The sequence below is a fragment of the Lolium perenne genome, chromosome 2 (genome assembly GCF_019359855.2).
Source record: "Lolium perenne isolate Kyuss_39 chromosome 2, Kyuss_2.0, whole genome shotgun sequence".
NCBI classification, from domain to species: domain Eukaryota; kingdom Viridiplantae; phylum Streptophyta; class Magnoliopsida; order Poales; family Poaceae; genus Lolium; species Lolium perenne.
Genome location: NC_067245.2, coordinates 65,828,837 through 65,900,478, shown reverse-complemented (window position 1 = coordinate 65,900,478; position 71,642 = coordinate 65,828,837). Strand labels below are relative to the sequence as shown.

The 71,642-nt window shown below is 44.7% G+C and overlaps 4 protein-coding genes across 4 annotated transcripts; 3 read left to right on the top strand and 1 right to left on the bottom strand.

The window, feature by feature from the left end:
• Positions 1-14,629: 14,629 nt before the first annotated feature.
• Positions 14,630-17,158, top strand: LOC127332830 (uncharacterized). Its single transcript, XM_051359171.2, has 4 exons — positions 14,630-15,552; positions 15,644-15,892; positions 15,974-16,065; positions 16,198-17,158. The coding sequence occupies exons 1-4, from the start codon at positions 14,719-14,721 to the stop codon at positions 16,973-16,975; spliced, it is 1,953 nt and encodes a 650-aa protein (XP_051215131.1). The 5' UTR covers positions 14,630-14,718; the 3' UTR covers positions 16,976-17,158.
• Positions 17,159-17,659: 501 nt separating this feature from the next.
• LOC127332829 (uncharacterized) lies at positions 17,660-19,352 on the bottom strand. The gene is made up of 5 exons (XM_051359169.2): positions 18,829-19,352; positions 18,536-18,736; positions 18,349-18,414; positions 18,181-18,246; positions 17,660-18,069 (listed from the first exon to the last, which is right to left on the bottom strand). Exons 1-5 carry the CDS (start codon positions 19,273-19,275, stop codon positions 17,971-17,973), a joined length of 879 nt encoding a protein of 292 aa, XP_051215129.1. The 5' UTR covers positions 19,276-19,352; the 3' UTR covers positions 17,660-17,970.
• A 27,374-nt stretch (positions 19,353-46,726) lies between these two features.
• Positions 46,727-52,408, top strand: LOC127332828 (mitotic checkpoint protein BUB3.1). The gene is made up of 9 exons (XM_051359168.2): positions 46,727-47,031; positions 47,158-47,291; positions 47,606-47,688; positions 49,440-49,709; positions 51,231-51,306; positions 51,469-51,549; positions 51,631-51,709; positions 51,798-51,898; positions 51,999-52,408. Exons 1-9 carry the CDS (start codon positions 46,873-46,875, stop codon positions 52,084-52,086), a joined length of 1,071 nt encoding a protein of 356 aa, XP_051215128.1. The 5' UTR covers positions 46,727-46,872; the 3' UTR covers positions 52,087-52,408.
• Positions 52,409-57,104: 4,696 nt separating this feature from the next.
• On the top strand, positions 57,105-58,142 carry LOC127332827 (uncharacterized). Its single transcript, XM_051359167.2, has one exon. The coding sequence runs from the start codon at positions 57,210-57,212 to the stop codon at positions 57,846-57,848; it is 639 nt and encodes a 212-aa protein (XP_051215127.1). The 5' UTR covers positions 57,105-57,209; the 3' UTR covers positions 57,849-58,142.
• Positions 58,143-71,642: the final 13,500 nt, after the last annotated feature.

The following is a 71,642-nucleotide window of genomic DNA, read 5'->3' as shown; positions in this document are numbered from 1 at the left end:
CGATACACATGCGCCATGTCTTGTTCTTCTTTAGCACCAGGACTGGGTTTGCCAGCCATTTGGGGTGCTTGATTTCAATGATGAAACCGGCGGCTAGCAGTCGGTTTACTTCTTCGGCGATTGCGCGCCGTCGCTCTTCTCCTACGGGGCGCATTGCCTGCCTAACGGGGCGTTCGGAGGGGTCGACGTGTAATTTGTGCTCAGCAAGTTCTCTCGGGACACCCAGCATGTCAGACGGTTTCCATGCAAAGATATCTCGATTCTCACGGAGGAACTTGATGAGCGCGCTTTCCTATTGGGCGGACAGGCCCGTCCCAATGGTAATTTGCCTACTTGGATCATCCTCTACAAGATCTACTTGACGAGTGTTGGTTGCAGGCTTGAAAGTTGCTGCGGACGAGTCGAGCTCGGTCGGTTTCTCCAGGATGGCGGGGTCGTTGCGGTCGACCGGGTACTTGGCGAGCTCGGCGGAGTTGTCTTGTTCGTCGGCGATGACGGCGTCGGCAAGCTTGGCGCTGACGTCCTCGCACTCCAGTGCCATCTCCGGGTCGCCGTGGACGGTGATGACGCCACGAGGCCCTGGCATCTTCATCATGTTGTATGCGTAATGAGGTGCGGCCATGAACCGGGCGAACGCCTGTCGACCGAGCACGCAGTGGTAGGAGCTGCGGAAGTTCACCACCTCGAATGTTATCCGTTCGGTGCGGTAGTTCACGGGCGTGCCGAAGGTGACTGGCAACGTAACCTTGCCGATCGGGAAGGCCTTCCGCCCGGGGACGATGCCATGGAACGTGACCTTGGTGTTCTCGAGGCGCGAGTCTGGTAAGCCGAGTCGCTGGAAGGTTTCGTAATACAGGATGTTGATGGAGCTTCCTCCGTCCATCAGGGTTTTTGGCAGCCAGTAGTCGGCTACTTTGGGCCTGACGACCAGCGCCGCTCGGCCGGGGTATTCGATGCGGGGGACGTGGTCTTCGCGGCTCCAGGTGATGCTCTGCTCGGACCAGTTGAGCCACCGGGGTACGTCAAGGACGACCGCGTGTACTGCCACTGCCCTTGCGAGGACCTTCCTGTCCCGACGATCGCCGACCCCGGTGAAGGTGTGGAGCGAGCCGGCGCTGCGACCGAAACCTTCTCCCTTGTGCTGATCTGGGTCCTTAGCGCGGTCTTTGTGCTGATTGTCGCCGTCGTTTTCCTTGGCGGCGGGGCCTCTATCTCGCCCAGTGAGTAGCAGTTTCCCGTAGTGTGTGTTGAGGGCTTGCCCTCCCTGCTGTGGTAGATGCACGGGGCGTCCAGGAGGCTGCGGGCATCGAAGCGCTTAGGCTGAGGCCGGTCATCCCGTGGCACGCGGTTGTCGCGTCGGAAGGATTTTGGCTCGCGCTGCTCGTAGTCAGCGTTGGCGACGAGCTCGTTGTGACCTCCATCGGCGCGACGCTTGCCATTGTTAGATCGGCCGCCGAATCGGTAGTCGCCGCGTCGGGGCTCTGTGTGAACGGGGCGGCGATTGCGCCGCTGGCCGTACTCGTCGTCCGAGTCGACTGTAGGGTCTTCGTCGGCGTAGCGGGTTGCGATGTCGAAGAGCTCGGAGATTGAGATGTTATCTCTACTGACGCGACGGAGCTTGGCGCTTAGCGGTTCGTACCGGTAGCACCGCCGGAAGCAGTAGATTGCCGTGTCCGTGCTGATGCCGCTGGAGGTCGTCCACATATCTTGCCAGCGCTGCACCCACCGACGAGTCGACTCGCGCGGGCCCTGAACACAGCGATCCAGTTCTTCTATAGTTGTCGCGCGAGTGTACGCGCTGGCGAAGTGCTGGATAAATGCGGCGCGGGCTTCTTCCCAAGAATCGATGCTGTTGGCGGTGAGGGTGTTGAACCAGTGGCGATTGACGCCGTCCATCATGAGAGGTAGGTAGCGTGCCGCGAGTAACTCAGAGTGGCCTTGGATCCCCATAGCCATGGCGTACGAATCGATCTAGACCGTGGGGTCGATATGTGTATCATACTTCTCGATGTCGCGGGGCCCCTTGAATACAGCGGGGTACGGCTCGCCTCTGATCATTGGCCCGAAGCAGGTGGGGCCGACTCGAGTGAACGCGCTTTGGCGCGGGGCTTCATCAGCGTAGCGGTCGTTCAGCCGGTTTCGCGCCGGCCATTCTTGATCGTTGACGATGTGGGTGCGCGCATCGACGGGCTGTCCGTTGGCGGCGACCATCACTCGCGCAGGACGCGGCTCGATTCGGTTGTTGGTCGAGTGGGCCGCACGCGGTGCTGGCGGCGGACAGTTGTTGGCGTTGACGACTGCGCGATTTGCCGCGCCAGATGACGCCGCGCGACTGGCGGATGTGCGCGAATAAAGTCGCTCTTGCGAGTCGGCGGCGGCGTGTTGTTGCTCCAATGCCTTGGCGTGTTGGACGAGGATCGCGCCGTCTCCCGTTTCGGGGAGCTTCGCAAGAACGGCTTGGGCGGCCGCAACATTGTCGGCTGGAGATGAGTGCAATGGCAGGCCATTGGCGTCAACTTCTGCCCGAGGGACTTCGGGTGGTGGTGGTGGCGGCGGTGCTCCATGTGCCGCCCTATCGGCGGCGGCCCGACTTCCTTCCGGGACGTCGGGGTTCTGGACTCGGGCGATCCGAACTTCTCCATCCGGATCGTCGAAGTTGAGACGCGCGCTGGGGAAGTCGTGCGCGTGGGCACGCTCCATGCGCAGGCGATTGCGCTGCTGGCGATAGTGGGACACGGCTCTTACTTCGTCTTGCTCGAGGCGAAATTTCTGCCGTTCGGCGAGCTCCTTCTTCCTCTGCTCTTCGAGGGCCGCCTGGTGCGCCTCGATCTCGGTCGCGGTGGCGGTTGCAGAGAGGGGGGTGGTGAAGGCGTCGACCGGAGGCTCCTCCTCGCCTCCTGCCATGAAGACGGTGGTTGGGTAGCGATAGCGTGGGGCCTCGGCGGAGTCCGAGTCGGAATCGCTGCCGAAGAGGGAGAGGACGGAGTCATCCTCGAAGTCGCTTGGGTGAGAGACCAAGGAGATGGAGTCTTTGAACGACGCCGTGGCGATGGAGCCGACGGTCGGGGACACAGCAGTGAACCTGGCGACCGATGCCGTGGCGATGGAATCGGCGTCGAACGCCGCGAGACCGGAATCAGCGGCTGGGGTTGCAGCGACGGAGTCGGCGGCTGACATGGTGATGATGGGATCGGCGATCGGCGCCACGGCCGCCGAGTCGGCGTCGTCCTCCAGGGCCGACTCGGCCTCCGCGTACACCTCGCCAGTGACTGGGCGAGTGGCGGTGAGGAGTTGGCCCGGCGCGAAGGGGTCGTGCGACCGACCGGGGCGGGGCTCGGTGGGGTCGCTGACGCCGGCGAGCCCAACGAAGAGGTTGATCGAGCCGATCGGCACCATCCAGGCGTGCTTGAGGGGTGACGAGGCGGGCCGGTAGGTGCTTGGCTGGATGTGGAAGAAGCTGCCGGTGGCGATCATCCTACCGGAAGCGACCGGCCGCCGTACTGGCGAGTAGGGCCTCGCCGTAGCTCGGAGGCTTGATGTCCCATGCCCCACGGTGGGCGCCACTGTCGTGGATATGACCACGGCAGATGCTACAGGGGGTAGCACTTCGTTGATGCGAGGGCAAGGGAACATCGCCATCTACGGGTCGAGGTGCAAGGGACGCAAGGTTTTACCCAGGTTCAGCCCCTCCGGAGAGTAAAAGGCCTACGTCCTGCTAGATCTTATTGCTCAGTGGAGAATTACAATGGGGGGGCTCAGTCGGCGTGGAGCCAAGAGCTTACAGGGGAGATCCGATCTCAGCTGATGTGTCCTCTAGGGTTTAGCCCGGGGGTTTATATATCCACCCCCGGTCTAGGGTTACAAGGGGATAACTCCAAATCGTATCAGTTGCTACTAATCCGGGATACAACACCCTTCTACAAGTAATCTTCTTATCCAGCCGAGCAGATCGCCTCCTTGGGTCTTCGGCCCAGTCGCCTTCGGGTCCAGTCGGCGAGGGTGTTGCGGTCAGAAACCCACCGGCGAGCAACGACGGGCAACACAGGAGAGCCGGGAGCAACTTAGGGCTGCGGCTGGCCCTGGTCCCTCCGAGCGACGGCCCGCAAAGACTCCGGCACACACGTCCGATGCTGGTGCAAGGGCGTGCCACTGACCTATACCTGGTCAGGAAGGTGATGGAGATGCCTCGCTTAGTTTCCTGCATGGCATACACGTAAACATTAAATACGAGCCTCGATCGGCTCTCAGGTTGTCCTGTGAATCGGCTCAAAGAGCCGATCCACCCATGATTCGTACGAGGTGTACGAATATATGGTGGTCCTGCTTGATCAAGATAAAGCTAAAACTATCTACGACGATTTAGGGTTTTCACCGCATAATCGGAACGTCCTACTCGTGATTGAGCCTCGCGGCCACGCACGGTGATCGTAAGCCGATCCTAGACAAGGCCTAAAAACCAACACGAGGTTGATCCCCGGAACATCCTGTCTAGGGCTAGCAAACTACACCCTACGCGCCGCTGGATCCTTCAACCCTTTGTAAGGCCTAACTATGCAGATATTAAACTAATCCTTGAAGAACAAGGAGCAACCATAACGGATCGGATCTACTAAATAATGATCAAGCGGGGTGCCACCCCTACGCCTAAGATAGGCGTAAGGGCGGCTAGATGTCTAAGGGTTGCACGACGATAGCATATGATACGAAGAACAATGCTAACCCTAACACATCTAAGATAACTACGTTGCTCGCCATCAAAAAGGCTTCAAAGATTTAGCAACGCATGAACGACGAATAAACTTAGATCGCCTAGATCGCAAGATGCGATCTAGGCAGCATGATGCTTACCCGGAAGAAACCCTCGAGACAAGGGAGTTGGCGATGCGCCTAGATTGGTTTGTGGTGAACGTGATTGTTGTTTATTTCATAAACCCTAGATACATATTTATAGTCCGTAGACTTTCTAATGTGGGAATAATCCCAACCGTGCACGAGCCAAACTCTAACTAACCGACACGTATCCTACTATATTACAGATACATGGGCCAACTAGCCCAAACTTTGCATATAAAGGCCGATTCACGTATTTCTTCCATGTATATTCTTCAAGCCCATCTTCATCGCGGCCCACCTCTGACTCGGTCAAATTCTGGTGATAACACATGCCCCCCTGGTTTTGGAATTGATAATTCCAAAATCACTCTGCTTTTCTTCGTCGGGTCATGTCGTGGCAGAACCGTCGCAGTATCCTTCATCATGATGCCTTGCCTTCTCAACTTCTCCGCGTGACCTGGCAGTTTTTTTTTTTGTTAAGCATCACTTCCTCGGAAACTGCTGTGGCATTGAATTTCCACTATATCCCCTTTTATTTAACCGCTCCAAACAGTTCGCTTCCGCATCCCCTTCGCATTACCACTCCAAAAACCCTCCTGCGCCATCATGTCTTCTTCCTCCTCTGCTTCATCGGATCTTTCCACCCAGTCCTCCTCTTCCCGCGAGCCGACGCCGGAGCAGAACCCGGAGGAGGCCCACGCGGCCAACATCCGCCGCGCCATTGAAGCCGGGGAGGAGTCTAGTCACGACTTCTCCGTTTGGTCTGAGGACGACCAGTCCTCGACTGACGGGGAAAGTGACCTCCGCTTCCTCGCCGACGGGGAAACGGAGGAGGAGAGCGATGATGATCGCTTCTCCTGTGACGACTTCACCTCCCCAGAGGAGGAAGAGGAGGAGAAGGAGGAGGAGGAGGATGACACCTCCTCCGACGAACCGCCGGCCAAGCGCTTCTGCCCCTGGCCGGGGAACCTCAGCGACTTCGACAGCGACGACGACGACGCTGACGAGGAGGACGAGGACAACGAAGGCCCGGTCGGCGGCCGTTGGAGCAGCGACGACGAGCCCGCCGGGAGTAGCGCCGACAGCGGCGACGACGGCGACGACGAGGGCAGCGACGGCCCATAGATAGGACCATTAGCATAGGATCAGTAGTAGTAGACGGGGCAATGTATCCCCTAGTACTTCCTTTTGAGAGCAATCAGCTCTTTATGTAAGAAATCTTGCTTATCAATGAAGAATTTCCCCAATCTGATTTTGCCGATTTCCCTAGAGCCAATTTAGCCGATTTCCCCTCATACTGATTTTGCCGATTTGTCCACTTAGCCAATGCTTAATGAGCCGATAGCAACGCATCGGTCCTTCACAAACCATCCTTCAATTCTTCAGCTGATGTCCTTGAGATCTGGTGGATAATGTAAAGTTTTCAAGAGAGCCCTTAAATTTCTCCCACCAGCTCCAGCGATCCTCTTCTGCGAGCACTCATCATTTTGTGAAGAAGGTTGCGACGAAGGATCAGCCGATGACACTCCAATCGGCTTCTAAAAAACAGAGCATCTACCAGGCTAGCTGCCCCCCGAGCCTCAGTCATGGCGAGAATATTGGTGAGGATGCACAGATCAGACCAAGGGCTTTGAACTCAGGTAACTCTGAGACAGCCACCATGCCAAACTAGCCGAACTTGCCCCCATCGATTGCCTCTTCCTTCGTTGAAAGCCGATATTGTAGACGAAACACCAACGGCTTAACGAGCAAAAGGCCGTCTTGCACGCCAGAACTGACTTCTGACAGTACTGCTGCAATCGGCTCATTGCAGCTGAGGAAGCTCTCATTGTTTGCCCCCTCGAGGAAGTAGAGGGCCTCACAGATGAACTGGACTTGGTGAAAATCCCCGTCTGTGTAATTGTACTAGAGTCGATGGCTGTGCATCGGCTTTGTTTCTTAGTTCTAAAGTCGATGTCCGTGTATCGGCTATATATCGTGATGCTGATTTTTTTTTTACTGGCCAATTTTTCTATCGGCCCCCAACATTTCACTGCACACATGTTCATCTGCACATGTTCATCTGATTAGGTGCCCCCCGAGCCGAATCTGTCAGGTAACTGCAGATATCGGCTCTGTAGTTAGCCAAGGCACTGTATTTGCACGTCGGCTCCGGTAGGACCAATGTTGATTTTTCCTAACTCATCAGCCGACGTAAAACCGCTGCCCAGTAGATCGATGTTGAACACAAGCAGAACATGTGGTGAGGATAATTTTGGCCGATTGCTGGAATCGGCCTCCATATTGATCGAAGCGCTCAATGAAGGTTTTGCAATGTCCCTCCATATATCTTTGGGGCCGATCCCAAGGATCGGCCTCGCCACGTTTGTCCATAGGTTGGTTCTTGCTACACGGTCAGGCCGGTGGATAAGACCAGCCTAACCCCATCCTTCGTCACGTCGATGCGCTCGTAGTCGTCCAAATTGATGCCCGAGAGTGGCTCTTGGCCTGCTGTTTCCCAAGCGTTCATGCCAGCCGTTGAAATCTCGGCTGAGTCATCTGCATGGACGACCTCTACCTCATCTCCATCCCACTGTATTACGCATTGGTGCATCGTGGAGGGAATGCAACAGTTGGCGTGGATCCAATCTCTTCCTAGCAGAACAGCATAGGTGCTCTTGCTATCGACGATGAAGAACGTCGTAGGGATGGTTTTCCTTCCTACGGTCAGATCCACGTTCAGAACACCTTGTGCGTCAGACGCTTGGCCGTTGAAATCGCTCAATGTCACGTTGGTCTTGATCAGATCCGAGCTAGAGCGTCCCAACCGACGTAGCATCGAGTATGGCATAATGTTGACTGCCGCTCCGGTGTCCACCAGCATCTTGTTGACAGGCCTCCCATCGATATAACCTCGCCAGTACAGGGCCTTCAGATGTCTGTAGCTTCTTTCTCGTGGCTTCTCAAAGATAACCGGACGTGGGCCGCAGTCAAGTTGTGCTACAGGTGCCTCGTCTAATCCTGGAGCGCTAAACTCCGTCGGAAGGATGAACACCATGTTTGTGCCAGCCGATGTCTCATCATCGGCTTTCTTTTGCTTGGGGCGCCACTCCATTTTTTGTGGTCGACCCTCTTCATCCAGGGTTCGCTGGATCTTCGCGGCCAGATCAGGCCGCGCCTTCCTTAGCGTGTGCAGGTATAACCTTTCGGCTTCCTCCAAGCCGCGCAGTCGCTGAACCCTACGCTTTTGGGAACGGCTGAGTCCATCAGGGCACCACCTTGGCCGGTGGTACCTGTCTCCTTCTTCTTCATCATCGTCTTCCAAATCCTCGAGATCTTCCACCCGAGGGGACTCAGCGTGCTTGTTCCGAGGCGGGAGAGGCCCTAGACGTTTGAACACGGACACGTTAGCTGCATCCTTCCTCTTCTGTCTACATTCTCGGGCGCTGCCGATTGTAGGCAATCGGCTCATTCCTGAATCCCAGCAGTTGTCCGAAGAAGGGGCAGTCCCGGTGCCTATCCTCGTCGTCTTGCTCCCTCGCCGATTTTTCCTTGGCACGGCGCTCGTACTCCTCCTCATCGCGATCGTGCCGACGATGTCTCCCGGCGTCCCTAGCCGCACGATCTCTATCATCATCGTCGCCGGATCGTCGCGTTGGCTATATTAACTCACATACTTATTGAGGAGGTGATCGTAGAGAGGTCGCTGATATCTCACATTCCTTACTTCTCCCTCTCGTGATGTAGCGCTTTGCCATCGTGACGGAGCCGATCGCGTGGAGCGGCCTCCTCTCGTGTCCTTGCTACGAGAGCAGCTGCCCTCGTCTCCATCCTTGCCGTAGTGGTGTCCAGGTCCTACCATGTTGATGTTGAACGAGAATCCTGGCCGGCAACCTTCGTGGTAAGTGCACTCCACCATGTTAGCGGCGGGGAAGGGGTGGGTGTCAACCTTCATGGCGCATCGGTTAAAAATCAGACGTCCTTGTTCTATCACCATTTGGATTCGCCGACGCCACACCCCGCAAATCGTTGGTGGCATGGGAGAACGAGTTATGCCATTTGCAAGATGGCTTTCCGTTCAGCTCCCGTACCGTGGGGATTTTGAGGCCTTCGGGTAACTTCAACCGCTTCTCCTTGAGTAGGAGGTCGAAGATTTGCTCGCTTTTAGTCACGTCAAAATCGAACCCTCCGGGCGGACCTGGTGGCTTAACCCATTTGCAGGACACGGGGTTGCCCCCGAGTCCATTCAGCCACCGCTACTTCTTGATCTCCCGCGGAGCCTTCGTCTTCATCCGCCTCAACCAGGACTACCGCACGCTTGAATTTGTCCCGATACAAGTCCGGTGGCGCTGTTCATATAACGACAGCTTTCGAACCATGTGCGCCGCTGAAGGGTAGTCTGCTTGGGAGGCCATATCCTTGATTTGTGATGCAAGGCCCACCACCGCCAACTCGACCGCTTCTTTCAGTCACACGAGCCGAATAACATCGGTTCCTAAGATTTCTGAAGCGCCGGACGTATTCGCACGGTTTCTCCGCGCTTCGACGTACTTGAGCTAGATCGGCAATGCCGGCCTCGGAAGCCTCTCGAGTGATACCGCATGTGGAACTGTTCTTCCAATCGCTTTCCAAGTCCGGATCGAGTCCGTGGCAGCGATGTGTACCACCCGAAAGCCGATCCTGTGAGGGACTGTGCGAAGAACCTCACGCGTAGTGGATCCGATGCTGAGACCGTTCCTAGCTGTGCCAAATATCGGCTCACATGCTCGATGGAGCTGGAACCATCTGATCCGTTGAACTTGGAGAAATCAGGGAGCCGATATTTGGGTGGTAGCGGGATCAACTCGTACTCGTTGGGGTACAGCTTGGAATAACCGATTGTCCTCCTTTTCGGCACCATGCCGAACTGGTCTCTCAGGATGGTACTGATCTGATCCGCGGTACTGGCTGCAGGAGTCGAACTCTGAAGATTCGCCGGGGTGGCATACTTAGCCAGCCATGCTTGCTTTTCCAGCTCTGAGCCAACTGCAGGAGCTGAGCTCTGGAGGTTTGTCGGAGTGGCATACTTAGCTAGCCACGTCTGCTTCTCAAGATCCGTTCCCGAAGTTCCTCCCGTTGTTCCAAGTCCCCGCTGTTGCGGCCTGGTTTGTGAGCGCCCGCCACCGCAGCCGGGCACGTATGTGCACGTGTACCCGTGAGGGATCTCCTTAGGCGCCTCGTGCAAGAACTGGTAGTCACTAGGGTCACCACCGATCTTGTAGACGACGAATGCCGGTGAATTCGGCACTTCTGGTGCTGCCAACGCGAATGGCAGCGGTGGACGGGACTGGAGTGGCATCTCTCCTTGGTATGTCCCGAGAGCTGGTCCTGACGGAGAGTACTGGTGCCTCATGATTTCCTGGATCACCCGAAGAGCAACACGCTCCAAAGTGTTCACCAGGTTCTCAGAGTGGCGGTGTAGCGAATGAGCCACCATGAAGTTAATCTCCTGACGCAGGGACCTGGTGCGTTCTTCGGATAGGGCGGACAGGTCCACTCCATCGAGCGCGCCTTCAGGCGAGAACCCTTTCCACCTGATGCCATGTGAGCGGGTTCTGTGAAAGGAGCCGATGAGGTCGGCTTCGAGGATCGCTTTGACCTCGTCATACTTCTTCTTGAGCTCCTCGGTCAGATCCTCGTACGTGACTGGGGTGCCGTCCGCCATCTCAGATGTAGATGGCGATGTGGTTGATGTCGAAGATTGTCCCACCGGGCGTGCCAGAATGTGTTGCGGTCAGAAACCCACCGGCGAGCAACGACGGGCAACACAGGAGAGCCGGGAGCAACTTAGGGCTGCGGCTGGCCCTGGTCCCTCCGAGTGACGGCCCGCAAAGACTCCGGCACGCACGTCCGATGCTGGTGCAAGGGCGTGCCACCTGACCTATACCCTGGTCGAAGGTGATGGAGATGCCTCGCTTAGTTTCCTGCATGGCATACACGTAAACATTAAATACGAGCCTCGATCGGCTCTCAGGTTGTCCTGTGAATCGGCTCAAAGAGCCGATCCACCCATGATTCGTACGAGGTGTACGAATATATGGTGGTCCTGCTTGATCAAGATAAAGCTAAAACGATCTACGACGATTTAGGGTTTTCACCGCATAATCGGAACGTCCTACTCGTGATTGAGCCTCGCGGCCACGCACGGTGATCGTAAGCCGATCCTAGACAAGGCCTAAAAACCAACACGAGGTTGATCCCCGGAACATCCTGTCTAGGGCTAGCAAACTACACCCTACGCGCCGCTGGATCCTTCAACCCTTTGTAAGGCCTAACTATGCAGATATTAAACTAATCCTTGAAGAACAAGGAGCAACCATAACGGATCGGATCTACTAAATAATGATCAAGCGGGGTGCCGCCCCTACGCCTAAGATAGGCGTAAGGGCGGCTAGATGTCTAAGGGTTGCACGACGATAGCATATGATACGAAGAACAATGCTAACCCTAACACATCTAAGATAACTACGTTGCTCGCCATCAAAAAGGCTTCAGTACGAGCAACGCATGAACGACGAATAAACTTGTACTGCCTAGATCGCAAGATGCGATCTAGGCAGCATGATGCTTACCCGGAAGAAACCCTCGAGACAAGGGAGTTGGCGATGCGCCTAGATTGGTTTGTGGTGAACGTGATTGTTGTTTATTTCATAAACCCTAGATACATATTTATAGTCCGTAGACTTTCTAACGTGGGAATAATCCCAACCGTGCACGAGCCAAACTCTAACTAACCGACACGTATCCTACTATATTACAGATACACGGGCCAACTAGCCCAAACTTTGCATATAAAGGCCGATTCACGTATTTCTTCCATGTATATTCTTCAAGCCCATCTTGATCGCGGCCCACCTCTGACTCGGTCAAATTCTGGTGATAACAGAGGGCGACTGGCGTTCTTCATGGGCCTTCGTCCTTGTGGCAAGTGGGACTGGCGACCCACCCCCTATGGGCATATCCCCTTCAGGAGAATAAGATTCATATATAGGAAGTCATTTTATAAGTTTGAAAATGATCCGGTGATTTTACGGAAGGTTCTAGAAGGTTCTAGAAAAGTCCGGAAGGAATCACTAAGGAAGGAGGAGTCCCGGAGGGACTCCACCTCCCCATGGCCGGCCAACCCTAGTGGGGAGTCCAAGGTGGACTCCACCTAAGGGGGCCGGCCACCCCCCCACATGGAAGGGGGGAATCCCACCTCAAGTGGGAGTCCCACCTTGGGTAGGTTTCCCTACTACATGGAAGGTTCTTGTGTTGGGGTCTTATTCGAATACTTGTAGTCCAACACTTGGGGATCCACCTATATAATGAGGGGCATAGGGGAGGGGGCCGGCGACCCCAAGACCACAAGGTGGCCGCACCCTATAGTGGCCGGCGCCCCTCTCTCCCAAACCCTAGCCGCCCCCTCTCTTCTCCACCTCTCCCGCACGCTTAGCGAAGCTCCGCCGGAGTTCTCCACCACCACCGCCACCACGCCGTCGTGCTGCCGGATTCAAGGAGGAGCTACTACTTCCGCTGCCCGCTGGAACGGGGAGTAGTATGTCGTCTTCATCAACACCGAACGTGTGACCGAGTACGGAGGTGCTGCCCGATCGTGGCACCGTGATCAAGATCTTCTACGCGCTTTTACAAGCGGCAAGTGATCGTCTACCGCAGCAACAAGAGCCTCATCTTGTAGGCTTTGGAAATCTTCAAGGGTGAGTCTCGATCATCTCCTCGTTGCTCCCGTCTTCTAGATTGCATCTTGAGTTGGATTGCGTTCTCGCGGTAGGAATTTTTTTATTTTCTATACAACGAATCTCTACAACTACCTAAAGACCAACCTTCGCAAAGAGAAATATTAGGACATGTACAATGGTGATATCTTAGCAATGCCACGTAGGATAAATGCTGATGTGGAGGAAAGAGAAAGTCAAAAAAAGACTTTGCCTTCTCTTAGCCAAGAGATGATCTTAGCATAATCTGTCTCACCACATACTTAGGATGTCTAGTTACTAAAGATAAGACTAAAAAATAACCTATTGTACATCATAATTTACTATCATATCTAGATTACATGGGCACAGTTAAGATAAGACGCTCTTATGAACCATTGCACATGCCCTTAGTCCGCGTTGTGTATGACCGATTGATGCGTGGCAGCCGAAGGCGCGCGAGTCAGCGACGCCCCGCGCCAACGGGTACCCGACGTGCGACTCACGGATCCCGCGCGTACAACCCACGAAACACAACCGTGCGCGAGTACAGCCGAGTACAGCCGAGTACAACCGTGTCTCGCGCAAGTACAGCCCTTTGCGAGCTACCTCGCTCCATCTAACATGCATCATCATGGATTAACTAGCTAGCTCTAGGCTCTAAGTAGGTAGCATCGATGATTTTCTTTTTTTAAACTTTTTTTAAGAACAGTTACATACGAGTACGCCTACATAATCTGATTATAGGGAAGGACGAGTACAACTTAATCATCTCACGAGTACACTTACGTACAACACACGAGTACAGTTGCACACGCGGAGGAGTTCAAATACAGCCGCACACACTGGCAGGTATAGTCGTGCACACAGGCAGGTACAGTCGCACACGAGTAAGTACAGTCGCTCACACGAACGAGTACAGTTGCGCATACGAGCGAGTACAATCGCGCACACGAGAAAGTACATGTACGGGACGCACACGAGCAACTACAGGTGCAAAAGTACAGTCACGCACATGAGGAAGTACTGGTACAGAAGCACATGTACAGTAGCGCACACGAGTAAGTACACTTACCGAGTAAAAGGAAAAACTGCATCAAATACACTAAAATCAGAAATATTTATCAGTTGAAGGACGAGTACAGTTAGGCACACATCACGATTACAACCATACTAGTACTGAAAGTACGGGGAAAAAAAGTATGCTAAAACCTATCAATATGGGATCTAGTTTTGAAGATCTCGACGCGAGGGTCTCAAAAGTGGAAACGGTTCCTAATTTGAACTTACGGTTCTCAAGATATTTCATTTTCAAAAAACGAATCTACCCAAAAAAGGGAAAAGCTGATACCCGGCCTCTTGTGTCTTCTCTCTCCTCCCTCATCCCCACCTTGCTTTCCCTTGCGACACATGGTGAGCAGGGAGCCTACTTCCCAGAAATTTTCTCGCACCAAAGCGCGTCATTTGTCACGTGCCGGAGCGAGTTGTCTTCCCTTCGCGAAGGTCGGCCTTTTTCTTGCGATTTCGACCCGCGGGTGATAGGTACAAACCATCGGCCGCGTGGTTTCAGCCAACGGGGAGTTTTAGGCCGCGGCCCATCAACTGGCAGGGAACCAGTAGGCCTCGGGTTTTTCCGGTTTTCGGTTTTCTTTCGATTTTCCTTCGATATTCGATTCTTTTTTCCCTTTTTTAACAAATTTTAAAGTCAATCAAATTTTAAAGTTAAGTAAATATTAAATTCAAACAAATTTCAAAGTAAGCAAATTTTTAATCTGAACAAATTTTAAATCTAAGCAAATTTCGAATCTGAGCAAATTTGAAATCTAAGCAAGTCTCGAATATGAGGAAATTTCAATTCTAAGAAAATTTCAAATCTAAAGAAATTTCGAATTTGGAAATTTTGAAACAACCGAACTAATGGGCCAGGCCCATTTACAGTTTGGGGTGATGGTTAGCTGCTCCCAGAAACAGCAGTTGAGGCCTCCCGTTTGTTACAGACGTTGGGCTTCGCGTGCTCGGCCGAACCGCCGTTCAAACCCACCGGCCACCACCGCGTCACCCGCCACAAACCTTGCCCCGCTCCTCCCCGACCCATCAGCCGAGCAATCCGCGCCGGCTTTCTCTCTCCTCTCCGTTCCCCACCCCCATCTCGACCCCGCCGTCCCCTCCGCGGATGGCGCCGCACCCGTCGTCGCCGCACCGGCCGGCGCTCCGTCCGGGCAGCCTACAGCGCCTGCTCCGCCCGCACGACCCCTCCGACGACACGGACGACGCCCCCACGCCGCGCTCCTGCTCCCGCTCCCGATCCCACGGCTGCCGCGTCCTGCTCCAGGTCACCAACATCACGCCCGCGCTCTCCGGCGCCGACCCCTTCTCGGGCCACCAGGGCTTCTACCTCCGCCTCTCCGACTCCTCCCGCTCCTGCTACGTCTCCCTCCACGCCGACCACGACGACCTCATCCTCGCCAACGGCCTCCACATCGGCCAGGTCATCGAGGTCGACCACCTCCTGCCCTCCGTTCCGGCGCCCGTGCTCCGCACCTTCCGCGTCCTCCCCGGCCGATACCCCTGCATCCAGCTGCACGACTCCACGGACGACGACGTCGACGTCTGCTCCGCGCGCGCCGAGGTCAAGGACAAGGAGGTCGTCTCCGAGCGCCCGCGCCGGCCCTCGCCCACGCCGCCCCTCCCAGAGAGAAAACCTCGGCAGTCGGGATCCCCTGCCGCGATCGGCCACAGGTCCCGGTCGATCACGAATCTGTCAGACGCATGCGCGGCGGCGTCTTCTCCCGTGAAAACTCGCTCCGGGGAGCGGAGAGGCGCCGATTTCCTGAAGAAGGTCAGGAAGATCAGCGTCGCGTCCATCGACGGCAACAGCAGCGACGTGGACGACGACGATGACGAGTCGGACGTGTCGTCGTCGCTGTCCTACGCCAGGAGGAACTGGGATTTCTCCGGCAGCACCAAGGACATGCGACCCGTCGCCCCCAGGAGACGCAGCAACAGTGTAATGAAAGCCATTTCCTTTCCCCAAGATTACAAAAAAAAAGCTAACAATTCAACCTGAATCAATCGATTTTCTGTAATGTATCGTGTAGATTTCGCCAGGCAAATCAGGCCCAGACTCCACGGCGCACCAGAATGATCCGCTGGAGTCGGTGAGAAGGAAAGCAGAGAAGGCGTTCAAGGTGCTCTCCAAGAGGAACACACACGGCTCCAGCAAGACACCAAGGGAGAGCTCCAGTCCGGCGGCACCACAGCAGAGTGCGTCGACGAGCGGCATAAGGTGGTGCGAGGACAATGTGTTGTGGAGCTCGCTCTCCTCCAGCTTGGTGAGGCATGGGAAGGTACTGTACATTAGCACATTTTAGTAGGAGTACTTCGTTTCCTCTGTTTCTGTCATCTCAAGAAGTAAACTCTGACGGCAGGAAGCAGTGAAGCAGAGGGACATGGCGCTTCAGGCTGTGCTTGACGGTTTGCTAGAAGCTTCTGCCACCGAGAAGTTGATAAAATGCCTGATGTGAGTAAAACATGTCTCATTTATCCATCTTTGTAAAACTGATAGTATGAAATTTAGCGAACTTTACACAGATGTTAGAAGAATACTGGGCAATTCGTTCAACATGTCTCATTTATCCATCTTTGTTTACAGTACATACTCTGAACTGCAATCTGACAAGGACGAGGACCCGAAGGAGCTCATCGACAGGTTCTTGCAGTTCTCCCAAGAACTGGATCATGCCATCTTCGTCGCTCAATCACAGACCAGACTTAGGCACTCGAAATCATGTGGTTCCAATTCAACATCCTCAGCCTCGGCAAAAACTGCCATCAAGGCTGCTTTGGACAGGAAACAGTCGGCCATCTCATGGGTTAGAGCAGCCATTGAAGCCGACCTCTCACCTCTCTCTAGCCATACAAAAGTCACCTCTGAATCTGCAAAGCCGTCACTGTCTGAATCAAAACCTGTCACCCCACGGTTCTGCTGTTCCAAACCGAAGTGCAACTGTAATGGCAAGTCCTCGTCGAGGAAACCCGGCGATGCTTGTGCCGAAGGGAGCAACCTGAGTGCGGCCATGGACCTGGCCGTCGCGTTGCGGTCGGAGTGCACCTGGTGGTTCCTCAAGTACATCGATAAGTTCTTGGACGACACCGAAAGCGAGGCCGGATACGTGACGTGTGATTCACAGATAGCGGGTCTTCTGCAACAGTTGAAGAGAGTGGATGACTGGCTCAACCATGTCGTGCGGCATGAGAGGATGCTTCCGGTTGACAGAAGCAGCAGGGATGGTGTATTTTCAGAGGAAGAAAAGAATGATGCGTGCGAGAGGGTACGGAGGAAGATATATGGGGCGCTTTTAAGGCATGTCCAGTATGCTGCAATGGCGCTAGAGAGTATCAATAGTGTAGTAACTGAAGAGGAGAATTAGATGTTAGTGGCAGTAACTAAGTAAGCTCTAGCCATAGATAGAATGAACATTTATGTTTAGTGATAGAATTGATCTTAGTAGAACGTCCTCAGACATTAAGTAATAGGAATAAGTGGTTTTAAGCCTGTAACTGAGAGATCTAGCCACAAAAGGAATGAACATTTAAAGAGGCGCTGTGTGGTCTGTGGTGTTAGGGCATGATCTAATCGGATCATCTTCAGACATCAGGTAGCATTATCTTTTGACTAACTTGCAGACGTTTAATTGTGTCGTTTCCCTGTTATAGTGTGTGGAAAAAAGGTTTCAGTCGTAATGTTTTGCAACAATCCTAGTGTTTCTATGGAGAAATCTCTTCGGTCCAACTAGTTGGTATCATGGATGGTGTGCTACCCAGGATTTTGGTCACGGCTGGTAAACAAAATACTGTTTGAAAATACCGAGCTGAACAAAACTTGTGTAAAATCAAACTTTACTGAAATTTGGATGGACCCCAAATTTTTGGTGGTAAAATATTTCTATTTTCGATTACCGGCTCTACTGCTCTGGTATATTTTCCTAACCGGTATGGTCGTATCTAAAACCCCTTTTAGATTTCTTTTTTACCAGTATTTTTATAGGGCCAGTTTTCTTTTTTGAAACACCAAGTACACATAGGCACGCACACTGAGATTGATGAAGCCAGGATTTCATTGACATATCATGTTAATAAGATATAGAGTTACATATCATAACCATGAGACATGACAAAGAATGATCTAAGAGGTGAAGTCAATCATATCACTCTGACCTTCGATCATTTACATGATCATGATTACTTCTTTGTATAACTCTCAAGAAATGCTAAGAAAAGTATCAAATAGAACATATAGTTAAATGATCGAGAAGAAAAACGAAGTATAGTTACATTACACGTATGGTACTTGGAATATAGTAAGAACCAGAATCAATTAATCCCTGTGCAGTTCAGTGTTAGTGCCTCATCTCCGGAGTTATATTTATTTTTGCAGAGCAGAGATGTGCAGATCAAGACTGCTGACGTTCATCCCATTGTATGCGAGAGGTGCGTACATCCACATGTCGTCGGAGCTCAACAACTACACATGATAGTTTGAAAGATATTTAGAACATCATACATACGCTATATCAACGCTCATTTCTTTATGACTAATATGGTTTGCTGACAAGGAAATGTAGGTGTTACACACCTTAATCTGAAGCTGCATGAACTTGACATACTGCACAGCTTCCTCCAGCATTGTACTGATGTCAACCTGTTGGATCACATTATCCGAGTTAGACCAGAATTTACTGTACCGACATATTTAGGCAGAATTAAGTCCTTGCAGATCAACATATCCCAGGCAGGAACCTACCTTTGTTCCATTGGGAACCAAGTTTTGCAGGGTTTTCAGTCTTTCATTGATCCTCTCTCTCCTTTTCTGCAAAATTGACATTAATTTACACTCATCAGAAAAAATCACACGCATCATAATTCAGAAACAAGCCATTCATCCACCATATAACCATTTTATTTTGCACCTTGAGATATTACACACTTACCCTTGCATAGAGGCTCTGAGGATCAGTAGCCTCCCCACGGCTGGCTCTGGTTCCCGCCTTCTTCAAGCTCGACTTGGTATTGCCATCCAAATCCCCATCCTCTGATGTGCAGCTGCTCGAGCTTTGTGGGTCGACAACATAGGCGTCTTCGTTGTTGCCAGCGGAATCCCTTTTGCCCGCCTTCTTGGCCTTCTTGGATACCTACATAGGTTCAGGATTATAATAAGTATGGATCAAAAGCAACATTGCAACTGAATTAAGTCATCGATCCATTGGCATCTCCAAAAGCTTACCGTGGTGGTTGCTCTGGACTTCCTCTTGTTAGTCACCGGTGTATGATCATTTGTTGTCTCCTCCTCTCCGACTAGCGAATGGTTGCCATGTAGATGGCTCAGATCCTCACCAAGGAATGGGATGGCGAAGTCAGCATGCGGGAACGGGTCCATCACCGGAAACTCAAAGCTCTCGTAGCCGTGAGCAGGATCAAGGAAACTAGTGACACTGGAACTATTGCCTGGCTGTGGCTGAGGCCAGCATTGTGCAGACATGTCATGGTTCAGGCAGCTGGAGGAGGAGTTCGATTCGGTGTCGAGGCCAGGCAAGAACATGGCCGCCATTGCGTCCATGGACTCGTCCTGCTGCTCGTAGGCGAAGCAGTGGTGGCTGTGAGCTCCAGCTTCGAAGAACTGCGCCATCACGTCGGCCTCGATCGGCAGGGCTGAACTGTAGGAGCCTTCCATTTCAGCTAGAAGATGTGGAAGGAAAGGCTCGAGGCAAGGGAGGACACTATACTAGCTTAGAGAGACGATGCTGGTGGTACAACGCCTTGACTTGAGTGCTTCTGCCGTGGGCTTGTGCAGGGTATTTGTAGGTGTGCAGCCGTGAAGCGTGGCTTGGCCTCTATTGTTGACAAAGTACGGCGGCACAACAATCGCCTTATCATCACCAAGTTGTCTGTTTCGAAGCAAAGAAATGTTATCTCGAGAGTCAAACCGGCACCGTCCGTGGGTATGCTAGCTGCTGAGGTGTTGCCGCCGGATTCTTGATCCTGATATCGACAGGCGATAAACAAGACTCGCATGCGCAATTATGCAGCTATGGTGTGACGATGTTGTTTATCGTCCAGGGAAGATATGTTTATCCTGGAGGTGATGCGGAGATTGGCTTGGCATTTGCACAATCACTCGTCCAGTAGAACGTGGGAAGTGGTGGTGATGGTGGTGAGTTGAGGGGAAGGAGATGGAAGGGGGCAAGACCATTATGGGAATTAAGTTCCTGTGGTGTTATTGAGATCAGTAGATAGATATCAGTTGATGCCTGTGCGATCTTGTGCTTCCCATGAAGGTTGCAAACACTAGGCTGCTGCCATCTCCTGCAATTTGAAGAGCTGTAAGATCCTCAAGATGGGGGAAGATCAGAACTGTGTGTTCATTTTATTTGCTTGGTGTAACGCCTTTGGTTTCAATTATAGCTTTAAAATATCCTTATAAAGTTGTGTAAATTTTTTATGGGAAGAGTGTGAGTTTATTGTAATTTGTAAGAACTATGTTAACCCCCTTAATCAAACTCTTTTTAGAAAAATAAAAGCTCCATGTCATATTTTTTTCTAGAAAAAAACTATTGCGTGTTTTCCAAATTCTGCATGTTCAGTCATAATATAGCTCTTGTGAAAGAGTTGTGAACTTGATTTGTTGTGTACTTCGGAATCTTAAGCTCAAAATTATCACATGACCTCCTCATTAATTGTTCTGCCCTTTGTAAACTAATTTTAACTATATAATTAAATAATTTTCAACTAGCATTTCTCCATCTCCTTACCAACCCCCTCCACCTAACCCTAGCCTTCACCCTCCCCAACTCCTTCATCGCCGCCGCCGGAGGTGGCTGCTGGGCAAAGCCCACTTCGCGGACGGCGGCGGGGTTCTTCTCCACGGGCGGCGGCCCCTTCGTCTGGCGGTAGCAGGGTTTCTACGACGCGTGTTGCGAATCTCCAAAGGCGATATCGGTTCATACGGCGGTGGTGGGGGCTCCCTCGGCCCGGTGGTGCCGCCCGCGGTGGCTAAAACACGCGACGTTCGGGTCGGTGGCTATAGTCGGCTGAGCGGTTCGTCCTGACTGTGAAGGCTGCCTAGTGCCATGGTGGTGTCGGTGTTGACGAGCTAGGTAGCCATGGCCATGACATGGTCGGGTTGTTATGGCGCAGCAGCTTCCAGTGATGGTGGCGGCACCAACCTCGCGGTTGGTGGCGATCTAGCTGGCTGCGGGTGTGGGAAGGCGTGGCTGTCAGTGAAAACCAAGCCCGACTTTGGTCGTGACGGATGATGGCGGCACATGCGCTTCACTACCTTGTTGAAGTAATTGTTGGTGCAGCCTTCGTGTCCTCGCCTCAGGATGCTCCAGAAGAAACATAGATCTGGGTCACCCGGATCGGATGATGGTGACGCGCGGCGCTGTTCTGCCCCGGGGGCATTGTTTTGTAATAGATGCTGGATGGGGGCTCTGAGGTGGAGCGGCGTAGTTCTTACCGCGTTGATGACGGTAGGTATCAGCCGTGTGGCGCCGTGGAGTCTCGAAGGAGGACTCGTGCATGGAGGAGGTTCCGGCTGGCACCATGGTGGCCTCATCGACATGATCCGCAAATTTTATGCGGATCTTAACCATGAAGATTGCTCGGCAGTGACGACATCTATAGCGTGTCCATGAGATGCTCACTAAGAGCCTGCTAAAGTGGCACTCTCGTTTCGCCTAGAGGGCGTCTCATGGTATGCGATATGTTCCCGGTTCTTAGATGATCGAGGGATTTCTTTGTTTTCCGGATAAGGCTCTTTTGACATGATGTTCACCCATTGTCGGATTTATAGGTGTTGTGTGAAGGCTTTATGTTTTTTGATGTATGCATTTTATCCTTCCTTTACTGAATAAATTAATAAAAACTGTATACATCTTTGCAATGTGTAGGTAGGGTATCTCATCCTCCATTTCAAAGGAAAAGCTATAATTAATTTCAGTCACCTACTCGTCTGATTGGTACCATAAGTTTACTAATGGAATTGATCGTACTTTGCTTGTATGCCCTCCGTTTCAAAATATAAGACGTGTAAGTAAAGTCAGAAGTCAAACCGTACTAAGTTTAACCAAAGATTTACAGAAAAAATACGAGCATCTACAATACTAATAGACACATTGAAAAAAATACTTTATGGTAAATCTATTGATATTGATTTAGTATTCTAGATGTTCATATTGTTTTGTACTTTTGTATAAACTTGGTTAAACTTAGAAGATGTTGGTTTTGAGTGAACTTATATGACTTATATTTTTAGACGGAGGGAGAACTTAATTTCAATAAAACTTACTTGTTGTTCAGTACACAGATCAATGAGCTTAGGACTACTTCTGAGAAAAATCTGTAAGGATCAATGAGGCTGGTTCTTTACATATGCATGTTCTCTGTGCTTTGCAAATGATAGCAACAATCAGTCAACTTGAATCATCCACTAATATGATTCATACGTTGTTAACGAAAGTCTTGGTACTTTGTTTGTACTTACTTCATATTAACATCACTGGTCGATTAGTACAGTTCTTGTCATGATTCGAGAGAATAGAAGCTATTCTCGAACCTGTACAGTATTGTTATTAAAAAAAAGATAGCTCTAACAAGTCAATGGACAGATTGTTTGTACAATTCTTGGCTCCTAGTCATTGCTGGACCAATAGAGACCATAAACTATAGTACTATTTCTCCAAATTTGTTCTTTAAACGCATTGTGCATCCATTCTTAACTGGAAAAGGTTGTACCTCATTTTAAAGAAAAATAAAAGGGGAGAGAGAGAGAGAGAGAGAGAGAGAGAGAGAGAGAGAGAGAGAGAGAGAGAGAATGAGTTAGCGTAACGTGTTTTGTCGGCTAGGGGTCAAAGAGGAGATATTTCTCTTCTTGCAAATCAAACCCAAAAGGGAAAACAAAACACTAGTAAAATGCACTACTGATCGTTTGTCCTTGTCTAGACACATAACTTACTGCTAACTCATTATCAGCTAAGACAGTTGACATTTGGTTGGGATGATTTGACATGTTCACATCTGAGTAATGAACAGCAATACATTGGTTTTCTCCACTAATATTGATTGACTCTAGGTTTATATATACAGAGAAGGAAGTTTCGTTTATGCCATCATATCTCCAACTTCTCAAGACAGTGGGCATTTCGATTTAATTAGATTCACTTCACATGTGTTTATTCTGTCATTCCTTGTGCACTGAACCCACTCCAAATTATGCTCAGTTTCTCCCAGTTAATTACTGCAACTGAATAAGTCTACTTAGAAAAATCATGCTAAATACATTGAACATTCTTAATTTTAGACAAGAGGGTTCATAGTTGAGTTAATGCAAGAATGAAAAGGCTTGGCCTTGGCTGTCAGTGTTGTCACCAATCGAGGAAGCAAATCTTGTGTTGGAATAAAACCACACAATTGGAATCCGTCAGTATTTGCCAGCACTCTTGGTTCATTGCATGAGGCTACAATTACTACTCCATCATTTCACTAGCTAGTTAGCACTAAACAAAAGTGTCTTCTTTTTAATTCTGAGCAAACGTGCCCCTGCTACATGCCTATTATCATATGGATAAGCTCACTAGTTTTATCACTAAGATGAGTTGAATTGCAACGATTAAGAATCAACGGCATCATTGGCATGCAAATTAAATTAGCATATCAGGAAGATGCATGAACTCCAAGAAGAGAAGCTTCATGAAAAGTGAGGACAAGTCGTTAATGATTGTTCGATCATTGTCATGTTTTGACATGATTAAACTGTCTAACCACCAAACCCTAACCACCTAGCATCCGATTAAACCCTTGCCTGATGAAACTAACCAAGATCGGATAAATTAAGGTAGCCTGTACAAGTGCATGGACCAAAACGGAAGCACCACATACTTTTTTGGTTTTATCAAGAACAGCATCCCAAGTTCCCAACATGCAAATCTTAGCGTAACACGCAATCATGGAAGAAGGTTACTCATTTCGGGTGATCCTCTTGTGGGGTTCTTAGAACAATGATACAAAGTGTCCAGTATTCTTATTATACAAAAAGAACACAATAAGACCTCATATAATTAAAATATTACATCATAAACACAAAAGTATCATATCGTTGACAATCACATGTAATTAAGTCTTGCTCTGCACTAAGCATTCTAAGTTGACAATTAGGTATATTCTCTATAGCTTAATCTTCATGTATTCATCATTACCAAACATGAAATTTGATTCGCTTGTTAGCATCTACCATCATCAACCAAATTTACATTTCTGGTTGTCTTTTTCGAAATGGGGATTATTCCCGGCCTCTGCATCAATTGATGCATACATCCATGTTATAAGTATAGCCACACAAATGGCCGAACCGATACAAGGTGATGAAAAAACTCTCTTACAAAGCAGATCCAAGATGAGCAAAAAAAAGAACAAAAACTTGCCACCGGCGACACTCTAGAGAGACCAACGAGTAAAAAGCTCCACGACGACATCCCCAAGAAGTAAAGACGCGCCCTTGGACTTATAGTTTAAGTGCGTTTAAACTGTACTTTAAGGTAAGCCAAATATTCCTTCCAAAGAAAAATCCTTGATGAGCTTCTCTCCATAATAGACTAATCGTGATCTTGAGAAAGACTAATTGTGTACTCAATGCGACAAAAAAGGTGCTAATGTCAATTGATAGTGCTGCCAGCCCACTAATCTCTCACCTAGAAATCTCTGATGCCAACAAAAGTGAATCAAATATCCTGTTTGGTAATGATGAATACATGAAGATTAAGCTATACAAAATATACCTAATTGTCTGAATTTATTTTAGTTTTGGCGGTGCGTAAGTGTCATTAAACTTTCTCTAAATAGTCAGTTTACTACTTACTACTATAGTATACCTCCGGATGTTTTGGAAAACTAATTTAATTCGTCAAAACATCTTACATTAAAAAACAGAGATTATATCAACTAAGTGGATATTTCGTATTACATGGCCTTATTTATTATATTTCTATTGTCCCATTATTGATTGGTGCTAACTGATAAGTTAATCTTTATTTTTTAATCTTATGTTTTTAGCTATATTTTATTTGGAGCCTTAGCAGATTTTTTCATCCATTGTTATCGGCAACTTAATTTGGCATCGATTGGATACAAATGATCTAAACCCTTTGTAAAACCAGAATTGGCCGCAATTCAATTTTCTATGTAGTTACAATCCATAAAAGATTGCTGTAAGTTTATCTAACTTTAGATGTATCTAGACAGGAAATCATCTTTGGTTCATAAGTGTAGATGCACCCGTTGTCTAAAAAGTACGAGTATATTTCAAAATGTCTAAAATTTCCAAAACAAAATCTGGGTATATATATTGACATTCTATGTTCACACACTAAGTTTCGCAAAGAAATGACATTTTTTATGGGCTGTGTAAAAAAGACAATTTTCGGTGATTCAAAAAAGACATGTTTTATGGAGTAGCTTTTTACGTAACATATTTTTATATTTTTTATGTAGGCCACACAAAATGTCTTTTTTCCACAAACTTTTGTGAGTGAACATAGAATATCCAAATGTACATCCTGGATTTTTTTCATAATTTTTCGAAATTTTAAAATAAATTTAAAATGCATTTCTTAATAGGTGCATTTAGACCTATGAGTCAAAACACCTTGTCCGTATCTAGACACTCTTTACTGTATAGATACATTAAAATTTAGATAAATGTCTGATATCTTTTTAATGATGGAGGGAGTACTATTTAAGAGATAACAATGAAAAGTTGATACACTTTGTTAGAGACGTGTTCAAGACAGTGCTTCAAAGTTACACATGCGATTTATATCCTTTTGATTAGATAAATCCATCTCGAATATTTTCAAAGAAAGTGGCATACTTAAGCTGGAGGTACAGCTGAAGCTCCGCAGGCGGAAGTCGGCATAGCCGGCAAACCGATGGTACCTTCCGCGTACTAGTACGAACTCGCTTTCTCCAGGTACAAATTTTCCAACTGGCAGAAAGGTAGATCTGACCGGCAGAACGAATTTTCGCTCTTTTTAATGCACTGATATGATACTGGTTGCCTGGCGATGGTTAACACCACGAGAATCCTCTAGATATATATCAGCCTTTTAAAGTACAGTATTAAATCCTCGAGATATTTCTGAGTATTATTCAACAGGTATTGCATGGCCCGCCAACTTTCGGGGACAAAGCTCTTTTAAAATCTTCCATGGGGAACTAGAGTTTCAAGTCATCAAGTGCCACAGCTACTTGTCTTATGCTTCGCAAGTTGAGGTCGGTGAGATCCTTGTAATTAATGAAGTTCTGGGTACAGATAGATCGTGTGATCTTTAGAGCCATTCATATGGGCCTTGATCATTCGTTCTATGTCTAGCTGTTGCCAGTAATTTCTCGTTTAGTTTGTTAGCAAACCATATGATTTTCTTGTTTAATTTATCTGCATTATTCCTTGCTGCTATATAGCAGATTAACATTATGTGCATCTATATACGACTATGTACATCTTCCTACAAATAAAATGGTACTGCACATCAGTGCTCTAAGTTCGTCCATGTTTTCACCAAATCATCTATTCCAACGCAGGAGTTCCCCACTCCGTATGTCATCGACAAATCTCTTATATTTACAAATTAGACAAATTGATTTTCTACTGTCTGAAATTTGCGTGTCTTCTGGTGTGTGGAAAACTACTCCTCGATTTATCAACTTTTTTTCTTTCTTTCCTAATGGAGCCACTCACTGGCGGGCCGTCTTGGAGACCATACCGGGCCACGGCCTAGTCTTCACAAAAAAATTAAGATTCATGTACAATTTTTGTTCTTTATGCGATCATTTTACTGCTGGAATTTTGGGCATTTGGCTTTTGGCCCATGGCCCATTATCAAATTCTGAAACTCACATGATTCATTCCAAAAATCTGTGGCAGCACCAGTGGGGGCTGAAGTTTAGTCCCACATTGCTAGTTGGAACAGAGTTGGGGTGGTATATAAGGTGGGATGTTCTAGTCCTAGTAAGTGAGTGAGAAGAGAGAGAGCCCTCGCGCACTCCTCCTCCTCCGCCGCCCGCCTCGCCACGTCGCGTCGCGTCGCGGGTTGCGGGAATCTCGCCGAGCCGAGCTTATCTTTTTGCTGTTTGGGGAATTAATTGTGTAATCAATTTTGAGTCATTAACGGACGCGTATAAGACCCTGCGTAACCCTAGACGCCGAGATTAGACGCATACGTGGCTACCTGTTTCCAGTTCATTGCGCCGCCGCCTTTATCTTCCTCATCCCGTCCGTTGGCGTGCACCGACTGCCGGGACAGTAGGCCTCCGGAACCCTTCCTCTCGTGAACCTGTACGGGTGAGGGGCAATCGGGTTTTTGGGAAGCGCTCCGGCGCGACTACTGGCATCACGACGTCGTCACCGGACGACGAGTTCCTCCACACCGACAACTTCTTCCCGGACTTCAGCGACTTCTTCGACAACCTCAACATGGGAGACAACGACGCTGCTGCGAAGTATGTGACCTTGTCGTTTCTCTTTCAGTTTCTGTTAGAGTTTCTTCTTCTAGTCTCTGTGATAGATGAAATCGGTTTGTCTTGTTTAGATGTGATCCGTTCATCTATCTTACTAGTCTGCACGATTAGTTTATTTTTTGTTTTCATACTCATGATTTATCATTTACTTGTACGGATTATTTCATATGGATATTTGCTTATATATTCAACAATCCAAAAACCTGATTATAGGCAAATCAGTTCAAGCAGCATTGCTACCGCTACTCGACCTCCCCTCTTTGATGGTATGCATTACAAGAGGTGACGCACAAAGGCAGTTCTATGGTTTACAAACCTAGGCTGTTTTAGCGCCACAGATGCTAGACCTGAGGGGTCTCTCTCTGCAGAGGAGCAGGAAAAGTTGAGAAGGTCGACGCCATGTTTAAGGCGGCCTTGTTCAGCATTCTTGGGGACAACATTGTTGACCCGTTGATACGTCTCCGACGTATCGATAATTTCTTATGTTCCATGTCACATTATTGATGATATCTACATGTTTTATGCACATTTTATGTCATATTTATGCGTTTTCCGGAACTAACCTATTGACGAGATGCCGAAGGGCCAGTTGCTGTTTTCTGCTGTTTTTGGTTTCAGAAATCCTAGTAACGAAATATTCTCGGAATTGGATGAAATCAACGCCCAGGTTCCTATTTTGCCCGGAAGCATCCAGAACACACGAGAAGGACCAGAGGGGGGGCACTGGGCCCCCAGACCATAGGCCGGCGCGGCCCAGGCCCTGGCCGCGCCGCCCTATAGTGTCGTCGCCCCTTCGACCTTCTGACGCCGCCTCTTCGCCTATATAAAGGTCCCAGACCTAAAACCTCGACACGGAAAAGCCACGGAACGAGAAACCTTCCAGAGCCACCGCCATCGCGAAGCCAAGATCTGGGGGACAGGAGTCTCTGTTCCGGCACGCCGCCGGGACGGGGAAGTGCCCCGGAAGGCTCCTCCATCGACACCACCGCCATCTCCATCAACGCTGCTGTCTCCCATGAGGAGGGAGTAGTTCTCCATCGAGGCTCGGGGCTATACCGGTAGCTATGTGGTTCATCTCTCTCCTATGTACTTCAATACAATAATCTCATGAGCTGCCTTACATGATTGAGATTCATATGATGATACTTGTAATCTAGATGTCATTATGCTAGTCAAGTGAATTTTACTTATGTGATCTCCGGAGACTCCTTGTCCCACGTGTGTAAAGGTGACAGTGTGTGCACCGTGTGGGTCTCTTAGGCTATATTTCACAGAATACTTATTCACTGTTATGAATGGCATAGTGAAGTGCTTATTTATATCTCTTTATGATTGCAATGTGTTTTGTATCACAATTTATCTATGTGCTACTCTAGTGATGTTATTAAAGTAGTTTTATTCCTCCTACACGGTGTAATGGTGACAGTGTGTGCATCCGTGTTAGTACTTGATTTATGCTATGATTATGATCTCTTGTAGATTATGAAGTTAACTATTGCTATGATAGTATTGATGTGATCTATGCCTCCTTTCTTAGCATGAAGGTGACAGTGTGCATGCTATGTTAGTACTTGGTTTAGTCGTATTGATCTTTCATGCACTCTAAGGTTATTTAAATATGAACATTGAATTGTGGAGCTTGTTAACTCCGGCATTGAGGGTTCGTGTAATCCTACGCAATGGTGTTCATCATCCAACGAGAGTGTAGAGTATGCATTTATCTATTCTCTTATGTGATCAAAGTTGAGAGTGTCCACTAGTGAAAGTCTAATCCCTAGGCCTTGTTCCTAAATACTGCTATCGCTGCTTGTTTACTGTTTTACTGCGTTACTACTGCTGCGTTACTACTGCTTGTTTACTGTCCTGGGCAAAGCACTTTTCTGGTGCCGTTGCCTTTGCTCATATATATTCATACCACCTGTATTTCACTATCTCTTCGCCGAACTAGTGCACCTATTTGGTGTGTTGGGGACACAAGAGATTTCTTGCTTTGTGGTTGCAGGGTTGCATGAGAGGGATATCTTTGACCTCTTCCTCCCTGAGTTCGATAAACCTTGGGTGATCCACTTAAGGGAAACTTGCTGCTGTTCTACAAACCTCTGCTCTTGGAGGCCCAACACTGTCTACAGGAAAAGGAGGGGGCGTAGACATCAAGCTATTTTCTGGCGCCGTTGCCGGGGACGAATCAAGACACTCCACCAAGCCCGTCAACCGCCATTAAACCTCCCACGTCAACTACGCGCCAGTTGTGGACAGCAAGCTATTTTCTGGCGCCGTTGCCGGGGAGGAAAGGTAAAAGGTACTCACACTCCGGATCTCGGCTACTATGCTATTTTCGCCGTTGTAAGTACTCGAAGCTATTTCCTTTAGATCCTGCAATTGCATCTTTTTGTTTCTTGTTTACACTAGTTAGGCATAATGGACAACAATGAGCTTCTTATTCTATTTCCTGATTTAAGACATGGATGGTTTGATGCGAAAATTAAAAAACCTATGGAACCTTATTTGCATGCTGGTAGTAATATTAGTATGAACGCTTTGAACACCATTGTTGATAATGATATAGAAAGTTCTAAGCTTGGGGAAGCTGGTTTTCAAGATCTTTTTAGTCCCCCAAGCATTGAGGAGAAAATTTTCTTTGATGATACTTTGCCTCCTATTTATGATGATTATAATGATATTGGTCTTTTAGTACCGCCTGTTATGGAAGATAAATTTGATTATGATTACAATATGCCTCCTATATTTGATGATGAGAATAATAATGATAGCTACTTTGTTGAATTTGCTCCCACTACAACTAATAAAATTGACTATGCTTATGTGGAGAGTAATAATTTTATGCATGAGACTCATGATAAGAATGCTTTATGTGATAGTTATATTGTTGAGTTTGCTCATGATGCTACTGAAAGTTATTATGAGAGAGGAAAATATGGTTGTAGAAATTTTTATGTTACTAAAATGCCTCTCTATGTGCTGAAATTTTTGAAGCTACACTTGTTTTATCTTCCTATGCTTGTCATTTTGCTCTTCATGAATTTGTTTATTTACAAGATTCCTTTTCATAGGAAGCATGTTAGGCTTAAATGTGTTTTGAATTTGCCTCTTGATGCTCTCTTTTGCTTCAAATACTATTTCTTGCGAGTGCATCATTAAAACTGCTGAGCCCATCTTAATGGCTATAAAGAAAGAACTTCTTGGGAGATAACCCATGTGTTTATTTTGCTACAGTACCTCTATTTTATATTTGTGTCTTGGAAGTTGTTACTACTGTAGCAACCTCTCCTTATCTTAGTTTTGTTGCATTGTTGTGCCAAGTAAAGTCTTTGATAGTAAAGTCAATACTAGATTTGGATTACTGCGCAGAAACAGATTTCTTGCTGTCACGAATCTGGGCCTAATTCTCTGTAGGTAACTCAGAAAATTATGCCAATTTAGGTGAGTGATCCTCAGATATGTACGCAACTTTCATTCAATTTGGGCATTTTCATCTGAGCAAGTCTGGTGCCATTTTAAAATTCGTCTTTACGGACTGTTCTGTTTTGACAGATTCTGCCTTTTATTTTGCATTGCCTCTTTTGCTATGTTTGATGGATTTCTTTGTTCCATTAACTTTCAGAAGCTTTGTGCAATGTCCAGAAGTGTTAAGAATGATTGTGTCACCTCTGAACATGTGAAATTTTGATTATGCACTAACCCTCTAATGAGTTTGTTTCGAGTTTGGTGTGGAGGAAGTTTTCAAGGGTCAAGAGAGGAGGATGATATACTACGATCAAGAAGAGTGAAAAGTCTAAGCGTGGGGATGCCCCGGTGGTTCATCCCTGCATATTTCAAGAAGACTCAAGCGTCTAAGCTTGGGGATGCCCAAGGCATCCCCTTCTTCATCAACAACATTATCAGGTTCCTCCCCTGAAACTATATTTTTATTCAGTCACATCTTATGTACTTTGCTTGGAGCGTCGGTTTGTTTTTGTTTTTGTTTTGTTTGAATAATATGGATCCTAGCATTCATTGTGTGGGAGAGAGACACGCTCCGCTGTAGCATATGGACAAGTATGTCCTTAGGCTCTACTCATAGTATTCATGGCGAAGTTTCTTCTTCGTTAAATTGTTATATGGTTGGAATTGGAAAATGCTACATGTAGTAATTCTAAAATGTCTTGAATAATTTGATACTTGGCGATTGTTGTGCTCATGTTTAAGCTCTTGCATCATATACTTTGCACCCATTAATGAAGAAATACATAGAGCATGCTAAAATTTGGTTTGCATAATTGGTCTCTCTAAGGTCTAGATAATTTCTAGTATTGAGTTTGAACAATAAGGAAGACGGTGTAGAGTCTTATAATGTTTACAATGTGTCTTTTATGTAAGTTTTGCTGCACCGGTTCATCCTTGTGTTTGTTTCAAATAGCCTTGCTAGCCTAAATCTTGTATCGAGAGGGAATACTTCTCATGCATCCAAAATACTTGAGCCAACCACTATGCCATTTGTGTCCACCATACCTACCTACTACATGGTATTTCTTCGCCATTCCAAAGTAAATTGCTTGAGTGCTACCTTTAAACAATTCAAAATTTATCACCTCTGATTTGTGTCAATGTTTTATAGCTCATGAGGAAGTATGTGGTGTTTATCTTTCAATCTTGTTGGGCAACTTTCACCAATGGACTAGTGGCTTCATCCGCTTATCCAATAACTTTGCAAAAAGAGCTGGCAATGGGATTCCCAGTCCCAAATTAATCAAACTAAATAGACACTCCTCCATGGTATGTGATTGTTGGACGGCACCCGAAGGATTCGGTTAGCCATGGCTTGAGAAAGCAAAGGTGGGGAGGAGTGTCATCATAATAAAACTAAAATAAAAAGGCACTCCTTCATGGTATGAGATTGTTGGCAGGCATCCGAGGATTCGGTTAGCCATGGTTTGTGAAAGAAAGGTTGGAAGGAGTGCCACACAAAAATAAAAATAAAATGGGAGCCGCTCTTTGAAGGTTTGTCTGGCAAGGGGGTTAGAGTACCCGCTACCATTCGTTGACAACAACATACACCTCTCAAAACTTTATTTTTACGCTCTCTTGATGTTTTCAAAATCAAAGCTCTAGCACAAATATAGCAATTGATGCTTTCCTCTTTGAAGGACCATTCTTTTACTTTTATTGTTGAGTCAGTTCACCTATTTCTCTCCATCCCAAGAAGCAAACACTTGTGTGAACTGTGCATTGATTCCTACATATTTGCATATTGCACTTGTTATATTACTCTATGTTGACAATATCCATGAGATGTACATGTTACAAGTTGAAAGCAACCGCTGAAACTTAATCTTCCTTTGTGTTGCTTCAATGCTTTTACTTTGAATTATTGCTTTATGAGTTAACTCTTATGCAAGACTTATTGATGGTTGTCTTTAAGTACTATTCATGAAAAGTCTTTGCTTTATGATTCAATTGTTTACTCATGTCATTACCATTGTTTTGATCGCTGCATTCATTACATATGTTTACAATATGATCAAGTTTATGATGGCATGTCACTCCAGAAATTATCTTTGTTTATCGTTTACCTGCTCGGGACGAGCAGGAACTAAGCTTGGGGATGCTGATACGTCTCCGACGTATCGATAATTTCTTATGTTCCATGCCACATTATTGATGATATCTACATGTTTTATGCACATTTTATGTCATATTTATGCGTTTTCCGGAACTAACCTATTGACGAGATGCCGAAGGGCCAGTTGCTGTTTTTTGCTGTTTTTGGTTTCAGAAATCCTAGTAACGAAATATTCTCGGAATTGGACGAAATCAACGCCCAGGTTCCTATTTTGCCCGGAAGCATCCAGAACACACGAGAAGGACCAGAGGGGGGGCACTGGGCCCCCAGACCATAGGCCGGCGCGGCCCAGGCCCTGGCCGCGCCGCCCTATAGTGTCGTCGCCCCTTCGACCTTCTGACGCCGCCTCTTCGCCTATATAAAGGTCCCAGACCTAAAACCTCGACACGGAAAAGCCACGGAACGAGAAACCTTCCAGAGCCGCCGCCATCGTGAAGCCAAGATCTGGGGGACAGGAGTCTCTGTTCCGGCACGCCGCCGGGACGGGGAAGTGCCCCGGAAGGCTCCTCCATCGACACCACCGCCATCTCCATCAACGCCGCTGTCTCCCATGAGGAGGGAGTAGTTCTCCATCGAGGCTCGGGGCTGTACCGGTAGCTATGTGGTTCATCTCTCTCATATGTACTTCAATACAATAATCTCATGAGCTGCCTTACATGATTGAGATTCATATGATGATACTTGTAATCTAGATGTCATTATGCTAGTCAAGTGAATTTTACTTATGTGATCTCCGGAGACTCCTTGTCCCACGTGTGTAAAGGTGACAGTGTGTGCACCGTGTGGGTCTCTTAGGCTATATTTCACAGAATACTTATTCACTGTTATGAATGGCATAGTGAAGTGCTTATTTATATCTCTTTATGATTGCAATGTGTTTTGTATCACAATTTATCTATGTGCTACTCTAGTGATGTTATTAAAGTAGTTTTATTCCTCCTACACGGTGTAATGGTGACAGTGTGTGCATCCGTGTTAGTACTTGGTTTATGCTATGATTATGATCTCTTGTAGATTATGAAGTTAACTATTGCTATGATAGTATTGATGTGATCTATGCCTCCTTTCTTAGCATGAAGGTGACAGTGTGCATGCTATGTTAGTACTTGGTTTAGTCGTATTGATCTTTCATGCACTCTAAGGTTATTTAAATATGAACATTGAATTGTGGAGCTTGTTAACTCCGGCATTGAGGGTTCGTGTAATCCTACGCAATGGTGTTCATCATCCAACGAGAGTGTAGAGTATGCATTTATCTATTCTGTTATGTGATCAAAGTTGAGAGTGTCCACTAGTGAAAGTCTAATCCCTAGGCCTTGTTCCTAAATACTGCTATCGCTGCTTGTTTCTTGTTTCTTTGCGTTACTACTGCTGCGTTACTACTGCTTGTTTACTGTCCTGGGCAAAGCACTTTTCTGGTGCCGTTGCCACTGCTCATATATATTCATACCACCTGTATTTCACTATCTCTTCGCCGAACTAGTGCACCTATTTGGTGTGTTGGGGACACAAGAGATTTCTTGCTTTGTGGTTGCAGGGTTGTATGAGAGGGATATCTTTGACCTCTTCCTCCCTGAGTTCGATAAACCTTGGGTGATCCACTTAAGGGAAACTTGCTGCTGTTCTACAAACCTCTGCTCTTGGAGGCCCAACACTGTCTACAGGAAAAGGAGGGGGCGTAGACATCAAGCTATTTTCTGGCGCCGTTGCCGGGGACGAATCAAGACACTCCACCAAGCCCGTCAACCGCCATTAAACCTCCCACGTCAACTACGCGCCAGTTGTGGACAGCAAGCTATTTTCTGGCGCCGTTGCCGGGGAGGAAAGGTAAAAGGTACTCACACTCCGGATCTCGGCTACTAAGCTATTTTCGCCGTTGTAAGTACTCGAAGCTATTTCCTTTAGATCCTGCAATTGCATCTTTTTGTTTCTTGTTTACACTAGTTAGGCATAATGGACAACAATGAGCTTCTTATTCTATTTCCTGATTTAAGACATGGATGGTTTGATGCGAAAATTAAAAACCTATGGAACCTTATTTGCATGCTGGTAGTAATATTAGTATGAACGCTTTGAACACCATTGTTGATAATGATATAGAAAGTTCTAAGCTTGGGGAAGCTGGTTTTCAAGATCTTTTTAGTCCCCCAAGCATTGAGGAGAAAATTTTCTTTGATGATACTTTGCCTCCTATTTATGATGATTATAATGATATTGGTCTTTTAGTACCGCCTGTTATGGAGGATAAATTTGATTATGATTACAATATGCCTCCTATATTTGATGATGAGAATAATAATGATAGCTACTTTGTTGAATTTGCTCCCACTACAACTAATAAAATTGACTATGCTTATGTGGAGAGTAATAATTTTATGCATGAGACTCATGATAAGAATGCTTTATGTGATAGTTATATTGTTGAGTTTGCTCATGATGCTACTGAAAGTTATTATGAGAGAGGAAAATATGGTTGTAGAAATTTTTATGTTACTAAAATGCCTCTCTATGTGCTGAAATTTTTGAAGCTACACTTGTTTTATCTTCCTATGCTTGTCACTTTGCTCCTCATGAATTTGTTTATTTACAAGATTCCTTTTCATAGGAAGCATGTTAGGCTTAAATGTGTTTTGAATTTGCCTCTTGATGCTCTCTTTTGCTTCAAATACTATTTCTTGCGAGTGCATCATTAAAACTGCTGAGCCCATCTTAATGGCTATAAAGAAAGAACTTCTTGGGAGATAACCCATGTGTTTATTTTGCTACAGTACCTCTATTTTATATTTGTGTCTTGGAAGTTGTTACTACTGTAGCAACCTCTCCTTATCTTAGTTTTGTTGCATTGTTGTGCCAGGTAAAGTCTTTGATAGTAAAGTCAATACTAGATTTGGATTACTGCGCAGAAACAGATTTCTTGCTGTCATGAATCTGGGCCTAATTCTCTGTAGGTAACTCAGAAAATTATGCCAATTTACGTGAGTGATCCTCAGATATGTACGCAACTTTCATTCAATTTGGGCATTTTCATCTGAGCAAGTCTGGTGCCATTTTAAAATTCGTCTTTACGGACTGTTCTGTTTTGATAGATTCTGCCTTTTATTTCGCATTGCCTCTTTTGCTATGTTTGATGGATTTCGCATTGCCTCTTTTGCTATGTTTGATGGATTTCGACCACGGTAAAGATGCGTGGGATGCGCTCCAGGCCAAATTTGGGGTCTCGGACGCTGGCACTGAATTGTATGTCATGGAGCAATACTATGACTACAGGATGACTGATGAGCGCTCTGTGGTTGAGCAGGCTCATGAGATTCAGTCCCTTGCCAAAGAACTCGAGCAGTTTAAGTGTACCTTACCGGACAAATTTGTGTCCAGTGGCATTATTGCCAAGCTTCCTCCCTCGTGGAGGAACTTTGCTACTTCTCTGAAACATAAGAGACAAGAGTTTTCCGTTTCGGATCTCATTGGCTCGCTTCATGTGGAAGAGAAGGCGAGAGCAAAGGACACACGCGCTCGTAGTTTTGAGGGAGGTTCTAGTGCCAATGTGGTACAGAAGAAGAACTTCCAATCTCACAAGTCTAAGAATAAGAACAATAGAAAAGGCAACTTTGACGAAAAGAACAAAGCCTCCAACTCAACCAACTTCAACAGGAAGACTCCTTATAAGAAGAAAGGGAACTGCCATGTTTGTGGCGCTCCTGGACATTGGGCTCCTAGTTGCCCAGAACGCCATGACCGGCGTGGGAACAGCGGCAAGTCCGCAAATGTTGTTATTAGCGTTGATACTGAGATGAAGGACGTTGGGTACGGTATTTCTCCTACTGTCCTTTCAGTATGTAATTCTCCTGATTGGTGGATAGACACCGGAGCCGATACACATGTATGTTCTGATGTTTCTATATTTTCTTCTTATCAGGTCGCAAGGACTTCCTCCGTGCTGATGGGAAACGGCTCACGTGCTTCTGTTTGTGGTGTTGGTACGGTGGATCTGAAGTTCACTTCGGGAAAGACCATCCAGCTGAAGAATGTGCAGCATGTTCACTCCATTAATAAGAATCTCGTTAGCGGATCGCTTTTATGTCGAGATGGTTTTAAGTTGGTTTTTGAGTCCAATAAAGTTGTAATTTCCAAGTGTGGACAATTTGTTGGAAAGGGTTATGTGTGCGGAGGCTTGTTCCGCTTATCTTTGTCAGACATATGTACTCAAATTATTAATCATGTTTGCAATGATAGTGAGTCCGATATTTGGCATTCACGACTTTGTCATATTAATTTTGGGTGCATGACGCGGCTAGCGAATATGAATATAATTCCGAAATTTGCTATTGTCAAGAAATCCAAGTGCCAAGTATGTGTGCAAGCTAAGCAACCACATAAGTCTCACAAGACTGCGGAGGCAAGAGACTTGGCACCGCTGGAGCTTATACATTCGGATCTTTGTGAAATGAATGGTGAATTGACAAAAGGAGGGAAAAATACTTCATGACTTTAATTGATGACTCTACTCGATATTGTTATGCGTACCTCCTGAAATCTAAATATGAAGTTCTTAATCACTTCAAAATCTTTAAAGCTGAAGCAGAAAACCAACTTGATCGAAAGATCAAGCGGCTAAGGTCTGATCGTGGTGGGGAGTATTTTTCCAACGAGTTTGATTCTTTTTGTGCGGAACATGGTATTATCCATGAGAGGACGCCTCCCTACTCACCTCAGTAAAATGGGGTGGCCGAAAGAAAGAACCGTACTCTAACTGATTTGGTTAACGCCATGTTAGATACATCGGGTCTATCCAAGGCATGGTGGGGGGAGGCGATATTGACTGCATGTCATGTCCTAAACCGTGTCCCCACAAAGAACAAAACCATTACCCCGTTTGAGGAATGGGAAAGGAAAAGGTTGAAACTCTCTTACCTACGAACTTGGGGTTGTATGGTGAAAGTAAATGTGCCGATACCCAAGAAGCGCAAGCTTGGACCAAAAACCGTGGATTGTGTTCTTCTGGGATATGCATTTCATAGCATTGGCTGTAGATTTTTGATAGTAAAATCTGAGGTATCCGACATGCATGTTGGTACAATTATGGAGTCGAATGATGCGACTTTCTTTGAGGACATCTTTCCTATGAAAGAAACGTCTAACTCATCAATTCAGGAGATGCCCAGTTCATCTACTCAGGAATTATTTCCTGAACCTACCATGGCTATAGAACACTTTGATAATCCTGTGCAGGATGACAATGAAGCTCCCAAAAGGAGCAAGAGACAGAGGACTACAAAGTCATTTGGACATGATTTCATTGTGTACCTCGTGGATGACACTCCCACTTCTATTTCAGAAGCCTAGGCATCTCTGGATGCTGACTACTGGAAGGAAGCTGTCCGTAGCGAGATGGATTCCATCTTAGCCAATGGAACTTGGGAAATTACTGATCGTCCTTATGGGTGCAAACCTGTAGGATGTAAATGGGTGTTCAAGAAAAAGCTTAGGCCCAATTGTACTATTAAAAAGTACAAGGCACGTTTTGTGGCCAAGGGTTATACCCAGAAAGAAGGTGAAGATTTATTTGATACTTACTCACTTGTTGCCAGACTGGCCACTATTTGAGTGCTACTATCCTTGGCTGCCTCACATGGTCTTCTCGTTCATCAAATGGATGTTAAGACTGCTTTTCTAAATGGAGAGCTTGAAGAGGAAATTTATATGGAGAAGCCTGATGGATTTGTATTAGATGGTCAAGAAGGAAAGGTGTGTAAATTACTGAAGTCTTTGTATGGGCTTAAGCAAGCACCTAAGCTGTGGCATGAGAAGTTTGAAAGAACTTTAACCGCTGAAGGCTTTGTTGTAAACTAAGCTGACAAGTGTGTATACTATCGCCATGGTGGGGGCGAGGGAGTTATTCTTTGTCTCTATGTCGATGACATATTGATATTCGGGACCAACCTTACTGAGATTAAGGAGGTCAAGGAGTTCCTATCTCGTTGTTTTGAGATGAAGGACTTGGGAGTAGCTGATGTGATCTTAAACATCAAGCTGCTGAAGGATGACGATGGTGGGATTACTTTGCTTCAGTCCCACTATGTGGAAAAGATCCTGAGCCGCTTCAGGTATAGCGAATGCAAATCTTCTCCAACGCCTTATGATCCTATTGTGATAATTCGTAAGAATAAAAGAATTGCTAGAGATCAATTGCGATATTCGCAGATCATTGGCTCGCTTATGTATTTAGCCAGCGCCACGAGGCCTGACATATCCTTTGCTGTAAGTAAACTCAGCCGTTTTGTGTCTAGACCTGGAGATGTTCATTGGCATGCTCTTGAGAGAGTTTTGCGCTACTTGAAAGGCACTGCGAGTTATGGCATTCACTATACTGGGTATCCAAGGGTACTTGAGGGTTATAGTGATGCAAATTGGATATGTGATGCTGATGAGACTAAGGCCACAAGTGGTTATTTGTTTACACTTGGAGGTGACGTTGTTTCCTGAAAGTCTTGCAAGCAGACCATCATTACGAGGTCAACTATGGAAGCAGAACTCACAGCATTAGACACAACCACTGTTGAAGCAGAGTGGCTTCGTGAACTCTTGATGGACTTACCTATGGTTGAGAAACCAATACCCGCTATTCCTATGAACTGTGATAATCAAACTGTGATCGTCAAAGTAAACAGTTCTAAGGATAATATGAAGTCATCAAGGCATGTGAATAGGAGACTGAAAACTGTCAGGAAAATGAGAAACTCCGGAGTCATAGCGTTGGATTATATCCATACGTCTAGAAACCTGGCAGACTCCTTCACAAAGGGACTATCATGAAATGTGATAGAAAATGCATCGAGAGAGATGGGTATGATACCCACACTATGAGCTGCTCACGGTGGTAACCCACTCTATGTGATCGGAGATCCCGTGAATTAGAGCTGGGAGACAAGCTGTTGGTCAGCTGGGAGGAGAGTATATATCTCTATAGCAATTTTACCACTCCGTAAGATGCAATACTCTCCTAATCTGCATGGCAGGTTGATAATTATCTTAATGTGTTCTAAGTGGCTTATTTTAGCAGAGATGTTGTCCTGTAGAACATCTTTTGAAGAACACACATATATGAGTCTGATTGTTAAACGTCGCAATCTATGAGAGTTGGGTGCTCTCTAGTAAACTCATGAAAGGCCCTGGAGTATGACGTATAAGCTCCAAACCGCGAGGAAGCCTCGCGGCAGCCTAGTATCGGTCTAGGCTTTGTATGAAGCTAGTGCGCAGAAAACTTGTAGTTCAAGGCATAGTCCACTATCCAAGTTGCAATCTAGTGTAATATGAAGCTTTAAGTGGAAGTTCAACTTAACAGTCTCCACGACATACCGGTATATAAAACAATGTTCTGGAAATTTATTGATGAGATGTGCCAATGGGAGTTTGTGGGGGATTGCTGGAATTTTGGGAATTTGGCCATTGGCCCATGGCCCATTATCAAATTCTGAAACTCACATGGCCCATTCCAAAAATCAGTGGCAGCACCAGTGGGGGCTGAAGTTTAGTCCCACATTGCTAGTTGGAACAGAGTTGGAGTGGTATATAAGGTGGGCTGTTCTAGTCGTAGTAAGTGAGTGAGAAGAGAGAGAGCCCTCGCGCACTCGTCCTCCTCCGCCGCCCGCCTCGCATCGCCACGCCTCGCCTCGTCACGACACGTCACGACGCGCCGAGGGTTGCGGGAATCTCCCCGAGCCGAGCTTATCTTTTTGTTGTTTAGGAAATTAATTGTGTAATCAATTTTGAGTCATTAACGGACGCGTTACTCAGCCGTTTTACCTTCCGGTTTTTCTGGATAGTAGCTGTGCCGACTCGGACGTGGGCTGCGCCCCACGACCTTCCCAAACCGCACTACATAAGACCCTGCGCAACCCTAGACGCCGAGATTAGACGCATACGCGACTACCTGTTTCCAGTTCATTGCGCCGCCGCCTTCATCTTCCTCATCCCTCCGTCGGCGTGCACCGACTGCCGGGACAGTAGGCCTCCGGAACCCTGCCTTTCGTGAACCTGTACGGGTGAGGGCCAATCAGGTTTTTGGGGAGCGCTCCGGCGCGACAACTGGCATCACGACATCGTCATCGGATGACGAGTTCCTCCACACCGACAACTTCTTCCCGGACTTCAGCGACTTCTTCGACAACCTCAACATGGGAGACAACGACGCTGTTGCGAAATATGTGACCTTGTCGTTTCTCTTTCAGTTTATGTTAGAGTTTCTTCTTCTAGTCTCTGTGATAGATGAAATCGGTTTGTCTTGTTTAGATGTGATCCGTTCATCTATCTTACTAGTCTGCACGATTAGTTTATTTGTTGTTTTCATACTCATGATTTATCATTTACTTGTACGGATTATTTCATATGGATATTTGCTTATATATTCAACATTTACCATATTGGGCCACGGTCTGACTGTCCGCTAGTTGTGACGACAAAATTTGCACAAGGTTACGTGCAACATACAACTTCTTGAAGTTACTGCGTATGAATTCAAAAATATACCAGGCTTCTAGAAAACAAAATATTAGCTCTTGCTTGGCTTCGTAGCTCTAGATCCCAAGTAACTACGGATGTGTTCGTCTACTCAAGTCGTGTCGGCTTGTCGGGTTCATATCAATAATTCATGAGATCATTCTTATCTTTTAGATTTACATTTCATAATGTTAAAAGGAAATTCTTGCCATACATTTATGAGCGACAATATTAGTAAATATGTATTGGGAAGGTAGCATCAATGTAATTTTTATGCCATTCCTACAAAAGGGAAGAAGTCCATCTCCATCGAGATTCTAGGAGTAGTGGAACAACCTATTTGTTACTTGGTTTTTTAGAACCACACTAAGCGCACCGCCTTGTTGATAGAAGGACAAAAACAACATATCTATGGTGGTGTGGACTGAGTCTAGCTGAAAAAGAGGTAAAAGAAGCATCTTCGTCGGTAAACCAAAATGGAAGAAAACACTTGAAGAATATTGAGGGGAAAAACCCGATAATGTAGGAACAAGGAAACTCTTTGTCACTAATAATGTCAAAACCACACTTGGTCGACTGTAAATATTACTCGGTTTCAAAATAGGATAGCGTGAACATGTTTAGCGAGTGAGTGGTACAACTGAAATCTAGTAACATGTTTTTCGGGAATGTGTTGCTGCCCTAGCTGTTGAAGAGTGTAATTCACCACGTCGGTTAATATGTTATCCGCCCTATGAAACAAACTTATATACTCTCACTTCAGGGTTGCCATCATCGCCACCTAAACAATATGTTGTCTAGAGCTAAAGATCGATCTATATTCGTTGAACCAAAACATGAATAGCTCTCATGTAACAGGGGATATGGCACCCAACAGGTGAGATGAGTTTACAAAACCCTTATTCCTCGTGTGTCTTCCTCCTACGCCATGGTGATCCCACATCAGGGATATAAAAACTTACTAACCCATAACATATTGGACAACCAGATGGAGAGACAAACAGATCACGCCAACAAAAACACTTGCTCCGAAGCATGCCTCGTTGTAACCTCTTTCTATCCCTATATAATTATAGTTTGTAAGGGTGTCCTATCGTAACTTTTGTTCTTTGAGGGCATTGTAGTTGTAGGGGGTTGTCGTTCTAGATTTTTGTTTAGGGTTGTATTGTAAGTAGTAGTGAGGTCCTCCTTTGAAAATGGATCTAGAGGTCAGAGAATAAAGAGGGTAAGTGGCAAGATTTGGTTGGAGTAAAGTACTTGAGAAAAGATACTTTTGCTCATTGTAAGCCAAATCGTGCTCATTCAAATTTTTGGTCTGGTTTGGTTTATGTTAAAAATGTTTTCTACAATTGTTGTGAGATAATTAGTGATGGTAGGAAGACTCATTTTAGGAGGATTGTTAGATTGGTCACAAACCACTATGTGAAAGTTTCTCTCGTTTGTATAATCTTTGTTATATTCATAATGTTACAGTTAACCCGGTTTTACCAGAGTGTTTGATTTTATTAAATTTCGGAGGTTTCTAAGAGATGAAACTAAAGAAATATGGTTAAAGCTTTTATAATTATGTAGTCAGGTAAATTTGTGAGAACCTGATAGAGTAACTTGGCTACTGACCAAATCTAGGGCATTTTCTGTTAAATTTATGCACTCATTTTAATAGCCGAGCGTGCCAATTTTTCTTATAAGTTATATGGACCCTCAAAATGCCTTCGAGAATCAAATGTTTTTGCTGGCTGTTGATCAGAAACAAAATTCTGACCAAGAAAATACTTGTTGAAAAGTGAATGGAAAAATTAGATTTTTGCGAGTTTTACGATGATTGCGAGACGCAAGAACATTTATTATTTTTTGTGTCCTATAGCAAAGTATATTTGGAATGTAACTAGTGTTGTTCTAGGGATTAATTCCATTCAGACTAGTTTTGGAGACTTATATAGAGATTGGTTTAACTCTAATTGTGGTAGGGGTAGGAGAGCTGTTATGTTAGGATCTATCACTGTTATCTGGGGAATGTGTGGAAAACAAGAAAGAAATCTTGTTTTCAAAGAATACGACCTCGGATCCTGAGAATATCGCAAATTGCATAGGAGATCTTCGGACAAAAACCTGGCTGGAGTCATGTGAGGAGGATAGTTGTGTTGTGTCCATCTTCATTTCCTTGCCGAAGCTCCGCTAGAGTATGTTGAGTTATGGTACTTTTTTTATACTTGACAAAACTTGTAGAGTTGTTCTGCTACTTTTACGGTGTAATCCTTGTGATAACTGACATTCTAGTTTCTTAATTGAAACTAGTGTACTTTTTAGGGTTTATAGCTCTATTTATTTATTAATTAAAAAGGGTACAAGATCGACATCAGGAGAATTCAGAAGCCACAAGGCGAACCTGATGAAAGTCTAAAGGGCTACGAGCTAAAGTTGTGAGCATGCACATTCGATGATCTACCTACATGGATGAAACCAATATCCACCATACTTTCATCGAAGGAAGACGTATAAGTAATAATATTATCATTGCTCAAGAAATAACCCACTCTTTTGCTTTAAACTCCTGGAAACATAGTGCTTTCATGCTTAAGATAGATTTAGCCAAAGATTTTGATCGAGTAGAGTGGAATTTTATTGTTCAGGCTCTTGCACGAAAAGGGTTGCATGGTCATTTCATCAACCTCATCCATGCATGTATTCCTCCCCGACTTTCTCTGTCATCATCAATGGCCAACCGTTTGCGAGGTTCCAAGGAAACAGAGGTATCCGACAAGGATGTCCTCTATCTCCTTACCTTTTTGTTTTGGCCATAAATGAATTGTCACTAGCTCTGCAAGAAGCCATGTCCAGTAACAGTTTTGTAGGAATCAAGTTAGGGCCAGTTTGTCCTCCGATCCACTCTCTTCTTTTTGCAGATGATCTCTTAGTGTGTGGACAAGCCACAGAGAAAGAGGCGAACAGGATGAAGCAAATCATTCAAGTATTTTGTGGTAGATCTGGGCAAACTCCAAACTGGACAAAGTCTGGTATCATCTTTAGTAAGCATGTGTGTTCAACCATGATTAACTTGATAAAACAAATTTTCCCTATTCCTGATATTGACAATAATTTTATTCACCTTGGATACCCGCTCATTATTCCTGGAAAAGATAGATCAGCTGCCTATAACTTTGTGGTTGACAAATTTAGATCTAAACTTTCTACTTATAAAGCTGATCAACTCTCTCATGCGGCTAGACTTGAGCTAATAAGATCAGTATTTTCATCCATCCCTGTTTATTACATGTCTAACATTCTGTTCACCAATTTTTTTATTGCAAAACTTACTGCTATCATTAGGACTTTCTGGTGGACAAGTATAAGGGAAGATTCAAACTCGAAAAGCTTGTGTCTTCGAGCATGGAAAGACATTTGTGCTCCAAAAAAAGAGGGTGGTCTAGGTATAAGAAACTTGCAAGCGGTAAGTCAAGGTCTAATCCTTATGGCAGCTTGAAGAATTGTTGAACAACCTAATAGTTTGTTAATGCAACTTTAAAATCCAAGTACTTTCCCGAGTCTTCGATTTGGCGCCCCAATTTGAATGCTCCAAAATCTGCTTTTTGGGCCTCGATACTAAAGATTCTCCCTATTCTTAAGACCCATTCATTCTACCAAATTTCAGTGGGCCACCTTTCTGTCTGGAGTACACCATGGTGTGAGGGCTGGACTCATGTTTATGAATCTTTGATCATTCAACCTGATAATTATTCTTATCCAGCCCAAGTAAAAGATCTCTGGATACCAGGACAACAAGCTTGGAATACCCAATTAATAGATCAACTTTTTCAAAATCCTCTTGCTAACAATATTAAAAGAACTCCCATTATTTGCTCTCAAGAAAATGATATCCTTTGTTGGAAACTAACACCTTCACGTAAATGCAACTCCAAAAGTGCATACAGGGCTTGTCTAGATGTTTTGCAGGAGCAAGGAGAACCGAGACCAAGGCAAGTTGCTCCTACAACCATTCAGCTCCTAAATCAAATTTGGAAGAACCCGAGAGTGCAGACATTTGGTTGGCGTCTCATAAGGAAAGCAATGCCAACGGGAGCTCGAGCAGGTAAGTACAGCAAACACATTTCTAAATTTTGTTGTAGATGCGGGTTACAAGAAGATGATACACACTTGTTTTTTTCTCTGTGCTTTCGCAAAAGCTGCTTGGTTTAGCCATCCATGGTATTTAACAATTGATCAAATTGTAGCAAACCATAACAATATGGCTCAGATTCTTCTACACATTTTGAGTATGGCTCACCCTTATGCTTCTCTTGAGAATATCCTCACCTTTATGTGGTGTCTTTGGAAGGCGCGAAATGATTGCCTATTTAACAGGAAAGACACTAATCCCAAACTAATATTTCATAAAGCAAATGCTATTCACAACAATATGGAGCTTCTAGATGTTTTGCAGGGATTGAAAAACAGGTACAATTCTTAAAGAAATAAACAAGATGGCAAGAGCAAAGACAATTCGGCAAACCAAGTACAAACACAAAATGACTCTCAGGTACAGCCAACCTTTCCCAGTCAGGGGGAAACAATTAAATCTGATTTCCTGATCCAAGGTAATAAGATCTTCTCTGATGCTGCCTGGAAGACCAAAAAAGCTCCAGGTTCCCAATGAAGAATTTTTACAGGTATCGGAGTTTATTGCCAAATCAATCAGAACAATGGCAATGCAACAGTCCTAATCTAAGCTTCAGCAACTACTGCTCCTTCACCACTACATGCGGAAGCTTATGCTCTTCGGCTCGCAACTCAATTGGCGGAGAAACTTCATATCTAGCAGGTCACTTTTCTCACGGACAATATCACTCTTGCCAGAGCTGCAGCAGCTCAATTGATTTCAGATGCCCAAGTGCCTTGGGAACTCAGGGAACAGATAGCAGTACAAAAGAGCTTCAAGAAGCATACAGCCAAGCATATTCCATATTAGCAGGGAGATAAATGGTGTAGCCCATAATTGTACACAACAGGCAATTACACAGTCTCAATCATTGCGTATCTTTAGTTGTACAAATTCAGCTCATTCCAGAGAAATTTATCCCTTTGCTGTAGCTTTTCAAAACCTTGAACTATAAGGGATTACACTCCATGCTGTTAACTGCTTGTAATCTGAATATGAGCTGAATGAAAATTTAGCGTCTCCGGCGCCACCCTTTGTTCAAAAAAAAAAAATCCACCATACTATCACGCCGAGATTTTATTTCATTGAGTACTGATAAGTAGCTAGGCCTGCACTCCATCTTCAAAGCTTTGATAATTTCCTGACAATCAGATTTTTTTTTTGTACTGAGCTCCTTTATTCGAAACGAGCCTGAATCCAATTTGCTGAGCCCAACAGTTTTGGCGAACTAGCCAGATCGTCGGACCATACACCCAACTTAGCCCAATGAATGGTAAAGCTGGCTGGCCCATAAGACGGAGACGACAGTGGTGATGCTCGGACGGACCATTCCCGAAACCCTCTCCTGTATATAACCCCGCTCTCTGCTCCACGGCTCGCTCGTTGCGAATTCGAAATTTCGATCCCCTCCGCATCCCAGTCCTCCTACCGCGAAACGCAGCAGCCTAGGCGGCCAGGATAACCACCGCCTCCTCCGGTGGGCGCACCCCGCCATGAGCGCGGCGCCCGCCACCGGCCCGCCGCCGGTCGATGGTGGCGGCGGCCGCCGCGTCGAGATGGGTAGGGAGCTGGCGCACCCGCCAAAGGACGGGGTCTCCAACCTCCGCTTCTCGAGGAGCAGCGACCGCCTCCTCGTCTCCTCCTGGGAGAAGGTGAGTCCCCATCCTCGCGCGCGGGCCTCCTGCTTCTTCGAGGAAACGAAACCCTAGCTCCCCGGTTTGACCCGTTGGGTTCGATTGGGGCTTGGTTGCGCGCGCGCGCGCGTTCGCTCCTTCCAGACGGTGCGGCTCTACGACGCTCGGGCCAACGAGCCGGTGGGGGTGGTGCTCACGCACAAGGGCCCCGTGCTGGACTGCTGCTTCCACGACGACGACTCGGGGTTCAGCGCCTCCGCCGACCACGTCGTGCGAAGGTGATGGCACCGCGCGATCGCCTGTTTACTTTCCCGTCCCCCGTTTGATTTGTGATTTCCTGAGAGATTCCGAGGTTGGACGATTGGGGACGCAGTAGAGCTTTTGGCACCCCGACTCCCGAGTCCCGAGTAGAGATAGAGATTTGCAGATGTGCATTTGTGATGTTAAATTGGGTCGCTAGGGAGTACTAGTGGATTTCGGGCCCAATTTCCCGCAGCATTATTAACTCGATTTAAATTTCAATTTCATAGAAATTGAAGCGCAACTGATAGCTCGTATGTTTGGGAACTGTTTTGTTGTCTATGTACTGCAGGCTGGCGTTTATTGCTGATAGCAGTTATCGCTTGGGAAGCCATGCTGGTGCAGTTTCCTGTGTGGAGTACTCCTACGACCAAGGTACTTGCTAAATTGCTTTTGCTGAGAAGTGCTACTGTGTTGTCAAATTTCAGTTTCTGAATAACATTGCTAGTTTACTGAATCCATGTTTCCTGTTGCTGGAGATGCGTTAATTAAGTCAAGTACCTTGTCAATCTGACCACAAATTGCAATAGTTCAACTGTACTGCTTTGCTAGTTGAGTTCATCCTTTATTTCTTCCGGGGGTTGGGGTAAGGCTATCATAATTAGCTTCATGTGAAACTAGTCTTCAGTCACCGCTCAACAATAGTTGAATTCCTTTTTGTCTATTGCACTTATTCTTATAGATTGAGTATTTGATAAATATCCATTCCATGTACTCCGTACTTGCTTATGATGTCCCACCTTTTGTATTTGTTGCTCAGTTCCCTACATTGTTCATCTGCCCATCATTCAATAGTTGTTCCCAAAAATCCAAATCCCACATAAGAAGCTGCAAGAGCCTAGATGATATCTATTGAATGAATACTGAAAATCTTAGGAGGATAGCTATCTGGTTGGCTTGGTCTTTACCAATAGGCATGCAATTTTATGAATACTATGCAAGACAATAGTGAAATATGGCATTAAGAATTCAGAGGTTCTTATGTAGGCTGCAATGATTTGATGTTTCCTGCGTTTAACTAAATCAATTTAACTTTCGTCGAGTGAAGAATATTGTGAGTTTACAAATCCTATGGCGCTGGAAACATCGAAATCCTGTGATCTTTTACATTTATGCTACTAAAATCTACAGCCGTGTTGCATTTGACCCAAAAAAACTTGGAACTGATAAGTTCATGTCTTATACTACTCTTTCCGGCCCTAAATACTTGTCACAGATTGTTCCGCTTTGCTAGTTGAGTTCATCCTTTAGTACTTCCTGGCGACAATTAACATAATCATGTAAAACTAGTCTTCAGTCACTGCACAACAATAGTTGAATTCCTTTTTGTCTAGTTTCACTTGTCCTTATAGATTGAGTGTTCGATAAATATCCATTCCATGTACTTGCTTATGATATCCACCTTTTGTATTTATTGCTCAATTCCATACATTCTTCATCTGCCCATCATTCAGTAGTTGTTCCAGAAAACCCAAATGCCATATGAGAGGCTGAAAGAGCCTAGATGATATCTATTGAATGAATATTGAAACTCTTAGGAGGATAGCTATCTGATTGGCTTGGCCTTTACCAACAGACATGTGACTTTATGATACTAGGGAAGGGAATTGTGAAATATGGCATTAAGAATTCAGAAGTTCTTATGTAGGCTGCAATGATTTGAAGTTTACTGCGTTTATCTAAAACAATTTAACTTTTGTCGCGTGAACTATACCATGAGCTTACAAGTCCTACATCACTGGAAACATCCAAATCATGTGATCTTCTACGGTTATGGTACTAAAATCTACTGTTGTATTGCATTTGACCCCAAAAAAAACTTGGAACCGATAAGCTCATGTCTTAAACTATTTCATTTTGTAATCAGATAAGATAGATTACTAGATGCATGAGGTAGCATGATACCAAAAGGTTAGGTGAATATTTTTCCCTATTAGGCGGCTCAGACACTTATAGTATGTATGAAAAATTCAGTAAATCGGATATATTAGGTAAAATATCTCACTTACAAGTGGACCTTGCATTTCCCATACAATCATAATTCACTAATTAAGTCTTTTCCAGATAATTTTCCACTTCTTAAGAATAATGTGAAACATCAATGCTTGTAATATGTCTTATGTCAGGGCAAGTTATCACTGGCAGCTGGGATAAGACTATAAAGTGCTGGGATCCAAGAGGTGTTAATGGGCCGCAAGAGCATGCACTTATTGGGACACATAACCAACCTGAACGTGTATACTCACTTTCATTAGCAGGATATAAGTTGGTTGTTGCGACAGCAGGAAGGCATGTGATTGTTTATGATTTGCGCCGTATGTCTGAGCCTGAGCAGCGAAGGATGTCTTTCCTGGGTTATCAAACACGCTGTGTTGAGTGTTATCCAAATGGAACTGGTAAGACTTTGCTATTGTAATTCTGCTAACATGCAATATTCTATATTCCTGCTAAATGCTATTTTCATGGTTTGAACCTTCCTTTTGTTATTTTTATAATACACAAAAGATGTGCTAAGATGATATAAGTTTACTTTCTTTGATATTGAGATCCTTCTTGTTCATTTGGAAAGGCGCCGTGAAACTGTTAACATGTACTGCTTCTTGAAGCTTGTAATAAATTTGTAAATGATTGTTGTTCCTATTATCTTTGTGTTCATGCATATGCATGGCAATAGATAAATTGCTTGAAATTTCATGCAACCATGTGATCATCATTTGAATGCAGGTTATTTCCGTAGGTGGATAGGTTTTTTCAAACTCTTTTGTATAGATTATCATTTAGCTCCATTGCTTCTTCTTAATCTACATGATACTTGTAAATTATTATCACTTTATCCTGTGATTGTATATTTTCTGATTTTTTTACTTTGAATTGTTCAAGGGTGTGGAGTATATGTGAGTTGTGATCTTGATTCAACTATTTAAAGTGCAGTTACTGGTCAACTGGTTTGGAAGTTTGAAATTCTCTATACCACATCAGCATACACAAATTTATTCGAAAGCATGACTTTTTACAGTCTCCTTAATTCTCGTTAACATTTAGCATGTTAATCTCCTTCACGATACTTCCTCTGATCCATAATAAGTGCCGGGGCTTTAGTTCAAATTTAAACTAAAGCTCCAACACTTATTAAGGATCGGAGGGAGTATTGTTTTCCAGTAGTAGAGCTTAAGAAAATATCTATCGCATAATGACAATTCACAGCACAGTCTGAATTTAAAATATCTTTTGAGAATTTTATAATGCCAGCAGAATTTCTGTCACTATGTTATAAGTATATTTGCTGTAAAAAAATGGCTTGCAGTACTACTAAGAATGAGATTTTTTTCAACTTTTCTCAATTAGTTTCTTAACTCTAGTGCACCACTGCTGGTTTGACTACGGGCGCCTCATATATTTCTATTTGGTCCTTGTGGGTTAATGGTTGATGTCCTTAATTGATATCCACATCAATGGGATCTTAATAGTTCTATGGCGTATCTAACCACGCTTTTTAGTTTTTTTACCTTCTCATACCTGATGTTCAGATTCACTTGGATGATAGTGTAATTATACACAGTAATAAAATTAATGGATAGTTTCTTAGACTTGTTTAGGGCTCTAGCCTTGTATAAGTTTAATTCCACATATAAAATGCGATTCATAGACAATGGCGTGTACTGAAGTCACAACATTACTGAAGTAAGCAACAAAAAATACATGGACTTTGGAATATTCATGCGCAAACTAGCTATAATGATCATCGTTTTGAATTCTAGTCTCTAAGTGCATTTATCATTTTACCTTTTTTTTTTTAAGGCGAACGGAGCCCCGGCCTGTGCATCGAGTGATGCACACAGCCTTTCTGGGCTTAACATTTATCAGTACATTCAGCAAAGTGTCTTTTAATTTAAGGTTTAGCCTTAACTTCTATGTAGGATTTGCTTTGGGTTCTGTGGAAGGACGAGTTGCAATGGATTTCTTTGATCAAACTGCAGCTGGTCTCTCTAAGAGGTATATCTATGTCGCAAAAGATAAAAGGTCACTTGTATTGGAGTTTTACTGAAGATAATGGTACTGTCGTTGCTGTGTAATTGTCTTCTTTTCATCAGGTCACTTGTGTTCCACCTTTGCACCTAGCTAGATGCTTTTCCATTAAGTGTTTATTCTCATCAGGTATGCTTTCAAGTGCCATCGATTGAATGAGGGCGGACGAATAGTTGTATGTCCTGTCAATGCAATTACATTCCACCCAAGGTAAAATGCCCCTCGTCTCTTTCTCTCTCTCGTACTGTTGTGAACTGCAGTTTCTTTAATGGCCTCATCTAATATATGCAGCTATGGAACGTTTGCCACCGGTGGAGCTGATGGATTTGTATACACTTGGGATGGAGAAAGCAAAAAGAAGTTGTTTCAGGTTCTTCTGGACCCACGATTTATCTGTCAAACAATTAGTTATCATTCTAACTCAGGCTATCTGAATTTTTCTCTGTTTTCGATTGCAGTACCCCAAGCACGAAACTAGCATTGCTGCGCTGTCTTTCAGCAGGGATGGCAGTCTGCTCGCTGTTGCATCCAGTTACACTTACGAAAAGGGAGATATAGAGTAAGACCAATGTTTCGCTATAACCTGGGAACATTTTGCCTGCCATTCAAGATGGAAACCACTGAACTGTCAATTTGACCGTTTCTTTTGAATTTTGCAGCCATCCGCCTGATAAGATCTTTATCCGCGACGTCAACGACCTGGAAGTAAAGCCGAGGCGCGCGACAAATCTTGCACCGCCACAGTAGGGTCGCCATCATCTTTGAGATGAAGTACTGCCGAGTGAGGTGTGTTTTCTTCAACAGGTTGCTTGTTCCCGCTTTAGTTCTGAGGCTCGCTGGGGGTATATTGGGACGCGTCTGCTTAGTCTTGGCTGAAGCTGTGGATTCTGTTGATATGAACCTGGCCTATGCTCCATTACAGTAATACAGTCAGTGTTAGGATTACTGATATACTAGCAGTCCGGTTGTATAGCATATGAACACTCCGAAGAAAGTTGTAGTCCCACGAGGATAAATCACTATAGTTACCATTTACACCAAAGATGCAAAGTTGTAGTCTCTCGACAAAGTTGTAATCTCTGAACTGGGTTCACCCTGGAATGTTGACCCGAATCCAATCATCAGTGCTTCCTCTTAAGAAGCGAAAGAAATCTGGTCATTTATGACACAGATCCCACTGGATCAAACAATCTGGTATAATTTTATCATTTCGACAGCATAAGTAGCAACTCGTGGGGATTATTCTCCGCGGAGACGATTAGGGGAGCACCTTGTGGATCTGCTCCCCAACAAAGCGCCCTACTTAAGCGTTTGTAGTCGAGTACTCCTGTACACATGTGGGATCGACGCTAAGCTAGTAATTAAGAGAGGCCACAGCTCATGCTGTTTCTCATTTTCTATCAACACCGCATATATGTACATTATACAGCAGTATCATTCTGTGCTGTTCCCCACATCCGCACGTCGAGAGTGAGTGGCACAGCTGCAGCTATCAATAAGTACACTAGTATATACGTCTGCGTATATAGATCTTCTTATGTGGTGTAATATACTGCCTGGAATATATTATTGCCCGAAGTGATCACTGAGAGCTGATAATTGGGCCTCGCCATTACTGTCGCCGCGTTCTACTACTATAAACGAGCACGCCACTGCACGTACGGTCACCCGCTCGCTGGTACCTACTGTCTGTTTGTTTGTCCACACGTTGCTTCACGTTTCTTCTCAAATTGGGCAAATGTTCTGTCTGTTGATTAACCTGGCAGCGACATAGCTAGGATAATTAGTGTAGTACTAATACGATGTTATGAGCATTCATTGCTGAGGATATGTACATGTGCTGCGGTGTTTTGCCACAAACTAACAAGTGTTAAACTAATTTATTTTCGAAAAAGAAGTGTTAAATTATTGGATTATGGGGTATCGGAAAGTTCGATCGCGATCTTTTTGAGTTTAAACCGGTTGGTAGAATGGCAGGTTTGTGGCGGGCTCGTTGAAAAATAATTTAAACAGATCCAAGATGACAGATATTGGATCCTTAATTTTTTTTGGTAAAGGGAATCGGATCCTTAATTTGGGAGATTTACTTACACATGCAGTCGACTGTGAAAAGTAAGCAGCATTACTAGGCCGTTGAAGTCCAGGAACACCGAACTCCCGTACACACATAACTGGCTATTTAAATTTAAATGTTCTTTGTAGTCTCGCTAATTTAATATCCGCTAGAATTCAGCATTGTCGAGATTATTTTTCATTGGGGGCTAGTCTTTGATCTCTACTCCAATTTCAACTAGTAGCTCACATAAACGTCTAGGAAGAAATTTAATCTTTCCTCCCAACATTGTGTGGCTTCGTAAAGCCTAATTCATATTAATTTATATGTGCGTGTCACGAGAAACGTTCACTCATTCGGAAAGATGAGGCTGGTAGGCCGGCTAGCTAAATTATCCCCAAAGCTTGAGTCAGCCTATGATACGATCAGTCGTTGTTGAGGATACGTACATGTGCTGCGATGTTTTGTCATCACATACTAAGTGTTAAACTATTGGATTATGGGGTATCAAAAAGTTGGATTGAGATCTTTTTGAGTTCAAAGAGGTTGGTAGAATGGCAAGTTTGTGGCGGGCTTGTTGAAAAATAATTGAAACAGATCCAAGATGATCGATATCGGATCGTTAATTTGGGAGATTTACTCACACATGTGGTCGACTAGGTAGCATTACTCAGGCAACATTGTTTTGTTGTTTGTGTGAAAAGTAAGCAGCATTACCAGGTCGTGGAAGTCCAGGAACACGTACTCGTGTGCACACACACATACCTGGCTATTTAAATTTAAATGTTCTTTGTTGTCTTGCTAATTTAATATCTGCTAGAATTCAGCATTGTCGAGATTACTTTTCATTGGGAGCTAGTCTTTAATTGATCTCTACTCTAATTTCAACTAGTAGGTGACATAAACGTCTAGCAAGAATTTTGATCTTTCTTCCCAACATTGTGCGGCTTCGTAAAGCTTAAATTCATATTAATTTCTATGTGTGTGTCATGAAAACCCTTCAATCATTCGGAAAGACAACGTTGGTAGGCTGGCTAGCTAAGTTATCCCCAAAGCTTGATTCAGCCTATGATACGATAATTCGTTGCTGAGGTTATGTACGTGTGTTGCGGTGTTTTGTCATCACATACTAGGTGTTAAACTATTGGATTATTGGGTATCGAAATGTTGGATCGAAATCTCAAAAAAAAGAAAGAGAAGTTATCGAGATCTTTGAGTTTAAAGCGGTAGGAAGAATGGCAGGTTTGTGGCGGGCTCGTTGAAAAATAATTGAAACAGATCCAAGATGATCAATATCAGACTCGTTAATTTGGAAGATTTACTTGCACGTGCGGTCGACTAGGTAGCATTACCCAGGCAGTATTGTTTTGTTGCCTTGGAATTCGCGTCCATGTTCGAGTGAAAAGTAAGCAGTGCTGCCAGTGCCAGGTCGTGCAAGTGCAGGAAAAGCCGTACTTCCGTACACGCATCCTGATACTTTGGCTATTTAAATAGTTCTGTTAATTTCGTTGCATTAAACTTCTTCTACAGTAGTAATTTTGTATTTCTGCTGCAATTTGACAACTAGCGGCTCACATAAACGGGTAGGGAGAATTTCCACCTTTCTTCCAATATTTTCTGCCTTCGGAAAGCTGGAATTCATATCAATTTACCGTCATTCCGATAAACAACGCTGGTCAGCCGGCTAGCTAGCTAAATTATCCCCAAAGTTTGCGTCAGCCTAGAGCGGCTATGTGACTGTGAGTCGTTAGACTACCACGGTGTCCTACGTCGTGGAGCTCGGCAGCCGATCGACCGGGCCCGGCCCCGTGCGCGAAGGCTCTCGTGGCAGGTGAGGTGTCTCCTCCCATGCAGCACCTGGAGCGCCTACATCCAATAACGTGCCTGCTCTCCCGCAGCAACTACCACACTGCCACGTCACTGTCACACGCGCTCGACGCGGCCGGAGACTTTTGTCACTGTCGTGGTAGTTGATCGCCGGTAATACCCTGGGCCGCGCGCTCGCCGGCTCGTGGCACCTGCCGCCGGTCGCCTAGTGGCAGGTGCTGGTTCGGCCGTCTGTCGACGTGGTGTCCAAATGGTTTGACATTTGCTTGGGGCAAGCAAGAGATCAGAGTGACAGTGTTCACTACATGCCTAGTGCTCTAGCTTGTGGCGCTGTCGCCCATGCTTAATTATCATCCTCTTAAGCTTTCTATAGTTTTCTTTTTTTCTTTGCAAGTCTAGATGCACATACCGGTCTCAAAGAAAAAAAGGAGATTATAATTTATAATTCTTATGTTTAGTAGAAAAGGTAAATTTGATCTTGTTTATGCTTGTCCCTTACATCCAATTTTGCATCTTGGATGAGACACGCATATTTGTTTCAAACGAAGAAACTAAATTACGCATATCTTGTTAGGGGGTCACATATTTATCATGCATTCATCATAAATTTGACCGTGTTATGGTTAGCTCTTCCATCCAATTTCATGTCTTCTAAAGTGCATATATGTGCAAATAAATTAAGTATTTATCATCCATCATAAATTGTTGATTCTATTTACCGTTGTCCCTTCAACTTTCGTTCAAAAGTTTAGATACGCATGTCAGTCTAAAAATGGAAAACAATCTTGAATGGACATAATTCAAAAAGGGAGGCGTTTTATTTATGTTCCGTCACAAATTCGATATTTTTTGCCGTTCTCTTCCATCCACGCTTATTGGTCTCATGAAGAAAAACAAAACCTCGGACGTATATAGTTTGGAAAGAGAGACAAGTATATTCAGTCAGAAGTTCAGGGCCTTTTTGGACTGTAGGAATTTCATACGGTTTTCGTAGGATTTCAGTCCTTAGGAAAAAAATCCTATGGATTGCATTTGGACCAAAAGAATGGTGGTCCATGGATTAGATTTCTATGCTTAGTTCAATAGGAATTTAAAAATCCACTCCAACCTTCTTTTTATACTCATCTGAATAGGATCGAGGCAGTTTTCAGGTGTTTTGCATGTGTTTCATCCGAACGACAATTCTGTAGTTTAATTTCCCGTGTTTTACAACTCACTGGTTTGCGCATCAAAACCTACGGGATTCATGTGTAATTTTCATATTCGTACGATCCATAAATTTCCGTCTAGTCCATCAAATTTGTACTTTAGAATTGCTGACGTAGTGAAATGCGTACGGACCTTGAGTACCGTGCTTCGTTTCAGGAAGGATGTATTTCGTATGTATGTATGTATAGCAAATGACTTTTTATCCTTTTTAAATGTGTCGTTTGTATGTTTATGACAGATTAAATGGAAAGATCCAGCGAACACTAAATCTTTTTTCCGGAGGCGAGGATTTGCCCTCCATCAATGCACCCATATCCTCCCAGAAAGCAGCAGGGACGTGTCGGAAACATACCAAGTACGTCAAAGTACAAGCATATGTTCTCGTACTGCCCTTTGTCGTTCCTAAGGAACGCACGTCTTACCCCTCACGAGCGGGCCGGATCACAGGTTTTCGGAGCCAGAAAGCACCACAGCCGTCGGATCTCCTAATCTACCCGATGATGACTTGACCACCAAGTCACACACACGCACGGCCTCGCGGTCGCATACGTGCACGCGGCTGGGCCCCCTCGCCGCCCCGCCGCCTGCGTAGGAGAAGGAGACCACAGTGCCACACCCCGCAGTCCGCACTACCCTCACTTCCCCGAGCCCACTATATATGGCGAGAGCCTCCGCCCACGCCTCCCTCACCCACACCCACCACTCTCCTACTTGTCCACCTCCTCCCTCTTCTCCTCTCCTCTCTCCCGCCGGTCAACCCAGCGTACGTACGTCCCGATCCATGTCGCTCGACGAGGCCTCCCGCAAGTCCCCCGCGCCGCCGGCGTCCCCGCCGCGGATGGACTCCTGGGCTCGAGGCGGGCGCCGCACCAAGCGCCGTGGCGGCGCGAGCTTCGGCGGCGGCGCCGAGTCCGACGACGAGTACGTCGCGCTCTGCCTCGTCATGATGGCGCGCGGCGTCCGCGGCGACGCCGAGGACGACGCCGTCAAGGGCGTCCCCGCCCCGAGGAAGCCTCACGGGTACGAGTGCTCCGTGTGCGGCAAGGTGTACGCGTCCTACCAGGCGCTCGGCGGCCACAAGACGAGCCACCGGAAGCCGCCCGCGCCGCCGGCGCAGGCGGCGCCCGCGGACGCCTCGTCGCCCGCCGTCGCGGAGGCGAGGGTGCACCGCTGCTCCCTCTGCGACCGCACGTTCCCGTCGGGCCAGGCGCTGGGCGGCCACAAGCGCCTGCACTACGAGGGCGGTGCCGCCGCGGCCGAGGCCCTCGGCGGCGGCAAGGACAAGGAGGCCGCCAAGGCGAAGGCGGCCGCGCTGCTCAGGGACTTCGACCTGAACCTCCCCGCGGCGGCTTCCGAGGCCGAGAGCGGCACGCCGGAGGCCAAGAGGGCGCGGACGGCCATGCTTCTCGCAGCTGTCTGATCGGCGGCGGCGGCGCGGTTTAGGTTTTGGTGGTTTTTAGGATAGGTTCCGATTATTGCCATTTGGTTGATTGCTTTGATTTGTTCTCTGCCTCCGGACGGGAAATTGTGCGCTGGTGGAGGGTGTTGATATGGTAAGCGCAGCCAGCGTTTGCGTGGCGCGGTGGTGTTACCAAAATTTTACTTGTCCGTCGTTTGACTCCCGCCGTCGGATAAAGAAATCCGACGGCTAGCTGGGACTGGACCTGCTTGTGACCCTTGGTCAAAACTATATAAAGAAACTTTTTTTTTTCCATTTTACTCGTATCGCAATATTTGTTTGGGTGTGAAAGTGAAAAACAAAAGGAGGGCCTACTCAACATCCAGCTGTTTTTTTTTGTTCTTTTTGCAGTGCAAAACTACAGCTACCTTCAAGGAAAGCAATGTGGTTGCGTATGATCTTTGCTGGTTTTTACTATTTCATTAGTGGCCGTGCAGTGCCCTGATTAACACCGCAAGCTACATGCGGCTGTTAAAGAAGTGCGTGTTTACATGGACAGGGACATGGCCATGGACGCTGCATTGACCTCTTAAACTTAGGAAGGTTACACTCGGCCGTAATCAATCTTGCAGACACACACCTTAATCGTTTTGGCAAGTAACCTGTAACTACCACACAAAAACTCAATTGTTCTTCAGTTACAAGTTAAATAAAGGAGAACAGAGCATACCTAGAACAAAAGTCAACTGAAGGATCAAACTGGCAAAACCTGTTGGCTTTCTGGAAGCTGATACTCCTACTTGAGAATTTCCATTGAGTTCGTGACTGATTCAGCATGGATCAAGTGGCCTTGTTGCATGAACCTTCTTCCAGCAGCTCCCATCATCCATCGTAATTAACTTCTTGGTGAACTGCGTCTCAGTTCAATGCATAGTATGTTACGACCTGTGACCAGGACTTTGCGACATAACTTTAGTTAATTAGCAGCGTAGACGACGTGTCTGCAGTTTCGACATGTGTGTGTATATATATCTACCTCATTGTTGACAGCTTTGGATATGGATCAAGCAGAGCTGAAGCAACTAATCGACAAGACAATTGTTAAGTAGTGGTACTAAGAGTAGCGAAGCAGAGAGGTCACGTCGACCAAACCAGGGGGCGACCTGCCTGGCTGCCTCAGATGATGATACGTAGTACGTACGTGCGTGCGTGACCGGGCTCGATCCGGGTGTCGTTGTCGAGATGGATGGAGCCGTGGGAAGCATGCCTCGGCTCTAGAAGCCAGGCCAACGCGGCGGCGTCGACCGGACGCGTGGACTCGGCCTCCGGCTGCCGACGGCAGGTGTTGCATGCGACAAAGCGTGCTACGAACGAGCTCGTAAAAGAACTTGTGATGTGCCGGTCCTACTCCTTCTCCGGAGTCCAGAAAAAGATTGCTCTCCTTTTTCTAGTTTGCTGTGTAACCCGGCCAATGTTGTTTCAGGCTTTCGCCTGTATGTTACCCGGAAAAAAATACAGTATGTGCCAGTATGCGGCATGAGGGGGGCGATGCGTTGGGGGGGGGGGGGGGGGGGGTGTCTAGCCCCTGCTCGCCCCTGTCTCCGCCCCTGCATAAATATGAGATGAATCTAAGATGATCTATGATACTATGATATGGTTTTAAGTATTAGTGTGTGTTATTTCTCTCTCTTGACATTATGTGTTGTGCACCATGTAATAATTTCTTTATGGTCTTGAGAGGGAACTACCCTTTGAAGTGTGGTAAGGTGTATGTCGGGAAGTGATATTACCGTATCGGTGCTTTGACACATGAATAAGGCGATAAGAGGGATTCACAAAGTTCATATCGATAACCACGAGGTAAACCACTTAATAGAGATAGTTAATATGTGGCTTTCAGAAGACTAGCTGATGTGGTTATTTAGAGATGCGATGACCGATGGATTTTTGGGCGCATCTTATTATGGAGCTCTCACACACACACAATATGGTTAACAACATACTTTATCTTGATTAACATGAATCCTAGTGCTAGAGGTGGATCCAATAATCCCTAAGAACACTTTGTCTTATTAAGTTTCAACCCATTTTTTATGACGTTTTTACTACTTTATTTACTTTGTTTGCAACCATTTACAACACCCCCCTTTAAACATTTTGAGATTATAAAACAATTATTAAGTAATCTTTAGTAGAAAGTAGTAAGGGGCATTAAGACCCTAAATAGTAGCTCCTCGTGGTTTGATACTCTTATTTCGAAACTAGCTACAACTGATATGTGTTTTTGCAGTTATTAGTGCTCCTTTTTGTTTCAGTAAATTCAGTCTACTCTTTAATGGTTTTAGTTTCATAGTGTACTCGTTGAAAATTTCAGTTAAAGATGAATAAAATATTTTGTCACACATGTAATTTGGAGCACTCATTTTTTTCACCTAACCCTAGGAGTATTATGAAAAAACTCAAAATCAAATTTTTTTTCCGGTGTACTCCTTTTTGTTTCAAAAATTTAATTCAGTTTTAGTTAAACATAGCAACTACTTCAGCAAGAGTACTTAGTGCAAGAAACTACAGCAAGAAACCTAGCAAGAACACTTAATGTAATAAACTACGCCAAGAATACTAGGTCAAAACCTAGCTACTTGATGGCAACTACTCCGTGGGTCTCAACTCGCTGAGACTCCAAGTGCATAATGTTGTAGCAAGCGTATTTTCCCTACAAGGGTGGCTCGAGGGTTTATATCGAACTCTTGGAGAATTGGCAAAGAAGTTGTTTCTTCTTCTCCTCTTCTAGCAACCTGCAAAGCAATCTTTTTGTCTTGTGTCCCCAACTCCACCTTGTGGTTTTCAAGCACAAGGTTTCGTATTAGTAATATGAAATATAAATCTAAATAAAGTAAAGTAAGGTACTAAACTAGGCAAGCAAGATAAAAGGCAATGACGGGATAGTTATTTTGGGGTTTTGCGTGTTCGCAAGTGAAGAAAGCAGTTTTGTATTTTCAAAATATTTAATAGCAGAAAATATAAAGTATGATAGTTGTGTTGGAAAGGTGTTTATTATGGTTTAAAAAATGGACTATGTTTCATGTGTTCACTTGTTTATTCTCTTTTTAAGTTATAGTGGACACAAACAATTCATGAAAGACATTATACCGGTGGAACTTCAACATGTGTTTGATAAGCACTCATATGGGCACCACGTCCTAACATAGAGATGATGTAACACATCTCTCTTATACTCCTCAAGAAAGGAAAAAATCCAAGAAATCTTGAATTAAGAATCAACGGAGTATAGCCTAAAGTAATTTGACATAATGTTTGAATCACAATTATGGTACCTTGACCAAAGAAGATTATCAAGCCATCACATGATAATTATAGAACATGAATTCACTTTATCCATAGTGAGGTAGCAAACTTGAATTTGTTGTCACTATTCAACCACTGCAACCATGCTACTCCATCTAATACACACTTCTCCCCACACATGCTCTTGCATTCAAGTTGGATCAGAGCAAGTACTTAAAAACGGGGTACATGATTGATGTCCCCCAAGTGCAGAAGATCAATTGTAGTACTTTTCAATAAGAAATATTGTCGAACCCACGAGGAGCTGAAGGTATTGGTTAGCAGAATCAACAAGAAAGCAATAATAATAAAGTAGTAGTTTTGGTGTTTTGTGTGGACAGTTTGCAATAAAAATAAAACGGGGAAAGTAAATAGCAAATAAGTAAATGCTCTCAGTGAGAGAAAAGTCCAATCCTCTATGCAGCAAGAGGACAAGCTCAAGTGTGTGTGCTTATATGAGACTAAATATCCCGAGGGCGGCATGGATTCGCTAGCATCTGAGTTCTAAACAATGCGGTAAATATTTTCTCAAGCTTTATTCAATTAGGAGTGGAGTCTTAATTAGGTGCAGCCATAAATATGAGAAAATGCACCCCTTATCCCGAGGGCGGCATGGATTCGCTAGCATCTGAGTTCTAAACAATGCGGTAAATATTTTCTCAAGCTTTATTCAATTAGGAGTGGAGTCTTAATTAGGTGCAGCCATAAATATGAGAAAAGACACCCCTTATGCTGGGTCCTAGATCCATTTTCATGAGCAAGTATAGGAATCATCAATACATAAATGTCCCATCATAGCTATAAGATCTGGGGTCCAGACATAAACCCCTCTAATGCAACCCATAGTGTTGGAACACGGTTTCTATCATTCCGACCCTTCCAACACTAATGCATTACATTAAAGTGCAGCCCTATGAGCCCATATAGGTAAAGTAATATGCAGTCGAGGTTCGCATAAAACCATCATAGAAAAACATAAAAGATAAAAAAAACTTGACCAAATACTCATTGCACATCATATAGAATCATAACTAGATCATCCTATGCCCTTAGGAATGTGGGGAACTACCACAAATGTCGAACATGATATGGACCAGAGGCATAATGATTACAACACAATCTAAATATATAATCTCCCCACCAAATAATGATAAAGTACGAACATGCAATAACACTAAAAACAATATCCGGGGTTAAATTTAACACAACTATGAGGGGGGTGACATCGATCTCGTAGATGGAGATGGTGGTGATGATAGTGCTGATGGAGATATTGATGGAGATGCCTCCTCCCAAGCCAAGGAGCAGTGATGATGTTGATGCGTCGATTTCCCCTTCACCTGGGGCACCGGTACAGCAGGATCTGCCCTCTCCGGGAGTAGGAGATAACTTTTGCCAACACCGCCGCCTCAATAAATCTCAAAAAATATGGCTTAGGTTTTTAGGTGAAACGGAGATTTTGGTATAAAGGGGGCTCGAGGCGACGCTCGAGGGGCGAATGGGCCAGGGTGGCGTGCCCTACAAGTCTGGGCACGCCACCTGGTGTCGTTCGCACCTCGTGGCCCCTCTCGCGTGGTTCTTTCGCTCACGACCTTTCTTCGGGTGAAAAACTGACCAAGTATTTTTTTCCCTTGATTTTTATCGATCTAGAAAGTCCTGAAACAAATAAAATACGAAAAAGGAGGTTTTCTGCCTCCCAGGAATTAAATACCAATGAAGGGGACTTTGTAGGAAAGTCCCGAAAATCGACAAAAAAAATGCATAAATAACAATGTATGAAGGAAAATAACAATGAAAACTAATCCTATATCTGTAGGAATAATGATGATGCAAAATGCACGTATCAATGATATGCATAATAGATTCCAATCTCATATATCAAATCATAGAATAAAGATCCACCACGTAGAAATTATATATATATGTCCATAATCATGTTGGTTAGGACACATGGTACTAGATCTAGGAAGAACAAGAGAGAGATAGATCAACCTACCGCCACAAACCCATAGTCCCAAGGTGGAGTACTCTCTCTTCATCATGGTGATGATGGTGGAGACGTTGGAGAAGGTAGAGATCCCTCCGCACCCAGAAGATCCGTCGAACACCATCGCGGACCACGCCGCTTTGTGAGCCGATTGTGCGACTCGCCGCAGAACGGCAGAGCCAAGTCGTTGGGGCTCGTCGGCCGAGTTCAGCTCGTGCTCACCGGATCCCGAATCGGTCGCCTTCAGTCGACGAAGAAGACGAAGGATAGCCGATTCGCCAGCCGCTTGCCACCGCCGAAGAACTGAAACGCCTGGCCTTCTGAGAACCGCCGCCGCCACCATCTGACACGCGTACAGCACGCGTCCGTTGGGAACCCCAAGAGGAAGGTGTGATGCGTACAGCGGCAAGTTTTCCCTCAGTATGAAACCAAGGTTTATCGAACCAGTAGGATCCAAGAAGCACGTTGAAGGTTGATGGCGGCGAGATGTAGTGCGGCGCAATACCAGGGATTCCGGCGCCAACATGGAACCTGCACAACACAACCAAAGTACTTTGCCCCAACGAAACAGTGAGGTTGTCAATCTCACCGGCTTGTTGTAACAAAGGATTAGATGTATAGTGTGGATGATGATTGTTTGCAGAGAACAGTAGAACAATTGCAGTAGATTGTATTTCAGATGTAAAGAATGGACCGGGGTCCACAGTTCACTAGTGGTGTCTCTCCCATAAGATAAATAGCATGTTGGGTGAACAAATTACAGTTGGGCAATTGACAAATAGAGAGGGCATGACCATGCACATACATGATATGATGAGTATTGTGAGATTTAATTGGGCATTACGACAAAGTACATAGACCGATATCCAGCATGCATCTATGCCTAAAAAGTCCACCTTCAGGTTATCATCCGAACCCCTTCCAGTATTAAGTTGCAAACAACAGACAATTGCATTAAGTATGGTGCGTAATATAATCAATAACTACATCCTCGGACATAGCATCAATGTTTTATCCCTAGTGGCAACAGCACATCCATAATCTTAGAGGTTTCTCTCACTCCCCCAGATTCACGGAGACATGAACCCACTATCGAGCATAAATACTCCCTCTTGGAGTTAAGAGTAAAAACTTGGCCAGAGCCTCTACTAATAATGGAGAGCATGCAAGATCATAAACAACACATAGATATAAATTGATAATCAACATAACATAGTATTCTCTATTCATCGGATCCCAACAAACACAACATATAGCTTTACAGATAGATGATCTTGATCATGTTCGGCAGCTCACAAGATCCGACAATGAAGCACATAAGGAGAAGACAACCATCTAGCTACTGCTATGGACCCATAGTCCAGGGGTAGACTACTCACTCATCACTCCGGAGGCGACCATGGCGGTGTAGAGTCCTCCGGGAGATGAATCCCCTCTCCGGCAGGGTGCCGGAGGCGATATCCTGAATCCCTCGAGATGGGATTGGCGGCGGCGGCGTCTCTGGAAGGTTTTCCGTATCGTGGCTCTCGGTACTGGGGGTTTCGTGACAAAGGCTATTTGTAGGTGGAAGGGCAGGTCAAGGGGCGTCACGAGGGGCCCAGACGCCAGGGCTGAAGGAGATATGCCCTAGAGGCAATAATAAAGTGGTTATTATTTATATCTTTATGTTTATGATAAATGTTTATATATCATTGTATTAACCGAAACATTAGTACATGTGTGATATGTAGACAAACAAAGAAGTCCCTAGTATGCCTCTTAACTAGCTTGTTGATTAATGGATGATTAGTTTGATAATCATGTACATTGGATGTTATTAATAACAAGGTTATGTCATTGTATGAATGATGTAATGGACACATCCAATTAAGCGTAGCATAAGATCTCGTCGTTAAGTTATTTGCTATAAGCTTTCGATACATAGTTACCTAGTCCTTATGACCATGAGATCATGTAAATCACTTGTACCGGAAAGGTACTTTGATTACACCAAACACCACTGCGTAAATGGGTGGCTATAAAGGTGGGATTAAGTATCCGGAAAGTATGAGTTGAGGCATATGGATCAACAGTGGGATTTGTCCATCCCGATGACGGATAGATATACTCTGGGCCCTCTCGGTGGAATGTCGTCTAAATGTCTTGCAAGCATATGAATGAGTTCATAAGAGACCACATACCACGGTACGAGTAAAGAGTACTTGTCAGGAGACGAGGTTTAACAAGGTATAGAGTGATACCGAAGATCAAACCTCGGACAAGTAAAATATCGCGTGACAAAGGGAATTGGTATTGTATGTGAATGGTTCATTCGATCACTAAAGTCATCGTTGAATATGTGGGAGCCATTATGGATCTCCAGATCCCGCTATTGGTTATTGGTTGGAGTGAGTACTCAACCATGTCCGCATAGTTCACGAACCGTAGGGTGACACACTTAAAGTTGGATGTTGAAATGGTAGAACTTGAATATGGAATGGAGTTCGAATATTTGTTCGGAGTCCCGGATGAGATCCCGGACATCACGAGGAGTTCCGGAATGGTCCGGAGAATAAGATTCATATATAGGAAGTCATATTCCAAGTTTGGAAATGATCCGGTGCATTTATGGCAGGTTCTAGAAGGTTCTAGAAAAGTCCGGAAGAATGGCACTTTGGAAAGTGGAGTCCCGAAGAGACTCCACTTGCATGACCAGCCAACCCTAAAGGGGAGGAGTCCAAGGTGGACTCCCCTAGGGTGGCCGGCCAGCCCACCTCAAGGAAAGGTGGGAGTCCCACCTTGGGTAGGACTCCCTCCTTGAGTAGGTTTCCCACATATGGGAGGTTTTAGTGTTGGGGTCTTATTCGAAGACTTGGACTAGAACTCTTGGGGCTTCCACCTATATAATGAGGGGCATAGAGAGGGGGCTGACCACTTCAAAGCCTCAGCCTTGGCCGCACCCCTTAGAGGGCCGGCGCCCAACCCCCCTCTCTCCCCAAACCCTAGCGGTCTCTCTCCTCCACCACATCCCGCACGCTTAAGCGAAGCTCCGCCGGATTTCTCCACCACCACCGACACCACGCCGTCGTGCTGTCGGATTCAAGAGGAGCTACTACTTCCGCTGCCCGCTGGAACGGGGAGGTGGACGTCGTCTTCATCAACAACCGAATGTGTGACCGAGTACGGAGGTGCTGCCCGTTCGTGGCGCCGGAACCGATCGTGATCAAGATCTTCTACGCGCTTTTGCAAGCGGCAAGTGATCGTCTACCGCAGCAATAAGAGGCTACTCTTATAGGCTTTGGAATCTCTTCAAGGGTTAGTCTTGATCATCCCCTCGTTGCTACCGTCTTCTAGATTGCATCTTGGCTTGGATTGCGTGTTCGCGGTAGGAATTTTTTTGTTTTCTATGCAACGTTATCCTACAGTGGTATCAGAGCCGTGTCTATGCATAGATGGTTGCACGAGTAGAACACAATGGTTTTGTGGGCGTTGATGCTCTTGTTATCTTTAGTTTGAGTACTTTGCATCTTTGTGGCATAGTGGGATGAAGCGGCTCGGACTAACTTTACATGACCGCGTTCATGAGACTTGTTCCTCGTTCGACATGCAACTTGTATTGCATAAGAGGCTTTGCGGGTGTCTGTCTCTCCTACTATAGTGAAGATTCAATTTACTCTTCTATTGATAACACTAGTATCACCGTTGTGGTTCATGTTCGTAGGTAGATTAGATCTTACTCGAAAACCCTAAACCACGTAAAATATGCAAACCAAATTAGAGACGTCTAACTTGTTTTTGCAGGGTTTGGTGATGTGATATGGCCATAATGTGATGATGAATATGTATGAGATGATCATTATTGTATTGTGGCAACCGGCAGGAGCCTTATGGTTGTCTTTAATTTTCATGTTGAGTAGTATTTCAAAGTAGTTGTAATAGTTGCTACATGAGGTGAACAACCATGAAGCCGGCGCCATGAACCTTGACGCTACGCCGACGATGATGGAGATCATGCCCGAAGATGATGGAGATCATGTCCGTGCTTTGGAGATGAATATCAAAGGCGCAAAGACAAAAGGGCCATATCATATCACATATGAACTGCATGTGATGTTAATCCTTTTATGCATCTTATTTTGCTTAGATCGCGACGGTAGCATTATAAGATGATCCCTCACATTAATATCAAGATAATAAAGTGTTCTCCCCTCGTATGCACCGTTGTAACAGTTCGTCGTTTCGAAGCATCTCGTGATGATCGGATGTGATAGATTCAACGATTCACATACAACGGGTGTAAGCCATGTTGCACACGCGGAATACTTGGGTTTGCTTGACGAGCCTAGCATGTACAGACATGGCCTCGGGACAACGGAAACCGAAAGGTTGAACACGAGTCATATGGATGATATGATCAACATGTTGATGTTCACCATTGAAGCTACATCATCTCACGTGATGATCGATTTTTGGTGTAGTGAATTTGGATCGTGTACTACTTAACAACTATGAGGGATGTTGTATTAAGTGGGAGTTCGTTAGTAATTAGATTAAAACATGAACTAATTATCATAAACATAGTCTGAGTAGTATTTTGAATTAATTTTGTAGTATTGGCATCCGTTTACTACTATGCGCTAGTCTTATAATTGAGATAGAAATACTGTTAAAATCTGACAAGAAACTTTACGGATTAGTACCGTATTGTTAAAGAATCAAGAATTGATTAAGTCCTATTGCAAACTTTTAGTAAACCTCACTTTGTTGATTCAGAGAGCTATGGTTTCAATTAGTACCTAAAGTTATCTTGTCTCCATGAAACTTGAAGTTCAAATCTGTTTGAAAAGTAAGGAGCTGAAAATTTAGTTTTCAGAAATAATCAAGGTATGAGATATATGTGATATCTAAGACCTTATTGCAAGATGATTGAATATAATTTCATGAGACTACATGAACTCATAAGTTTTATGGGAATGTACGAAGGTTGAAGACGCAAGGCGTCACAATCCTCCAACTATTGGAGCACTAACGATATTCGCATATCCATGAAGTGACCATCCTTAATATGCACCGTTACTAAAACTCGTCGTTTCGAAGCATCACGTGATGATCGGGTGTGATAGATTCTACGTGTGCATACAACGGGTGCAAGCTAGATTTGCACATGCAAATACCAAGGTTAAAACTTTACGAGCCTAGCATGTACAGACATGGTCTCGGAAAGTCGTCATGATATGATGGATACAATTATGAGTGAAATTGTTCATCATATTACAAAGTTACTAATAGTGAAATCTGGAACACTTGTCGTATGATGATCAACTTCAAAGTAAGAACCTCTAGGTTATTGGTATTTGACCAACAAACCTAGAAGTTATTAATGTTGAAGTGTTTTTCTGAATAATGAGGAAAGCTAAAAGAGAAACTGCAAAAGATATTTTGGCAAAAAGAAAAAGAAAAGACTAGAAAGTCTAGCTCAGGTGTATATAAATGATATACATGTTATGGTTGTATTTCTAGTTAAGTCACACTATGAAATTCTTGGGTATTAGTACTATATTGGTTGGTATGAAGTGTCATACAAAACAACACAATACAAGAATACAATGGCCTAAGTGACTGACAAGGAATATGATAAGAATGTTCGCCTGGAACAAAATAAAGTGTTATTATGTTCGTCGTTAGCATTCTATCTAGCTCTTAGAATTTATAATAAAGAACTTAATAATTGTTATTTTGCTCTGGTCAAATGAAAACAATGAGTTGTTCAAATTATGACATTACTCCATATACGATGGATAAGTTATTATAAATCTTAATGGTGAAACACACATACATAACACTGACGCTAAAATGCCATAAGGCAAATGATTTGAATTCCACTTATTTGTGGAACCGCCATTTAGGTCATGTTAGAAAGGAACGCATGAAGGAACTCCATGCAAATGGATTTTTGGAGTCATTTGATTTTTGAATCATTTGGCGCTTGCAAATCTTTTCTAAAGAGAATGATTAAAATACCGTTCATAGGCCAAAAGTAGAACGGACAACTAACTTAGTGAAAAATACATGATGATGTATGTGGTTCACTGGGCATAGTTGTGTGCGGGAGATTCTTCTACTTCATGAAAACTTTCAACAATGAATTGAGTATATATATGTGGATATATTCAATAAGGAAGAAGTTTTAAACATTTGAATGGATTCAAATAAATTTCAGTATGAAGTGGAAATCATTGTAATAGAAATCAAATATCTATGATTGGATCATGGTGGAAATATTTGAATTACGAGTTTTAGCGAACATCTAAGAGAGTTATGAAATTGTTCTACAACTTACGTTTCTTGGAGTATCATAGTGATGATGAAGTATCCAAGAGATATATCCAAATTTTGTTGGATCAATGATGAGATAAAATATTGATGCCATTATATTTTTGTGGATTATGCTTTAGTGACTACCGCTTTTACACTGAATAGAGCATCATCATGATCCGTTGAAATGACACCATACAAGTTATGGCATGGGTATAAACCCTAATAGTCAACCAAAATCGGATGAATGTCTTTGTTGGTTATCCCAGAGATTTAATTGGGAATTCTTCCCACGAGACAAAGACAAAAGTGTTTGTCAATGTTTCTTATTTCCGAGAAATTGTTTCAAGAGAAGTATTTGAGTGGGAGGACAATATAATTTGATAAGGTTTATGAACCTAAGCATAATGATCAGAGTAGCGCAGCATCGGAATTGGTTTCGGAAGCGGCCACGACGATCATGGCTCTCATGACTACAAAGTGTTTTAGCCATGGAGATCGAAGTACATATTGAACCTTGTAGGTATGGTTTACTTTGTGATCAAATAAATGATTTGTGGACAAAGGATTGATTTTGAACAATGATAAACCAACTACAAACAAAGAAGTTATGATGGGCCCTGACTTCGTTAAAATGGCTATACGCCATAAAATCCAAGATAGATGAATACTTTTTGAAAGTAAATGGATCTATGAAATTGATGGACTTGGATGAAATATCCTTGAAGAAGCTCAACTTATTGAAAAGTTGTTTACGACAAAGTTCAAAGAGTTGACTACGATAAGATTAGATCTTCCGTAGCAATGCTTATAGTCTATGTGGATTATTCTAGTAATCACTACATATTTCTTTTATGAGATATGTTAGTAGGATGGCAAAATACACTACTTAACAGAAGTGTATATTAAAGGTGTATACTAGATACAAACCAAGAGTTTTGCTGGTCCGTGAAATACTAGATAGGTATACGAACTTCAATTGGATGAAGTAAGTATCGCGGAGTTTGAATCTTCACCAGATGAAATAGTCAAAGAGTTTTTGATTTCATCAAAGACGATGAAGAGGCTTGCGTTTGCAAGAAATTAAGTGGGAGCGCTGAGACATATTTATAATACTTATGTAGATGACATATAGTTGGTTATAAATGATGTAATTATATACTTGATTAAAAAGGTTTCATTGAGAATTAACTTCAATGAAAGGATATGGACTGAAACAAATTTAGTGTCAAGATCTATGAAGATAGATTGAAACACATAAATAAGTTTAAGTCAAAGTACATATGATGGATATTGAAGTAGTTCAATATAGAAATATTAAGAAAATGTTCTTGTCATATGAAGGTTTAACAAGACTTAAGTGTATCTGACACTCAATGAGTAAAAACACATGAGTGATTATAGATCACGAATAATATGTACACAATCAGATATCATGTGCTATAAAGTGTTATGAGCATTTACCAGAATGATTCATATGATGATCATTGGGAGACAGTAATAATATCCTTGAGTACTTTAGAAGAACTAAGGATATATATATATATATTTTTGTATGAAGAAATGACAAACAAATCGCTGTAAGGTGTTACACCGATATTGGTTTTGTCACATATAAAATATAATTTCAATCTCAAATTTGACTAAGTATTGTTTTAAAAAGTAGCACAATGAGCTAGAAGTTGTCTATGCTAGATTTAGAAGAGTTCTAAATATTATGACGGATTCTACAAAAGAAGGCAGATTATGTCATTGTTTTGACAATGACAAAAGATGTTAAGTCAAGAGGTTCTTTGAGAACTTGGTGTAGTTCCGACAGAGTCAGAACTTTGAAGCTATATTGTATGTGACAATATTAGTGACATATTTCAGACCGCGGAATTAAGGTTCCACCAGAAGACCAAACATAATTAATGCCGACTCATTTGCAAATGAGTGATGCGTTGAGACTCAAATGAATTACAAAATACATACGTTTCTGAGCATGTTAGATCCGTTGACTAAAACCTCTCCCGTGAGCAAAACATGATAAAACACCAGAAGGCCAAGGTGTTATATCTTTACAAATGTAAACTAGATTATTGACTCTAGTGCAAGTGGGAGACTGAAGGAGATATGCCCTAGAGGCAATAATAAAGTGGTTATTATTTATATCTTTATGTTTATGATAAATGTTTATATATCATTGT

Excerpts from the sequence above, each read along its gene's own strand:
- LOC127332830 (XM_051359171.2), top strand. The coding sequence starts at position 14,719 with ATGGCGCCGCACCCGTCGTCGCCGCACCGGCCGGCGCTCCGTCCGGGC. Across the intron at positions 15,553-15,643 it reads CCAGGAGACGCAGCAACAGT|ATTTCGCCAGGCAAATCAGG; the intron begins GTAATGAAAGCC and ends TGTATCGTGTAG. Across the intron at positions 16,066-16,197 it reads AAGTTGATAAAATGCCTGAT|TACATACTCTGAACTGCAAT; the intron begins GTGAGTAAAACA and ends CTTTGTTTACAG.
- LOC127332829 (XM_051359169.2), bottom strand. The coding sequence starts at position 19,275 with ATGGAAGGCTCCTACAGTTCAGCCCTGCCGATCGAGGCCGACGTGATG. Across the intron at positions 18,737-18,828 it reads AGTCCAGAGCAACCACCACG|GTATCCAAGAAGGCCAAGAA; the intron begins GTAAGCTTTTGG and ends GAACCTATGTAG. Across the intron at positions 18,247-18,348 it reads TGGTTCCCAATGGAACAAAG|GTTGACATCAGTACAATGCT; the intron begins GTAGGTTCCTGC and ends GTGATCCAACAG.
- LOC127332828 (XM_051359168.2), top strand. The coding sequence starts at position 46,873 with ATGAGCGCGGCGCCCGCCACCGGCCCGCCGCCGGTCGATGGTGGCGGC. Across the intron at positions 51,710-51,797 it reads GCAAAAAGAAGTTGTTTCAG|TACCCCAAGCACGAAACTAG; the intron begins GTTCTTCTGGAC and ends TTTCGATTGCAG. Across the intron at positions 51,899-51,998 it reads TACGAAAAGGGAGATATAGA|CCATCCGCCTGATAAGATCT; the intron begins GTAAGACCAATG and ends TGAATTTTGCAG.
- LOC127332827 (XM_051359167.2), top strand. The coding sequence starts at position 57,210 with ATGTCGCTCGACGAGGCCTCCCGCAAGTCCCCCGCGCCGCCGGCGTCC.